The 65190-nt window shown below is 44.6% G+C and overlaps 1 protein-coding gene, 1 long non-coding RNA gene and 1 other non-coding gene across 3 annotated transcripts; all 3 read left to right on the top strand.

Moving 5' to 3' along the window:
* Positions 1-5723: 5723 nt before the first annotated feature.
* On the top strand, positions 5724-25596 carry LOC109452394 (mitochondrial amidoxime reducing component 2). The gene is made up of 8 exons (XM_019741326.2): positions 5724-6079; positions 10648-10821; positions 13546-13708; positions 14734-14874; positions 19909-19970; positions 20059-20130; positions 21315-21462; positions 24730-25596. Exons 1-7 carry the CDS (start codon positions 5793-5795, stop codon positions 21439-21441), a joined length of 1026 nt encoding a protein of 341 aa, XP_019596885.2. The 5' UTR covers positions 5724-5792; the 3' UTR covers positions 21442-21462; positions 24730-25596.
* Positions 25597-26504: 908 nt separating this feature from the next.
* On the top strand, positions 26505-36819 carry LOC109452355 (mitochondrial amidoxime-reducing component 1). The gene is made up of 6 exons (XR_012490651.1): positions 26505-26555; positions 26687-27281; positions 28114-28151; positions 30043-30170; positions 32173-32231; positions 32346-36819. It is a non-coding gene; the product is annotated as a mitochondrial amidoxime-reducing component 1 (long non-coding RNA).
* Positions 36820-49051: 12232 nt separating this feature from the next.
* On the top strand, positions 49052-49177 carry LOC141567967 (U6atac minor spliceosomal RNA). The gene has a single exon (XR_012491011.1). It is a non-coding gene; the product is annotated as a U6atac minor spliceosomal RNA (small nuclear RNA).
* Positions 49178-65190: the final 16013 nt, after the last annotated feature.

The following is a 65190-nucleotide window of genomic DNA, read 5'->3' as shown; positions in this document are numbered from 1 at the left end:
CCAGACACCTGAATCCTACGATAGCCCTTCCTCCTTCACTCTGAGCAGGGCACATGCTGCTGAGATGAAAAGCTAACCTCCTTGCAGCAGCCAAAGAAAACAAACACAGAGAAAAAGCAACTGAAAATGGAGAGCGGAAGCAGGATTCTGCATCCTGGCTGATAACATCCTCAAAATTAAAGCTGCAAGACACGTGGTCATAGCCAACAAAGGAGCTTGGGGGACACTCAGGACCAGGTTGGCCAGTGGTGAAAACGTCCCTGGCCCTCGGTGTCGTTAGCCCAAGCCCCCACAATTTTGCCTTTGATGCCAAATGGATATCAGTGCCCTTCTCGTATACACATAGAGGCTCAACATTTCCTTGGATCATTTATTGATCAACTGTAAACAGCTCTTACTGTGCCCAACATATACAGGTAGACACACAAGTTCCAGCTGATGGAAGGCCACCAAGCAATGAGGGAATTTGCTGTGACAGACACATCTCAACTTCTTTCTTGTGGCCGGTCCGTTCCTTGCTCTCTGCCTCTAGCCACATATTCTTGGCACCCTGTCTTTCTTTGTCTAGTGCTTTTGTTTCTTTTCCTCTCCTCACAGGGAAAGTGTGAGGAAGCCACCATGGTGGGCGGCCTGCCTCTTTCTTGTCAGGTGGGTGTTCTTAGGTGAGAAAAGACACACTAAGTGGCTCGGCTACTACAGGAATAAACACCTTATCCTACTTCTGACGCGGCATTGCTGTGAGGACCAAATAACATTCTGTCCCTGACAGAATTTATAGACTGCAAAATATTATTCAATGACCAAGAGTAGTATAAAGTATGGCTTTGTTTCTCCCCAGTCTATTTCAAAATATTTAGTCCCCAAACTACTCTTAGTCCCGAATCTGCACTGAGTTGGGTCAAGTGAAGTTTTGTCTTAGGACTTATTCGCCAGGAAGGAAAAGAGGACTTCCTTTCACTGCCCAATAGGACCAGCGGCCAGCACTTCCTCCCCGCCCTTCTCTCCAAAACGCTGATGGCAGCGCCCCCTGGTGGAAATCCGGAGCAACTGCCTGGGAGAGCCCACATGCACCCAAAGGCCTAGAGGAGTCCAGTTGAATTTAGGCTGGGCAGGAAATTAAGTCCCCCCAAAGGGGACAGGCTCCAGTCAGGCTCAGCTGATTGTTCTCATGAAGAATATAAATCTCGCATTACCAATTATTTTGGTTTTTCAAAATAAGTTAGCAACTTGCCTACTGAAAAAAACCAAAACCAAAACTAACTGTACAAGCCAAAGAAAACAAGAGGTAGGCCAGGGCTTCCTGCAAGCCATCAGGAAGCCTCAATTTCATTAAAGATGAAACATTAATAATAGTTAATCCCAACACACAAACGAGGAACAATCTTGATAATAGAAACATTTTATATAAAATGTAAAAATCACAACTATGAACATACTTGATAAGGAGAAAAAAAATACAAGCCTATTCACTCACTTCTGATTTTTCCCATTTATATCTGCTAATTATATTGATTTTTTTCCCACTTCTTATATTAACCAGTGGAAACTAGGAGGTTTCAGTAAAAATTATGGGAGGAAAAACTCAAAATAGAAAAAATTATTTTCATTAAGTTTTTCTTCCTAGTATTGGGGAAAAAATCATCTAAAGATAATTCACCAGCTTCCAGAATGACAATGTCCATGCAGGTGTGTCTGAACTTTTTAGGAAAGAGATTCATATTCCCTAATGCAACATGCAAAGCTTGCACAATTTGGTCTCATCTTGCCCAATAGCCTCACCTCCTATAATTTCCTAAGCTACCCTAATCATCACCCTAAACTATTTTTCTCCAAGAACACTTCTATCTCTCTTTGAGGTGCTCTTCCTCACTTTTCCATTTTTTAAAACTCCTACTCATTCTTCAAAACCCCGTTTACAGGTTACCTCCCACCAAAACCCTGTTTACATAACACCTCCCCAAGCCTTCAGGCATAGTAAGCTGCCTACCCCAACCTATGCTCAGAGTTGGAAGCCTGTATCTCTACTATCACAACCATATTGTTTATGTGATAATTACTTGTTTATTTGAAGTCTATGCAAAGACATAAAGCTTTGAAAACTCCTCATAGATTAGAAGCTGGTAGGGCAGGTTTGCTGTCTGTTTTGCTCACCCAGAGCCTAGTATACTGACAGACTCATTGTAAGTAGGGTAATTTCAAAGTATTTTTAAAAGTAATTTTATTTTTGAATTTTTGGAATAGTAATAATTTTTATGGCCCCAAATGCAAAAGGTATAAATGTGTATATGAGTGAAAAGTTTCCATAGCTTCCATGTTTCCAGCCATGCAGTTTCTCTTCTTATCAGTAAATCATGCTCCTCATTTTTTAAAAATATCCTCTGGATGAAAGTCCACATTCCTTTCCACACAGTGTAACGCCCTCTCCCACCTGGGCTTGTTTATCTTCCCAGCCCTCTCCCTACACTCAGACTTTGCCCTCTGTTTTCGAGCCAGCGCTGAATTTAGCCATGTTCTCTGTCCCCCTTCCCCCACTCTCTCTTCCTTTAGCAAAATATGTCCCTTATCCTCCTGTCCTCAGTGTCTCTGTCTGAAGTAGGAGCCCAGTGTCCAGTGGGTTCCAAGAGCCCCCTTCCCCTCCCCTCATCCAGCTCTTGTCGCCTTGTAACCAATTGTTTACGGATGTGAGGCTTTGCAGGCTCCTGACTCCTTGAGCTCAGAGACTGTTTCTCAGTCATAGTTCAAGACTCGAGACCAGCATCTAGCTGGAATGGCAGTCGCTCTCCCCGCGAACAACAGTGGGCCAATTTATGTGTTTTCCTGGAGGATTTCTGAGCTCTCAGCCTCAGAATTCTGGGGCTGGCATTTGGCAGTTGAGACACAACTTCCCTGGGTATGGGGACCACAAACCCCCAACTCTAACATTATCTGGGTGTGTCTCCTCCTTGCAGCCTGAAGGAGGCGCCAGGCTAACGCACAAGTAACCCTGTGAGCTGGGTGTTTACCCTGGGGGGACGAAGAGGAAATAAGGGTCACACTGGTGCACGAGCTTGTGGGCATGCAAAGATATTACTTATTGGGAATGAGTAAAACGGCCTGAATGTTCTCCTCCTCAGTCTCTCGTGAAGGTTGTTAGCAAAGGTTAGTATCCCTGAGCCCCATTCACTCTTGGGCAGGGAAAAGTTAGACTTTCTACCTTAAGAGGCTCAAAGGCAGATTCTGAACCATGGTGTATTTGCCCCCATCAGTCCTCTCCAGGGGATTTTGTAGCTGACATCCCAGCTGGTGGTCCTCTCCACTCCTCCAGCCACCACAGGGCCACTTGCTGCGTTCTTTCAAGCTTCAGCCCCCACCTCACTGAATGTCAAATTACTCCATAAATGGTGAAGTCCTGCAAAATGCAAGGCGTTATGGTCATTACTGTTATTATGACTTTAACTCCAGTTACTTACTGACACCAAAATTTACATACACTATAGTGATTCTGGAGTGTCACAAAAACCCACTATATATATATATATATATATATATATATATATATATATATATATATGGTTTTATTGTTTTTGTGCAAGGGACCTAAAGAGACTACTTTTGCTTTTTTAATTAGCATTCTGTTTACTTAAGTTTATTCTGACAGCAGGCTTAGCAGGAGGCAGGGCTCTGATCTTCTTCAAGTAGCGAAAAAGGGGATCTAGTGTGAGTTTACACACCCCTCATCACAACACCATGCTTGAACAAGAAATCCAAGCCTTGGCCAGTGAACGTGATGACAGTATGTGTTTGTTGAAGAGGCAGATTTCACTGGCCTGGGATTTCAAACAGGGGCTGTTTGGGGAGAACTTCCGGCCAGTTTTGACTTTTGCTTTATTTTAGAAACAGCCAAAGGGAGCGTGGCTCCTGGGGTTCCGGTCTGTCCTCCAGTCTCTTCCCACTCCTGGAGGACAGCCCTCTTTTCCAGAGGGTGACTAATCTGGATTTGGGAGGTGGCCCACTGGCTGACTCGTTAAACTCTCCTCTAACTGTGTTACAGTTTATAGGTCAATCTTTGAGAAATAAACGAATGACCTCAAACCTTAACTTATCTAGGAAAATCCGCTCTTCACCAAATAGCCTGTTTGAATGGAGCTGTTAAAGATAAACAAGCCGGACATTAGTTTTAAGCAGTGAAAACAGGTTGTATTCAGTTACCCTGCTGACGGTAGGGGAAAGAGCTGAGCTCCATCGATTTGCTTAGTGGTGACTGCGCGTTTCTAAAGGGAGAATCAGAGAATAGGGAGGAGGAAAGAGCAGGGGCTCTGTGGAAAATGAGAAAGGGTTAGTAGGTGTAAATGGGATTAGGCCCGCTGTGTCCGCTGGCTGGCGATGGAAGGTAGAAGTCTGTTCTCCCACAGCAATTGGGAGATAGGTCCCGTCCTTCTGCTGATTACATCTCAAAGGAATGGCTTCAAGTCCTTGAGAAAGACATTTCTGAGTTGTAGGCTGTACACACTCATCTCAGAGGGACAAAGGAAGGATTCACAATTATAAGCCCTTTGTAGGAAGTGCTCTAAGAAAAGGAGGCCAGGGGCTCTTCTCCCAAGTTGGCTGGGACAGTGGTATCTCCCGGTAGCACTGAGGGGGTCTCAGGCATGCATTTTAATGGGGTGGGCTGGGGGCTGGCGTTTAAACTGGAGGCCAAATGAGTCCAAGGCTCGCGCTGCCTGCACCGCTCAGCCAACACAGAACACAGGAGTTGGGTCGTAGAATAAGCGTTTATTATCAGAGCCCCGGTGGTGTGAGAAGGCAGTAGGTTAACACCTCCAAGAACTGTCTTAACATTCTCAGACCGGCTTGGGGTTTTTAAGGGAAAATCTGGGTGTTCTCCCGAGGTTAGGTGAGGGTTCTGGAGGCCACGTGATTCTATGGTGGAGTCAGCAACCCAGGAACGATGGTGGGATCAGCCTGGTAGACCATTGAGCTTGTGATCAATAAGCCTAAGGGTTTTCATCATAAATTTCAGGGTAATTTTCGAAAACAGGGAACTGGGTGGGACGGAACATTCTGAGCTCAAGCTGCAGGGAGATGATCTGTTGTTAAGCTATAGGTAGGTCAAGGAAGGGTGAGGCCAGTGACTCTGCGAGGTCTCTGCTATGGGGGTGCCAAGTGGGCCCTGTGTCAGGGTCACCCTGAGCATTTGGCCTCAGGCTGTAGGAAGCCGTGCTGGAGTTTGGTCACAGTGTACAAGTTTCCACGGAGTGGGCTGAGGGCCGAAAGTTCTGCCATTCTTGAGCGATGGGCCAGAAAAAGGAGTTTGTACACGTTTTTAAATCTCCCATTCTGCAGCCCACACACAATCAGTTACACTGTGGGGTGCACCCCAGGCGAGCAACCAAGTGGGCGGTATTAGAAGGGAAGGGGCAATCGATGGGGGTGGGTGAGGGGTTATGCTGGTGGGTGATTGTCCTGCTGCGGGGGACCAGGAAGTGGGAGAAGTGAAGCAAAAGTGACTACCCTAGAGAAAGTGGTTGGTCAGCGTGCTTGCTTTGGGCATCACGGCCGCCTTCCGGGGCGCACGAGTACCCGGCTGCTCTGTGTCTCGATTTTCCCCATTGCTGCCTAGTCCCTGCCACCGCACTTAGTGCGCGTTCCCTCCCTCCCTTCCTCCTCCCCGCGTAACCCATCCGGCCAGCTCTGCGCGTGCGGTCACGGTGTCCCAACCAGGGATTGGGCCAACTGTGGCTCCTCCCACCGCCGAGGCCTTCGGAGTCTGCACGCTGGTCCCTGCTTGAGTCACTGGCCACAAACGCTAGGCCATGGGCGCTGCGGGATCCTCCGCGCTGGCCCGCCTCGGCCTCCCCGCGCTGCGCCTCCCCGCGCAGCCCCGGCCCGCCTGGCTCGGGGTGGCCGCGCTGGGACTGGCCGCGGTGGCCCTGGGGACAGTCGTCTGGCGCCAAGCGCGACCCAGGCGACGCCGGCGATTGCAGCAGGTGGGCACCGTGTCGGAGCTCCGGATCTACCCAGTCAAGTCCTGCAAGGGGGTGCCGGTGAGCGAGGCCCAGTGCACGGCCATGGGGCTATGCAGCGGCGACCTGCGGGACAGGTATGGTGTGCACGGGCAGGGGACAGCACGGGACCTGCTGGGGATCTGATGGGGTGGGGGAGGTGGGGCTGGTCCCGGGGAAGGAAAATAGAGGTTTGCCACGTGGGTGTCCCGGGCTGCTTGTTGGAGCCTCTGCCTTTGATCCCTTAGCTGGGAAGGTCAAGTTCATATCCGGTTCAGGTTTGGAAAGGTAGGAAGGGGCAAGCCCCTGCTCTTTTCTGGGGGCGAGGTTCCTCCTCTGTAAAAGGAGGGCGTCTGACCTGGTTATCTCCAAGGCTCCTATTAGTTCTAAACTTGCTGATTCTATCTGAGTGACACAATAGTAGAAAAGTAAAATGCCATTGGCACGAGTGGGCGGACTGAGCAGCACTGAAACCAAGTCTTGTTCAAGGACATTGGCTTTGGTCTGGCTGGGCTTGTTGGTCATCACCTCCAGTCCTGGGCAAGGTGCCTGGGAGATCCAAGAGGTGGGGACATCTGACCCACTTTCATTCGTAATGAGCAGAGTGAAGTCTTCTGTTGGGGACAGGCGGTGTCAGGGGGACTGCAAGTGTAATATTTACCATTAAGGGAAGAGTGTGTCCCCTTCTCCCGGAGGCAGAATGGTCCTCAGAGAAGAACTTTAGGTCAAGTCCCTACCCACATAGGACCTGGAACATAGACATTTCATTCTCTCTCAGAAAAGAAAAGGTGCGCTGTCATTTACGTCACCCCAACGGTGAGGCACAGACACATATCACTGACACAGAATTACGCAGCTGAATACGGCGAGGGGTCTACTGACAGTGAGGGACTAGGAAGTGATCGAGGAAGAACCAGACCTCCTTTGCTTCCTTAGGGTCAAGCTGCCTTCCTATCTGGCTGGATGATTTAGCTCCGGTCTTGTGTCTAGGGGGAGGGAGGTTTGCCAGTTGGTCATTCAAGAAACCTTCTAGCAGAGGGAGTCAGCTGCCCTGAGGTCACTCCAGAACACATGTACTCACTCCTGTCGGAAGAATGCTGTTCCTTTAAAGAAATGCGGGCTCCCTCGACGTAGAAAAACTTCAACTTATTGTAGTTGTGTATGCAGACCATGTAACTCATGGGGGGATTGTCCATTCCCCTCGTACCCCAGATGTCTAATCCTGGAGCATTTTTAAAAATTGTAATTTCCTGCGATTCCCATCCCAGACCTATGGGATCAGGATCAGCCAGAGGGAAATCGGCTTGTGTAGTGTTGGCATCTCCCAGGGTGACTCTGATGCTCGAAGTAAAGGGTTTACCTGGGACCATGAAGAAGAAGAACATATTTAGACTTTATTCAGGGGTGAAGGACTACAAGAAGTTTCTTCTTACTGGAAAGACTTCAGGCACACTTGGCTGGACACCCTCCAAAAGCCTGGAGAGGCAAATTTTCATGATGCTCATCCATGGAAAATGAATTTGTGCTACTTCCTTCTTTCCATGAAGGACTGAAGTTGTTTCACAGAGAGAGTTCCAGTGCTTACCTATGTTCCTTCAAATCATCTTAATGACTTGCTTTCCCACTTCTCGTTGTCAGTACCTTGCTGTGACTGTTGTTCCCACAGAAAGAATATATTTGTCCTTTGCTTTTCTGCTTCCGTGGACGTCCTAAAATAAATGGAACGGTATCAACTTTCCTTTGTTTTGAACAATAAGTGGTTGGGATGGGTGTTGTGGTGTGGAGACTGGGGTGGAGGGAAAGTCGGTAGAAGGGACATTTATTCAGTGCTTCCATATGCAGCAGACTCTGAGCTAAATCTTGTCACATAGATGATCTTATTTAAGTTTCATAACTTTCTTGTGGGCTTGAGAGCATCTCCACTTGGCAAATAAGGAAACAGTATCAGAGAGGATGAGTAAAATAAGTCCTCAATAGGTTCTGTGACCTTAAGCCAAAGGACTTATAAGGAAACCAATTTTGCCAGAGGCTAACATATAAACAAGAGTCAAGTTCCTACAGCATCTCATCAATGTTAATAACGAAATGACGGTGAACAAAATGACGTTATGCAAGTACCTGCTGTGTTTCACCCAAGATCACAAAACTTATGTGCTGGAGGGATGTGAACTCAGATCTCTGTGAACACAGCCCTCGTGCTCTTCCTATGAAACCAGTGTGTGATTTGGAAGTGCAAGGATGGTCACCCAGGATCAGGAGACCTTGGGCAAAGATATCGAGCCTCATTTTTTTTTCAATTGCAAAAGAAAGAGGGTGAACTTGAACCCTAAGATTCTATCTAATCTAGATTTTGTTTATTGAAAGATAATTGAAACTTGAAAGCAAGCTTGGGGAGAAAAAAACAACTCTGCTAAATGATTGCTGTTGTTCCCTCATCTTCAGAGTAAAGAAAGAAAATGACAAATAGTCTAGAACGCAGAAAAAGACCTCTTTATGTAATTCTATTTTGAACTCGTGTCTTTGGAACTGTTCCATGAAGCTGGGGTCTCCCTCTATAAGTGCTCTGTGTCTCACGTTTCTAGAGATATTTTATCAGAGCTCTTAACAGATTTGTGAATGCCTGGCTTCAGCGCTCTGAGCTTTGAGCGTGTTTAAAGTCCACCCAGCAAAACACTGGCATGGGCTGTCTGGCACCAGCTCTCAGCGGTGGCTGCCCTTCTTGACCTTGTAAATAACCCCTCTCCTTAGCAGCCACACAAGACTCGATCATTTATAAATCTGTCCAAACCCTTTCTGAAGTCAGCCCCTTATTTCTTCTACACAGACTATTATTACCTCTTGGAGAAAGGAATTCCCTAACTTTATTATCCCATGTGTCATTTTCACTTGGATTCTTCCTGCCTTCACCCTCCTTTCTGTGGTGGGGTCTCTTTCCCCCCATTTTCAGCCTCAGTCCTTCCTGCTTCCCAGGCCAACAAGTAAGTTTAGAAATGAGATTTTCTGGCTTTGCTTCCCCACTGCTGTTGGCTGCTCGGGGCACTGTTGGGCTGGGCTCAGTGCTGGGCTCTCCACTGAGAAATGAAGGTGTGACTTTTAGTGTGTCAAACTGGGTTGTGAGAATGTGGTCATGAAAAAATGTACACTCCCGACTTATCCTTTCTTTTAGATCTGGCAGAATAGAGCTAATTACTCATTCACCGAGCATCACTGTGTGCAAGAGGTGAAGAATCAGTACTCTATTGCCAGGGTAACGAGGCTGGTTGCGATAGGTTACAGAACTCCACAGGCCAGCAGGCCAGAGAACTCTGGGGACGAAAGACACCTGGAAAGGAGACAGTGGCCTCCTCAGAGATGTGGGGACCTGCGACTGTCCAGCATCACAGGAAGGGAGTAGCCAAGACGATTCCTAAAAGAAATGTCTTTGCACTGTTGTCACCACCACTGCTGTAACCTCCCACCCGTACACAGACAGGCCAGTTAGCAGGGCACAGGTGCCAGCCAGAGTGTGCTGCTTAAGAAGGGACAGTTTAGCCAGCACGTGGACAGGCAGGGAAAGGTTGCCTGATCGGAAGATTCCAGAGGTGAGATTACCCATCAGGGTGAGGTGAGGGCAGAGAGGGGCTCCCTCCCCTCTGATCTTACATGTCCTCGTCAGGTTACCTCAGACACCTCCATCTGGCTCCAATGTCTTCAGTGGGAGGAAGCGCCCCTCATTCTAGAAGGGGCTGTCCTTTTCCTGCTTTGCTCACTCATCAGTGTCGCAGAATTTCCCACCCAATGTACTGGTCTGCCAATTCTATGCTTTAAAATAGTGATATTGAAATCTGTTTCCCCTAGGGCTAGTACCCCCCCCCCTTTTCTTAGTAATCAAATCATTTGTGTGGTGTAACCCCAAACGTATAGTTTACTATGGTAAAAACATAACCAGCCTAACCAGTTCAACCTCCCTTCCCATTCTTCAGTTCTCCCCATTGTTCCCAGCGGACATGATATGGGGGGGCGTCCAGGACAGTGGTTGCTCCAGCAGGGGAATGGAATTCTTATCTCACAGTTGACTTTCATGAATCTTTATTCTCAGAGTCAGAATGTGTGCACGAAGGGAAAGCCTGTTCAGGGGGTTGCTGATGTACGATCTGCTTGTCACAGCAAGTTACACAAGATAGAGGCCGATTTGCATCTTCTTGGAGTCACAAACATTACATGACCTTTGTCTAGGGTTTCAGGTTACTTGGGCCCGTGATTTTGGCCAACTGCATCTGGTTCCACAACAGAAAGACCTGGAAGACATTTCATTTCAACTTGGGGCTCAGAGACATGTTCCACAGGCCTGGGGAAGTTTCTGACCAAAGCAGAGGCCCCCAAATAATCAATATAGTTGTCCAAGCAGTGAGAGAAGGCCGAATTTTCTGGATTTTTGGAACTGGGCATTTTCAAACTTTAGCCAGACACTCGTTCCCAGGTCTGTTTCTGCCACAGAAGCTCCCTTTAGGGGCACCAACTTTTGAACCCAAAGAATATGGCTGTATGTGGATTATTGTCTAGAAAACAGTGGTTGCTTCCCAAGTTGGAGCAGGGAGAGGGTTTTGAAGAAATAGAAAGCTAGAGGGAAGCTGTTGAGAGGATAGAAGTGGGTTTCCTGAGTGTAACCTTGTTTGTCTCTCGGCAGGTTTTGGCTGGTGATTAAGGAAGACGGACATATGGTCACAGCCCGGCAGGAGCCACGCCTGGTCCTGGTCTCCATCACCTATGAGGACGATTGCCTGGTCTTCAGGGCTCCAGGTGTGGACCCGCTGGTTTTGCAGAGCAAGCTGCCTTCTTCAAACGCGCTCCATGACTGCAGGTACTCTGCCTAAGGGCCTCGGGGACCTGCGACCCAGCCTGATTTCCACTGCTTTGTGTACTCTGTCTTGCTAAAGTTGGTACAGTAGGTAAGGATATTGGTAAAGGAATTATTTAAGAGAAGTCTAGTCTGGGTTGGGATACAGCCAGTGGTCAGGTGTGAGTGGGTGATGCAGAACATTATTTTAGGGTATGTGGGATTTGTTTTAATCAGGTGTAGGAAGACACGCAGACACGGAAATGACTGTCATGAAGAAAGAAGTTTTTCATATTCACTGGTCCCTAGAAACAGGAGGCCCAGTGGGAAGAACCAGGGTTGGTCAGGAGGCAGAGGGAACGGGAAAAATGTGAGCAAGAGCCTTTAGTGTGGTTTGTGCAGGAAGGACTGGGTGAGGCAGGATAAACAGGCTTAGGATTGGCTAATTTGAATCATTCCAGTGGGCTCTGGGGCACAGAGGCCGTCCCTAGTTGTCTGGTACCTGGTCCTAGGGGATTAGGGCAGGAGATAGTCAGGAGCACAACAGAGGAGGTGGTTGGGGCTGGGGGCTGTGCCCTGGTTGGCATGCATACAAAAGTCTAGTGGTTTACTAGCTCTAGGAATTGACTAGGTCTAGGAGGGGCAGTTTCTCTAGAATCAGCAAGGCCCCTGAGATGTCAAAGCATCAAAAATACAGAAAATTTAAAAAAGCATGATTAATACAAATACAGGGGGAATACAAAGAACCAATCTTTAGGGTTTGTCTCTTTTTATTCAAGTTGAATGGACTTCTGTTCAGCGTTGTCAGCCCGCCAGCCAGGCAGATAAGGGAGTTAGTGGAGATGTCTCCAGCTGTATCTCAGGGTTGGGTGATAAAGATTCTGGAGCTTTCCAAGTTTTCTGGAGCACATGGGAGTCGAGAGCCCTCGGAGTTTGGAGAAACCAGCCCTAGGAACCGTGCATCGGGATTGACACAGAGAGGGAATGAGTGCAGTCAGCATAGCATCCTACTCAGACATGCTAATCCGGCCTGGATTTGTTGTCATCGGAAATGCTAAAACACAAAGCAGTGGTATGACATAGATGGTCAGTGACAAACAGAGTGATTACCACAGCTAGCTCACCAGGGCCTACACTAAACTAAAATAAACCAACAACCTCAAGTTGGAAAAAAGTAAAGGAAATGCTTGAACATAGCCATCTGAACTGAGGGGAGTGTGTGCTAATTTTTATAAGACAATGCCAGATTTATATTTTATCAGAGTAAGGCTCCATTGTCTCCCGTCCTCATCAACTAAGTTTTGTTACCAGTCCTTTTATTCAGCCATGAGAAAGAAAGAATTCATGACATTTGCGACAACATGGATGGACCTTGAGGGCATTATGCTACGTGCAATAATTCAGACAGAGGAAGACAAATACTGTATGACTTCACTTATGTGTGGAATAAAGTTAAACAACAAAAAAACACCCTCCATCCCTTCCCCCGCCAAAACCAAACTCATAGAAAAAGGAGCTCAGATTTGTGCTTCCCAGAAACTGGGAGGCAGTGAATTGGAGGAAGGTGGTCACAAGGTAGAAACTTCCAGTTTTAAGATAAATACTAGAGATGTAAGGTACAGCGTGATGGCTGGTTAACACTGTCATGTGCTATATTTGAAAGTTGTTAAGAGAGTTGACCTTGAGTTCTCATCACAAAGAAAAAACAACGTTTTTCTTCTTTTTGTTTTTTCATTTGTATCTTTATGAGGTAAAGGATGTTAACTAAACTTAACTGTGGTAATCATTTCACAACATATGTATGTCATTATGTTATACACCTTAAACTTACATGGTGCTGTATGTCAATTCCATCTCAATGAAACTAGAAAAAATTTTTTTTAAATGTGGACCATAAAAGAAGACCTTAATGACGTATTTTAAAAAACGGGTAGGGATAGAAATCAAACTGCCATGGTATTAGATTCCATCGCATATTTTTAAAAGCATAACTTTATTTTAATATAATTTTTATAGATTTATAATAATATAGAATATACTTTATAATATAATTTCATTTTAAAGATGAATATTTACAATTCAATGGAAATGATATCTTTCACAACAAATTAGACTTATAAAAAAGTTTACATGTTAATTTACAATTCTGTGAGGGGTACAAAGCGTCAAAGAACTCTTTTAGGGGCACTCAAGCGAAAAAACCTTGAAGGCCATTGTGTTATCTAATGAAATCTGTACCTACCATGTGGGTAGGTACTGGATTGTTATCTCCAATTTGCAACTGGAGACAGAAGGTCAGAGTCCAATGATTTGCTGAAGGTCACAGACTCGAGAAACAGAGTCTGGACCGGGTCTGCCAGCCTCCAAGCTCAGGGTGCACCTACCACACCTGATGAGCACCCTAAATCCTTGCTACTCGAAGTGTGGTCCACGGACGGACTAGCAGCTTAGGCGTCCTGAAGCTTGTCAGGAATGCAGACTCTCAGACTCCCACCCAACCTACAGAAACACAATCTGCTTTTTTACAAGATCCTGGTGAGTGGCACGCCTGAGGGGGTGTCACAAGCTCTTTCCCGGAGCACATGCGGCTCCCTTCGCACACTGCGTCTGCCCAGCTTTGGCCCACAGGTCACTCACTGGCCCCCTGGGATAGTCTGGTCCCAACGGCCCAGCTGTTCCATCTTGACACTGTCACCCCGTGTATTGGTGTAAGAATGTAACCCTGGTGTTCTCTCATCACCCTTCCAGGATTTTTGGTCTTGACATTAAGGGCAGGGATTGTGGCGACGCAGCAGCTCAGTGGTTCACCAACTTCTTGAAAACAGACGCTTTCAGGCTGGTTCAGTTTGAAAAGAACATGAAGGGAAGAGAATCAAGGGACATTTTCCCGACTCTTGTACAGAATTACCAGGTGAGCTGACAGAGGGCTGCCCTTCACTTCTACCACGCGCCCTTTTCTTTCTGGCTTCCTTCTTGGCCCACAAAGAGCCTGTCTTAGGATCCCAGTTAGGAAAGTGTCGTCACAGCCCAAGTGAGTGGTACCGAGGGCGCCACCTGGGCAGGTATTGGGGATAGAGAGGGAGGTGGATATGAGAACGTGGGGGATGGGGCCTCCAGGATGCATGTGGGATGGAGTGTGGGAGATACTGTGCAGGCAGAAGCCAGGAGTGACTCCCAGGGCGGTGGGAACTCAGGAGAAAATAGGAGGGGAAGGTGAAAGTGCGAGATTTGTTCGGGACTAAATCCGGGTTTCCTGAATTTACAGAAGCAGACTTTCTCCCAGCGCTGCCTTCACAGTTAGTATGGGATGGTTATTTCAGACACTGAGAAGACACTTCCTTCAGAAGAAAACCTCCCTCTGTGTCACCTACAGCCCAAAGATCAAAGCCTTTGATTGTACAGTGAGAAAGATTTAAAATGCAAACTTCTCAGGGTGTCTCCCCTATACTCCTTGAACCACAAGCTCCTTGAATGCAGGGGGTTTTATCTGCTTTGTTCACTGCTATTTCCCCACCTGGAACAGTGCCCGATACATAATAGGAGCTTCTTAAATGCATGTTGAGTGGCGGCTGAAAGAAATCATTAGTAGAGTAGAGCTGACTGGCCGCACACCCTTCCCCTGTTTGATGGTGATGATGTGGGAAGCGCCTCACCTGTCCGGCGCTAGAGCAGGGAACGAGAAAGGAAGTGAGACCTGGAGGGTAAGGTTGGCCCCGAGCTTGACTGCTGCCGTCATTGCATGGACGAGGAGCCCGCTCTGAGCCCAGAGCTGTCTTGGCCATCTTTTTAAGTCTGCAGCACCACCTCTCTTTCCTGGGAGGACACCACCTTTCCTTTCTGCACTCCGGTGGTTTCGCTTCTAGACTTTAGCTTTGCTGTTGGTCTGAGGAATGTCATGGGGCAGTGAGGCTTGAGGATGCCCTGTTCTTGTCACAGATCGCCTACCCAGATTGCAGTCCCATCATGATCCTCTCGGAAGCCTCCCTGGCAGATCTGAATACCAGGCTGGAGAAGAAAGTGAAAATGGACCAGTTCCGGCCAAATATCGTGGTGACAGGCTGCGATGCTTTTGAGGAGGTAAGTGGTTCTGTGCTTTTGTGCGTTATGCTCAGAGGTGCTGTTCAAGACACTGACGGAACTGCTCAGACACTTCAAGGTGGGCAGAGGGGGAAAGTCCTTCCCCATGTCACCTTGACCTTGTGGAGTTCACTCATTGCTGCTGTCATCACCTCACTGGTCTCAGGGGGCGCTGTTCACCTTTTAATGCTAGGGCCCCCAAAGCAAGCCATGGGAACTCCAAATTGTGGGAAGTCTGGGACTAGGCTGGAATATATAATCATAGCTCACAGATAACTAAAGGGGAATGAAGATGACACGAAAAGCCATCTCTCCCTCTGTTGTACCACCCAGGAGTGCTTTCAAAGATGTGAGACTCCTGGAAGCCTTAGATCCCAAAGTGGTGGCCGAGAGGATACAGGAGCTCTGCCTGTGAACGGGGCCTTGGGGACATTCCATGCTGTGGCCTGAGTTCTCTCCCAGAGCACCCACATGTGGCTGCCACCAGAACTTTCCACCCTCTCCAGACACAGCCCCTAGGACCCTAAAGGGGCAACCACGTCAGAACCCAGTGGTAACTTGCAATCACCACCATCAATCATGTTAAACATTGGGGGCGGGGGGGTGTGGCAGGGGGAGCAGTTAAACTCTATGAGCACTGGGGCAAATACCATTGATTGGGTGTTTACTGTGTGCGGGGCACTGAACTAAGGAATCACTTCCTACAAATTAGTTTGTTTGAGCCTTACGATCACCCTGTGAAGTCTGTATTGTTTTCTCCTTTTCATAAGGAAACTGAAGCTTGGAGGTGTTACACAACTTGTTAGGCGTGTAAGTGGTGACTCTGGCATTAGAACCCAAACCTTGCCAACTCCAGTTTCTGAAGTGTTGAGGTCAAGTTTCCAATTTAGAAAGGCTCTTGAATACCTTCTCAAGTCTTTGCTCCCGTGGGTGACTGCATTTCCTTTTGTCTGAGTAAAACATGCCCCTGTTTCCTGGTCAGCATTGTCCTTTAGCAGAAACCTTTGCCGAGAGCCGAGTAGAAATCCTTGCATGTGTAAGCACTTCATGTTATTTCATGATTGAAAAAATAACCGTGTATACAGAAGTTGTCTACTTGTTGATTTTATCCTGTCATTTATCATCTATTTTCTTTAATCCATCTTTACATTTGTTAAGAAGGTCTTTTAATTGACCATCTATTATGGGCCAGGCACTGTGTCCAGGAGCCCTGGATACAGGGCTGCAAAGGTACAGACTCTGCCCGTCACAATTTCCTGATGTGAGAGGAACCCCATGAGACAATGTCAGCTCAGCGTGAGAAGTTCTTTAATGCACATACTTAGCAAGTACCAAGGATGCTCAAAAGTAGAAATGCCTAAATCTGCCTGGAGAAGGAAGGTGTGGGGGCAGGGAGGCGTCAGATCAAACTACCGGGGAGCCATGCTGTGTGTGTGTAGCTGTGTATGTGTGCTGTGTGTGCTGGTGAGGACCAGTGAGGGTCATTGTGGGCAGAGGAGACGGCCAGCTGAAAGGCCTAAAAGCATGAGAGGCCATGACATTAGAGGGTCCCCAGAAGCATTTCAGAAGCACAGGAGCACAGGGGTAAAGGAGAAGTGGCGGGACAGGACTGGACCCAGAGCTGGCTGGAGGCCACCATGCCAAGGAATTTAAATTTTATATCGTGTGTATTGACGAGCTGGTAATGATTTTGAATAAGGAAGTCATTGTGATTTGCAATCATCCAACAGATACCTACTGACGCCCACAATGTGCCAGACATGCTGTTACTCTGGCAACTCTCTAGAAAGGACATCAGGAGGTAGGGAAACCTGAGGCAGAAATAGCAGCGCCATGCTTAATCCCCAGAGGGTCTTTTTGGAAAACTATGGATTGGGAAGGCCTTCCCTGGGACCTACATCAGAATCATGACGCCACCTGGGACTCTGCCTCGGCAGCACCATTGCAGGTCAATCTTGTGCAAACGGTGCCTGGAGAAGTACTGACTTAGGAGGGGTGAAAAGTGGCGGAGGGATACAGAGGGGCCGGGAGAGGAGGCGTACTGCTCTTCCCAGGCCATTGGCTCCTTGAGGGAAGGGACTTGGTTTTATGCTCAGGGATCCACCCAGATTTTCTGAGAACTGCAGTGTATACCATGTGGTATACACTTTCTGTAAGAAAAGAAAATAAAAACAAAATTAGGTGCAGGGCCTTGGAAGGGTCCAGTTGGCTTTCCGCTAAACCCACCTATTTCTTCTTCTTCCACTTCCCCGTGTTGTGTCTTAGGATGTACAGAAGTATGGGGTCATTAGATGCTTCTTGAACACCGAATGAATTCGTTCTCAGTGTTGGTAATGCATGTTACTAAAGATTGGATCCGAAATTGGTCCACGATGCAAACATTATTTCACAGAAATCCTGTAATTGGGCCATTATTTTCTGAGAAACTCTTTTTTTATAGCTTCTCGGCCTCTTGGCTATGATCAAGTGTAGAAACTTTCTTTTAGGGAATACAATTTTTCTTTATTTGTCTCCACTGAGGGTGCATTGTTCTGATATTAATTTTAGTTTAAGACCTTGAGCCAGGGGGATAAGAAGAAACAAAGCTCTCATTCCTGCCTAAAGAATTTTTGCTTTCCGGTAACTTAACCAATAAGAATTTTTGCTCTCCTATAACTTGTCAAACGGAACCTACGGCTAATGTAAACCCAATCATGTTCTCTTAGGCAATTTTTTAATAATTAAAAAAAATGCTAAGTGACCTGTGCTCCAAAGTCCGTTTGTTGTTTTATTACTACTGCATTACAATGGGCTTACAGAAATAGTAATACTTATTTTTCGAGAATACTCTAAGTTTTCTAGAAGAGTCCTCTGGCTATACACATTAAAAAAAAAAATCCTTACTGTAAAATGATGCTAATGTTGCTGATTTATTCTCTCTTAAATTAGGAAACCCAGAAGTTAGTGGTCTGATGCATTAATATCTACCTGGCACCATTGCCCAACTATAACCCTTTCAATTAATGGAAGTCTGTTAAATATTAATGTGAAATGATAAGGCACATAAATATTTAATAAACTAACTAATAATAAAAAATAGCAATCTAAGCATGGTGGAAAAATTCAGGCCAATACATATTGCAGAAACATAGAGTAATAGGGAAATACAAGGTGCAACATTTACTCTCTGTGACCCAAAGCACTTTGTGCTTTTCCCATGTCACTCAGAATATTAAGCATATTTTAAAACACAGCTTCCCTTGGACTGGTTTGAGTTCTGGGAATGCAGAGCAGTGAAATTTAAAAATAATAAAATTGACCAATGCTTCTTATCTCTGTAGTTTACTGTTGTGGGTTTCTCTTTGCTTGCTGTCCTGGTGAGCAAGACTTGACATGTCCTATTTGGAATGTCCTATTTGTATCATTCCTCATTCCACATTAGGAAAGAACAGTGGAGAAGCCTGCAGAAAACTCTCCTTGTGGTATCTGTCCCTTGGAAAGTGCTTCTCCAAGAAGCTTCTAGAAAGGCAGTGGATTTTGAAGCCAGCCAGCTGTGGTTGAATTCCATCCCCAATCCCCAACCCCACTCTCCAGCTGCCATGTAAATTGGGTTCTCCAGGATGATCTTTTGCAGCTGCTGATAAAGTTTTTGCAAATCATCATTACCAGACTTTTCTGTCCCCAGTAACCAGAGTTGGAATGAGTTAGGATTTTATTTGGGTGCTGAGATAAGAACCCTATGTTTTGACATAAGAACAGCAAAGTCTGCCTGGCTTCAAGGATTTCTGAAGTAGCAATGATAAAAATAACAATATAGAAACCAATAACAAAAATAACAATAACAATTATGGCTCACAGTTATCAAATGCGTATTGTGTAGCCAGACCATTTATGCATCATTTCATTTAATGCCCCTAGTTACCTTTTCCAAACTGCAGGCCACAATCCATTATTGGGTTATAATGTCAGTTGACTAGATCCTGACCAGCATTTAAAAAAAAAAAAAAAAAAAAAAAAGGCTAGAGTAAAAGATATCAGAATAAACTATATGTAGAAAGGTTAAGAACTATTTACAAAGCTTGTTTAAGTTGTAGCTGGGGTGTGTGTGTGAAAGAACATTAGGAAACAATATAAAATACAATTTTTTAAAAGACTTTTTAAGAGCAGTTTTAGGTTTACAATATTGAGAGGAAGGTCCAGAGATTTCCCATATAACCCCATATTCACCTACTGAAGGACATTTTGGTTGCTTCTGGGTTTTGGCAACTGTAAAATGTAATTTTCTACCTTGGTTCATGGTAGAAAATGTTTGATAGCCACTGAGGTGAGTAGTATTTTCCAGAGGCGGAAACTGAGACTCAAAGAAGTTGAGTAACTTGCCCAGGGTCACCTAGCTCGTGTGTGCCATGTGAGGGTGTGTGCTCCAGCTGTCTGTCAGAAGTCCATGAATTTAGGCTGTCTCCACAGCTCCGCCTCCTTTAAGCCACTGCCAGGCCACTTAGCAAAATCGCACTGGGTCCCCACTCACTCTGGGGTCAGGAGGATGGGGTGTCTGCCTCGGGAAGAAGCAGGGCCAATGGCTGTGGAATGCCCGGACCCATAAGCAGGTTGCCTCTCTGTGGAGGCAGAAGTGCTGAGTGTGTGTCTTATAACTGCCTTTCCTCGGGGGATTTCCCACTCAACAAAGAAACGTCAGATTTTACCTTGGCTTCCATTGTAGCTTAGCTTTTAGGAGAGAGTGACTTGTCTTGCAACTACCCATTTCTCATTGTGTATCAGTAAACTGGCATTGGAGTTAATTTATGATTCTCGTGGCAAACTGTCCCTCAGGGAAGGTCTGTTCTTAAGGTGCTGACAGAGTCAGGTTTCTGAGCCTGTGAGTCCCAGGTGGAACCTGGGGCTGCCTCTCCTTGAATCTTTTCTGGAGGTACTTCCTGGTGTCGTCTTGCATTTTTCTCTTCTGCTTAGCTTCATCGTTAGAACCAGCCGAAGGATAAATGGCTTTAAAGACGAATGAATTCTTGATTCAAAAGATAACTGTTCCTTTTCTCCTAGGATACTTGGGATGAACTCCTAATTGGCAATGTAGAAATGAAAAAGGCTTTGTCTTGCCCCAGGTAAGGATGCTCGTGAGACTCCACCTCTGGGGTGTGGCTGGCCCATTGGTCCTTAATCATCAGGTAACCCTTGGTTATTGCATGACAGGTGCATTATGACCACGGTGGACCCAGATACTGGAGTGATGGACAGGAAGGAACCGCTGGAAACCCTGAAGAGGTAGACCACGTGGCCAGTGTGTTTTTAATATTATGCCCGCCTAGAACTGCCTGTGGTGGAGGTGCTCTGTGTGAGCAGCTCCCACGCTGCCTTCTGTTTGGTGTGTGTCTATCTGTGAGTGAGTGTCGCTTCCTCTTTGTTTCTGAATGGATCTTCTAGCGCTTTTGACAAATTTTTAATTGTATAATAGTGTGTTTTGCCATTTGCCTATCTCTGATGTCAAGTTTAATAACATTTACGTGTAGTTTCCAAATTAAACCTCAAATACGTATTATTTTTATTGCAACTCACATTTCTTTATTAGAATCAATATGAAGGAATATGAGAACAAGTGAAGTTGTATAATGAAATAGAAAAAATGGAATGTAATGAGTTGCCAGAGTTTGTTTATCCAGAGGCTTCTTTTATGCCAGGGTGTTTTCATTTGTTTTGTTTCTTTATGTAAAGAATTTGGGCTGACTTTATTCACAATATAGAATATATTTTTAAACCAAAGTTAACATTTTTTGGGAGATGTATTCTATTTGCTTTCCCTTTCCTCTGTTTTGTTGTTGGATTCTAATAAGTTTAGGTTAGAAAAGAGGTTATTTCTTGAAGCCTTCAGATTTACAATTCTGTTTTTTTTTTTTTTTTAAGATACAGTGAGGTTAATTTGTTTTCTTTAGATAGGCCCTTAGAAAAAAATTCATTTCAGCAATAGTCTTGCCCACCCTTCAACTGTGTCTCTGTCTTAATTTTTGGTCATCAAAGAACCTCAACTTTGAGCTTATGAACTTGGAAGGGTGGAAAGCAGAGTGCTTAATGCATTAAACAGAAGATTTGGAGAGTTCAGGGCAGTTCCATTTTAAGATTGCATGAGTATTTGTTTCAATGAGTTGTAAAATTGGAGGTATACATATAAATGACGTATTTATTTTAAGTAACACATACAAGTTTGTTTTGTTTTTTTCTTTTTGGCCTCAAACTGAAGCCATGGAAAAATTATTTAGACTCTCAGGATACTTCTAGAAACAGCAGAATTATTTGCAGTTTGACTAATGGCCCACAGACTTCTCTGTCAACATTTCAGAAAAGGCTGGTTATTTACTTATAAACAACGTGGAGATGAAAACTTGAATTTTATTGAAAGCACTTAGATTATGATTCCCTTTTTGTCCCTGATGGTCAATTTTTGCTTCTTTCAGCTACCGCCTGTGTGATCCTTCTGAGAAGCAAATATACAAGTCGTCCCCCCTTTTTGGGGTCTATTATGCGGTGGAAAAAATTGGAAGCTTGAAAGTTGGTGATCCCGTGTATCTGATGGTACAGTGACGGACCCATGAGCGTGATACGGTAAATGGCCAGCTTTGCTTCTGAAAGGCCTTGAGTCACTTCCGTGTTGTCTCGTGTGGACACATTTTTACATTTTATTGCTTTAACTGTTGGGAGAATGAGCAGCTTGTGTTCTGACCTTTGGCGTTGGGAAGTGCCCTTTATTTTTAATCCCCTCAGGAACCTGTGTTCTCCCACCCACCTTCCCACTTTCCCATTCAATTATGCAATGTTGGATGCAGGACACCCCCCCCCCCCCCCATCCCTGGGCGGGAGACGGGTATGTGCTCAGTTCATTAAGGAATATTATTCAGGAGTAAGGATATGAAAGTGAGTGGCCTTCAAGAGATAAATACTTATTTTATTCTGTCTCTGTTAGAAAAAGGAAGGGAAAATATTTAAAGTATTCCCTCATGTGGCTATTAACTTGGGGGGAAATGTTACATGCTTTGTATCCAATAACTTTTTAAAATAAGATATTTAACGTTTGAGAAAATTCCTTGTATCAAGGTGCCTGGATTCTGAGTCATAAGGTAGGAAGTAATATTCTCACGTTGATTTCATCAGGCCGAATAAAAGTCTGACTCCTGGAGCATAATGCTGGACCCTAAAATTACAGGAATGAGAAAGTCAGTGGGAAGCCCTCAAATTGAGGTTTTTTAAGTAATGCGTCTTGTAAAATCCATAACCCAGTTTTGAAAGTCACCTTGTGTTCAAAACTCTTGATCACCCTTCTCTCTCACTGTGGCCTGACCTCATTCCACCATGTTTAAGGATAACCTAGGATAGTGGTCCAGACATGTCCTAACTCGTTTGAGTTATTTATCATGGGGCCTAGTCCCTAGATACCATCGTGGATATAAAGATGAGACAGGCTTTGCCCTTGAGGTTGGCAAAAAGGAGAGAAACTTCTATTGGCAACTTGTTGTGATCCGGCATTTGCATAACCGTAGCCACATTCCATCACGTCTAAGATGCTTCCTTTTTCCACATTTTAAGGTTTCTATTCAGGATGCCTTTTGAAAAAATACTTAGTGATGCATACAATGATGGTCCATCTTAGGATGTGATGAAATCCAGTACGTACTAAAGGGAAAACTGTGCGATTCCTAAATGCCTTCCGTTTCTAAAAGCCTTATCTGGGGAATGTGGAGCCAAGCCTGAGCCATGTAGCTTGAGTGAAACTGACCCTGTGTTCCTGCTGTTTGGACCACAATTGGATCACAATTGGACTGGACCTGGATCAGTGCCTGAGCCAAGGTCTTCCATTTGTTGTCTATCTTTGAGGGAGCCCCACGGCTTCTGAGGTACTTTAACAGGTGGGGGTCCTTCAAATTGCTGGATCTCAAACCCACTCAATCCCATCCTGTTTCACAGGGGATGGAGGCCAGGAATACCTGGGGTTCACTCAGCTCCCCAGGAAGCTTGTGTGTTAAAAAGCCTAATCCTTTTAGAGTCTCTGTGAGATAGGTGTGAGAATCACCATTTTCAGGGACAGAAAGCAAAGGCTCAGATAGGTCAACTGACTTGGGGCCAAGGAGCTGGTAAGAGGTAGAGCTGAGACCACACTCTTTGCCCAGCTTATGCCAGACATTGTTATGTGTAAAGAAATTACAACTCAGGGAGAGACCACAGCGCTTCCTGGCTTCAGAGGTGAAACAGATTATTTCCGGGTGGGGCGATGGAGCAAAGTTCGAAGGTAGAGATGAAACCTGAGCTTGCTGAAGAATAAAAATCAGGAGAGTGCTCCAGGGGTCTAATGTGATGGAAGCTCCTAGAAGGGCCAACCTACTGTAAGGACGTAGGAGATTAAAGAGAGATGAGGAGGGAGAGGCGGTTCTTGAAAGTTAGTTTGCAGGGAAAGGTAGCGGTGGAACATGTCTAAGCTCAAATCAGGATCAAAACTGTGCTCCTGGAAGATTCTGCTGAGGACCATGTTGGGATGGACAGGAGGCAGGTGAGAGGAGAAGTGAAAGGTCGGGCAGGCATGTGACTAAAGTCGGAGGAAGGGGCATGGAGAGGGAAGCATGGAGTGCCCAGGGCCTCAGCGTGGCTTAGATGCTGTTTGTCATTTGTCCCCAAGCTCCCTCTCGGCTTTATTACCCACCACTCCCCCATACAGACCCCGGGTACTTCTGCTGCCCTGCTCTGAGCGTGCTTCTCCTCAATGAGTGCCAGTCCCTCGGAGTCCCTGCTGGGGAACTTGGAATAAAGTCTTTCCTGCCGCCTGCTTCCCAAGAGCACTGAGAGATGTACTCTGTGGCGATCCCTTCCTGTTGGACTTTCAAAATAAGAGCTGTTATTCATTTACTTTAAGTGGAAGCTTACTACCATTTCTGCATTCTGGACGACCTCCTGTATACAACAGGTTGACTAAGGCCTTTAAAAAAAAATAGCAGCTCATACTTGTACCAGGGTTACTTGAGTTGTTTATTTATCCATTTAAAATTTAATCACATAAAAGTTGATCTGTTCCATTATGAATGCAATGCCTGCTCATGGTGGCAAATTTAGAAAGTATGAGAATAGTAGAAGAAAGTGATCATCCATTGTCAGTGTTTATAAATTTTATTCTGGTTGTTTTTTTTGTTTGTTTAATGTAGCTGTGGTGTCTATGATATATACCATACATACATTATAAAATATATCATACAGATATATATAATTATATATAATGTATATCATACAAATTTTATATATCATATATATATTCACAGGTATATATATCATATGTTGTATGATATATATACAGTAGTATATATCATGAGCACTTTCATAGCCCTCCAGTCTTTAAATGTCATTTTTTATGGCTTCATAACATTACATTGTATAAATATATGATACTTTTTAAATACCATTTTACAGTATTTGGCACTTGGACTATATCCAGTTTCATTATAAATAATATTGTAGTATACATCTTTCTATGCAGAGCATTTTAAAATTGTATTTTTCTGTAAGTTAGATTCCTAAAGTGGAATTATTGACTCATGAGGCATGGGCATATTTTTTTAGCATCTTGACAAATTGCTTTCGAAAGAGTTCTTCCCATTTGAGCCCCGTATACATATCATGGGAGACAAAAACAGCCCTTGCTCTGGGCTGTTGCCAGAACTGGGTAGGTGACTCCATCTTGAGGCTGCTTTGTTTTAAAGGTAATTCAGTACAAGACACGGTTATATTTCCTGCATTTGAATCTCAATACGTGACTGTTTTGTGGGTACTTGAATTATTTATGACCGGTCAGAAAAATAAGCAAATAATCAAAGATTCTTATTATCTATTCAGGTTTCAGCGATCAGGATTTTAACAACAGCAGCAATAGCACCGTGGCAAATTTTTGTTATCCAGCTTCTGATCATCTTCACCCTGGAAATGAATCTATTTTTGACTTGTTGGAGTTGCATATGCTCCGAGTTAATGCGAGGAAAGTATTAGAGGTGATTTGGATAACTTCTATATAATAAGAAGTTACATAGATTTTAGGTAATGAAGACTTTTTAAATAAATAAAATTATCTATAAAATTATTTTCAATGTTGCTGTAGCTATTGTACTTCTCCAACCCCTGACATTAACACTGTTAAAAGTTTAAAGAATGAGCTAAATAGCTGCAAAAAGTTTTCTGAATGTTTACATTTTATTACCTGTCGTTCCATGTTTTAAGAGAAACGGGGACAGTCGGTTTCCTGATGTGCCTTTATATGTGAACACACTCACAAAATCCTATTAGTTGGATTTTATGTGGCTATTGAGTCCTATTGACGTTTCGCTCATGTGTTTTTTACCCAACCATCATAGAATCAATTTGTGCTTGAGTATGGAAACTATTTTATAGACTTTGTTTTTATATTTGATTACACCTCTGTTGAGCCATATAAAAATAATTGTGTGTAACCATTGGATACACCACCTGCAATTTCAGGTGTGATAACGTTGAAAATGGGATTTAGAAGAATGGAATTTTGAGAGTTAGAGTGGGAAGAAGGAAGTCGAACATATTTTTTGGTGTGAATCTTTTTTTTTTTTTTTTATGGTAACAAAGAGAAATGAACTCTTTTTGTATGATTAAACACAAATTTACACTGACCGAATTATACCCACTTATAATTTTGTGGTTTCTTTAATATTAATAAATGGGACTTTTTATTTGGTACTTGAGTGTGTTTCCAGGGCCTTCTCATTTTATATTAGAACTTCAGTCACTCATTCATTTTTCCTTCCCCTTTCTGATTGCCTGGCAGAGATACAACTGAACTCCACAAACATTACCTCCTGTCGTTGGTGGGGGTCAGGGGACCTCAGGAGCTACACCCCCCGCCCATCTGAGGCATGATGGCCAGTGATTGTGAGGACACTTCCCAGTGGCCAATCAGGAGCAGCTGTCCCTTCCTTCCTCATTTTCCTTTGCTGAGTTCTGGGACTGAAATTAACCTCCACTCCCAGCGCCCTCTGAGGGAAAAGTGTTAAGTTTGCTCGATCCCTGGGTAACTTTTAGAAATGATGAGAGTGAAAAATCATGCTAACAAAAAGACAAACTTTGCAGGACAAAGTGTGATTTTGAATTAGAAATCAGGCAGCGAGCAGATCCCAGCCTTGGGGATAGTGAGGAGCAAAGTCAACCATTAACATAAAGAAGCAAAAATTTCCCTTTAAATTTCTGAAGACAAATTAGGGAGAGAGAGAAGCAGAAATACACAAAATTTAGTGTTCCTGAGTTGTCTTTTCTATGGAGAATATGGAGCTCAAGTTCTGCACTGTTCTGAGATGCGTTGCTCTTCACTCTATCCCCCACCCCACCCCACGGCACAAATCACCATCAATGGACACTTCTTCTAGGAGGACTAGATTTACCCAAACCCCTTCTCCCTCCTTCCTGGACCAGGTGAGCTCATGGATGTACCCTAATAGCTGAAGCAACAGGGACCTGTGTACTCTGAACACAGTTCTTGGATTTCACAGGATTGGGGGCAGGAGAGTGTGACCTGCGGTTGGAAACGTGAATAGGACAGAAATAATCTGTTTCTTCGGAGTCCCACTGGCCACAAACTCCGTCACCCCTGCATGGCCCGCGAGGAGGGTGGCGGAAGGCAGCTGAACACCGAAGGCCACATGGTGCCGACTGCACCCCCCACTACCCCCAAGGCAGGGATCTGCCCTCTGCCTGATTTCTAACGAAATCACACTTTGTCCTGCAAAGTTTATCTTTTTGTCTGTTTTAGGTTAAACAAACAACCCGCAAATAGATAAATAAACTGGTCATTTGTAGCCATCCTGGAATATTCATCGCCTTGCAGCCGCAGGGGGCGGAAGCTAGAGGAAGCAGTGCTGAGAAGACAGTGTGGGAGCTGAGCTACCAGGTCCCACCCCCAGCTCCCAGGGCCCAAGCCTGTGGAGAAAGACTCCATACTCTGATAGGCCGGGAAGGGTTCTGCAGCTGCCCTCCTCCTGGGCTCCTGGCTAAGGGTCACACCATACTCAGTAGCCCCCAGAGGCCGGTGCGCCCCGGCCCAGCTGAAGCTGGCCTGCGACAGCAGTGGTTCAGCCCCAGCTCCCGCCGCGCCCGCAACCACTTGGCCGTGGGCACCACAGGCTCCTCGGCCCTGGCCCGCCTCTGCCTCTCAGCGCAGCCCCGGCCCGCCTGGCTCAGGGTGGCCGCGCTGGGACTGGCCGCGGTGGCTCTGGGGACGGTCATGCGCGGCCCGGCCGTTGCCCGCGGCTGCAGCAGGTGAGCACCGTGTCGCAGCTCTGGATCTACCCGGTCAAGTCCTGCAAGGGGGTGCCGGTGAGCGAGGCCCAATGCACGGCCAGGGTTCTGCGCAGCAGCCACCTGCCGGACAGGTATGGCAAGCCCGGGCAGGGGACAGCACGGGACCTGCTGGGGATGGGGGTGCGGTGGGGGAGGTCTGCAGAGTCCACCACCAGGTTGTTCCTCCCCTTACAAAAAGATCAGGAGCTGGGTCAGGCAAGGGCGAGGACAGAGAGCAAAGGTGGGCATCACCTCCCAACAGCGGACCCAGGGCGGGGACGCTGGGCCTCTGGGTCCCCACCTGCTTTTCCGGATGGCTGTCTTTCCACCTCCCACGGGCACTTTCATATCTTGCGTTCCCGCTGAGGTGTGGCATCGGTCCCCAAGTGTCTGCTTGTGCACACCAGCAAATTTCAGCCCCATCTAGTGGAAGCAGGTGAGCCAGGAAGTATTCCCTGCCTCTTTATTTTTAGTCACTGCCTCGTTGGGGCAACTTGGAGCCGCCGGAGCCCAGTTCTCAAAGAGCGCGCAATCATAACGATAGCAGTCGATGCTTAAGTTTCCTGCCGCTTAAAAACGCTATAGATTATTCTCCCTAATTCTCTCAAACACACTTTTACGGATAATGCAACTGAGGTCCAGGGCCCCACGTGGGAACAGGACTCTCCTCTTTAGCGCACTGGTGCTTTGTAAAACAGTGGTTTCATTAATGTGCTACCTGGGCAGGCACCATCTGTGAACTCCTGGGCTTCAGAGGAGGTTGCAAAGGCCCAGAGGAGGGAGTGGCTTTGCCCTCCCGTGGGTCTGACTTCAGGCTGCATCTTGTAAAGCTGCACTTCACTCTCCTTCCTCCCAGACCAGCCCTCACAGCTTCTGCAGGTAACACCCAGGACTGATGGGGGCTGCAACTTTTCCTCTTTCCAGCTCCTGGGATAGAAGGCAATTCGTGGCACAACTGAAAGGTGAGCTATGCAGCTATGCTTCAGGAAGGAAGCCAAAAATCCTAGCTCTTCCGTGGCTTGTACAGCGGGCTCTGAAACATGTAAACATTGTTTTTATAGGGCCAGAGGCAAAGAGCATTGTAATTGGATGGTATCAATTCAAAAAACGTTGTGAGCTCATATTACAATGGATAATATTATAATAAGAACTGGCATCTGTACCAGACACTATGGTAAATTCTTTATTTTTGTCATCACAATACCAGAAAGTGTGACCAAGAGATGCAAACAAAGGCATCCAGGGATAACTGACTCAATGTGACAAGTGCCAGGAAACACAGAGAAAGAAGCACTGAAACTGAGAGGGGAGGTCAGGAATGACTTCATAGTTTGAACTGAAAATTTAAAAATGTTTATCAGTTTTCCAGGCAAGGAAGTTGGGAGGCAAACATTCTGGAGAGAAGGAATAAGCTGGGTAAACACAGCTTAAGAGTACAGGTATATTGGGGGAAAGGCTGGTGCACTCTTAAATATTCACCCAAAGGAATTTAAAGCAGAGATTGAATAAACACTTGTACACCAGTGTTCATTACAACATTATTCACAATAGCTAAAAGGTAGAAGCAGCCCAAATGTCCATCAACGGACGAATGGATAAACATGTGGTCTATACACTCAGTGGAATATTATTCAGCCATAAAAAAGAATGAAGTTCTGATACCTACTGCAGCGTGGATAAACCTTGACTACATTGTGTTAAGTGAAGTAAGCCAGACACAAAAGAACAAGCATTGTATGATCCCAATTATGTGAAATGTCCAGAATAGGTAAATTCATAGAGACAGGAAGTGGGTTAGAGGTTGCCAGGGTCTGGGGGGGGAGGGAAATAACTATTGCTTAAGGGGGTACAGAGTTTCTGTTTGGGGTGATGAAAAGATTTTGGAAATAGATAGTGGTGATGGTTGCACAATATTGTGTGTGTACTTAATGCCACTGAACTGTGTACTTAAAAATGGTAAGAATCACATTTTTAAAAAAATCCATTCTCTGTTGGTGGACACTTGGGTTGTTTCCACCTTTTGACCTTGTGAATAATGAACATGGATGTACAAGCATCGGCCTGCGTGCCTGTTTTCAAACAGGGTATATACCTAAGAGGATGTCAGGTGTTTTCTGCTACCAATATTGTACCAATACATTTAAATTTAAAAAAATAAGAAAGGCTGGCATGTGTGATGGCACAGAAGGTGACAATGGCTGGACGGGCAGCTGGATTATAAAGGGCCTTGCCTGGCTCGCTGAGGAGTTAGTATTTTATCTTGAAAGCATGGAGGGACTTTGCAGGAGGGGGCGACATGATCAGATTTGTGTTCTAGAAAGATCAGACTACCACTACTCCTGGGAAGAATTACTAGAAAGACTATTCATGTGCTGCTACCAAGAGTTTGGCACAGGGCAAAGCTCTGTCCTCACCGAGGATGAGAGGCTGATAAAAGGGCAGTTAAGGGAAAGGCTTTCATTAGCCTCATTTTTCTAGTGTAGCTCAACCCATCAACCATAGGACCTGCCTTTGTTTTTTTTTCTAACGTCTATGGATGCCAGAAACACAATGATCCTCACTTCTATGATTCTAATCGTTCAATCCAATGTGAATTGAAATTACCAAAATGGCAATATGCTTAGCTTCCTGGGTAGCGGAGCTGTAACCTCCACAACTGCATTGTTCTTCTTCTGGAAATGGTTTTTTCTATTGCTTTGATTTCTCCTCTCCCCTCCACCCCCCGAAGTACCTGTAGACCGGGAGTACTGGCCCCGAAAAAATACTGTCCATATTAACAATAGACCTCTCAGGTAAATTGCAGAATTCACAGTTCTGAATATTGAAACACTGATTTTTTTTTTTTTTTTAAAGAGGAGGGTGGATTTGGCAAGGTGTACGTGACGTGGTGTGCTGCTCAGCTTAACTCCAAGCTCTGCGAACAATTCAGCAACAGTCTTCTTATTTCACTCAGCAGGAGCCCAAGGCCTACTGTGTGCCAGGTACTGTGCTTCCTTGGGCCCTTAATGTCAACCCCACCATCATACACGGTCTATTCTCAGCACATCAGTCAAAGCACTACTATAAATGTAAGTCACATCACGCCATTCTCAAAACCCTCTCAAGGTTCTCCATCTCTCTTCAAGTAAAAAATGGGTTCTTTCTGTTGACTGTCAAGGACCAACGTGACCCTGTACCCTGCTAGCTCCAGGGCTCCATTTCCTGTCACTCTTGCCTTCTTTCTCCCTCTGCTCCAGCCATACTTGCCTCCTTCCCACCCCAGGACCTTTGCACATGCTGATGCCTCTGCCTGGCATACCTCCCCTCTCATCCCTGTATGGCTCACTCCCTTACCTCTTCTTCTTCCCTGCTGGTCACCTTGAATCTTGCCCCTTGCCCCACTTAGAAACCCCTGGCCTTCTTTAAAAGCCCAGATAAAAAGCCATCTCCCCTGAAAAGTCAGCTCTGATCACCAGACCCAGAAGAGCTGCCACCCTTCTCTAAAGACACACACACTGTGCTGTATCTGTGCCTGTCCCATACCCAACTGGTGCTGTTTAAATGTCTTCCCACCTCCAGGGAACGTGTTCTGGTTGGAAGACTTTCATTGGCTCTTCTCCAGTGTTTAACACAGTTCTGGACCCAGAGTGTATGTTTTTAACTTACAATAGTTTCTCCTTTTCCTCCCTTTTGCCCAATAGATAATTTCTTTATGGTGGTATTTTTTACCCTATTTATCGGTGACTCCCTCCTTAACAGTTTTGGTTGCACATAAAGGGGGCTCTGGAATTATTTCTTTAAGTAATAATAAATTAATTTCCTAACTGGAACCCTCATTTCTCTCTTTTTGGATTTTTATGGTTTTTGTGACCACAGTGTCCCCTTGTGGTGAAACGTACACAGAACCGGCAGGGGCTGCCCAAACCTACAGTAGGTGCCCCGCTTTTTCATGATTAAGAACAACCACCACAAAATCGGCAATATATATTTCAAGGATAATCCACACTAGTAAAGTTAAAGTTCTGAGTCTGGAACTCATGTCTGACAAAGAACTGGGCAGGTTCATTTTAACGCACGGATTTTTGAGGGAACATTCAGGGCTACCATCAGATATTCTTGTCTCCTTAGTGTCCTTCCTTCTAAGGGTTGTCTGGAGTCCCCTTCCCCTTCTTTTTGTGCTTCTCCAAATCTCTGCCCTGGACAACTCAGTCCAGACCCCACCTTTTCCACAAACTTTCCCTAATCAGAGAGCCTGGGATTTGTTCTCCAAACGGCCAAAACGATTCTTGCCTGCACAGATAAACCAGCACATGCTTGTTGCTGGCTACTTTCTAAAAGCCTTTACTCAGTGTTTCTGGACCTTTCTAAAAGAACATTGATCACTAACTTCATATACGTATATCCTGTCTCTCCTGCTGGGTTTGCGGGACGCAATCCATTGATTTGATTTGTCCTGAAAGTAGGCTCCAGTGACCCCCAGCCGTAGGCAGGTGCCCGAGGAGCTTCCTGGCCTCCAGGGGAGATGCAAAGAGAAATGAGGCTGTTGGGCCGGCTCTGGATTTGTTCACATGCGGCCAGGGGAGATACAAAACTCACACATGTAATGGTGTAAGGATCTTAATACACCTTAGTCACTCACAAAGGGGTCTGACACAGCCTCTCCATATACCTTCCTCTCTTTCACCCACTCCTTCTGCTTCCTTGTTTCCCTGCCTCCCTTGAGTCAAGCAGGACCAGTCAGGGAGGCTTCCTGGAGGAGGTGAGTTTCCACCACAATTTGACAAGTGAGAGGAGAGGAAGCATTTCATGTCAAGTGAATGAACTGACGCATCAAAGGCAGAGAGAGGGAAAAGGAAGGTGTGTAGTTTCTCAGGACTGATGTAAAGTCTGTCATTTTTGACCTAAGTGGCTTCATGAGGTATCAACTCATGAGAAATCCTTCCATAGGTGTGTTAGAGCGAGGGCTCAGAAGTGCTCACGTGAATTTTGGGCTTTGTCCCTTAGGATTCGTGGAATGAGCTTATTCACAACGTGGAACTAAAAAGGATGATGGCTTGTTCCAGGTAAGGCACTTCTGCTGCTGCTAGGATGGGGTGTGGGGGCGAGGTCAGTCTGCTTTGGCCCTGATGCTCTGTGTGTGTGTGTGTGTGTGTGTGTGTGTGTGTGTGTGTCTCCAGGTGCATTTTAACCACAGTGGACCCAGGCCCTGGCGTCAGGAGCAGGAAGGGGCCGCTGGAGACCCTGAAGAGGTAGGGCAGGCAGTTCAATATCTCTGAGGGAGCAGTGAAAAGCCACACACATTCAGTCCTTGTGACTGTGTAATCTGGGCAGCGTTCCTGGGTGCTTTGGTTCCCAGAATACATGCTCGCACAAATAATTTTATTTTTCATTTGGATTTCATGATTCAAACAAATCAATTTAAAAAACAAAAACATTGTTTCGGTATTTTGGCAAATTATACTATGGACTGAGTATTAGACGATACCAAAATTTTATTAGATGTGATAATGGCATTGTGGTGATAGGAGAAATGTCCATATATTCTGGAGAAGGGTGTTCAAGTACGGAGGGGAAGTGGCATGATGTCTGGGATGTGCTATATAGTAACGTTAGCCAAAAAAAAAAAAAAAAAAGAAAAAGTCACACACAAAAAAATGTGTCAAAAATCTTAGTAAATACAATCTGAGTGATAATTATGAGGGAATTCATTACACTATTCTTTCTCTTGTGTGTGCTTTATAATTTTCATAATAAAAAGTTTTAAGTGAAAGACAATTACAAAGAATAACTAAATTGCATGAGAAGATAGTTAAGATAACATTAATTTTAAAAAGTGGATTACAAAATAACATATATAATATTTACTTTATTGTTTTTGTTTATTTGATTTTGCTTTGTAAAATAGGTAAATGCACATAAGTAGGCAAAAGCCTGGATACCTGTAAACCAAAATGTTAATGGAGGTGCTCTTTGGTAATGGAATTATGAAAAAAAATACATATATTTGCATATATATATATATATATGTTCATATACATTCTCTAAGACACTTTGGGGCTGTTATCTGCCAAATCTGGGCCCAAGATATTACTGAAACTCTGAAAGTGAACTAACGATGCTCGTCTTCATTTGTTCCCCCCCATAATACAGGGTCACAGGTGGGGTGTCAGTTCTCCTTGCCATCTCGGCCTTGACCCTGACTTGTGTCCTTGGGTATCACTTGTAGATGGGGACGGCGTGGGGGTGGTGACCTCTGCCTGGGGCAAAGCCCTGAAAGACTTGATGAAGGAATGAAGTTGCAGTGTGGCCATCTGGCATCAAAGCCATCATGAAAGAGCACATTAAGGGAGGGGGGTTATGCTTGGGGTTTGTGGGACCACACTCGCCGCCCTGGAATGGGAGCCATGCTGCCTCCCCTCTCTTTCAATCTCTCACCAGCTCATGGCCCTTTCGGTACCAACAATTTAGTTTCCTCTGGTCAGCACCCACCGTCTCAGCTGATCCTGCCATCCCAGAAGCTACTGTGTGTCCCCTCTCTGTCAGGAGCCCTGGCTCTGCCACACATGGTCACCAGCAGGTCCCCCGTCACTCAGCCCTGGGTGTTCTTCCCCATGAAATGAGCGGGGCACAATGCAATGATTCTGTGCCAAACCAGCCAAGTGACTTGGGAAATTGACCATCACCTTTTTTCATGCATCTTGTTCTCTCAGCCACCAACATGTCACTTGGTGTCTGGCACCTTTTTCTCTGGATTTAGAAAGTGTCTGCACTGGCAGGAATAGCCTCCTAAAAGCACGTCGTGACGTTGGGCTGCTCCTCTGAATCTTTAGTGCCCACCCCCTCCAGCATTGGGAGTTTGTGTTTATAGAACGACGATAATCGACCCCAAACACAGAGTGAGGGCAGGCAGACAGGGGTCACAGGGCACCGGCCCAGCTCTCCTGATCTTCTGCAGACTTTCTGCAGCCCCACAATCCCCCCTAATTGCCCTTAAGCCCCCAGGAGACAGAGCAGCCAGCCTAGGTGTCTTCTCCTATCTCTCACTGAGATTTAAATTGCCATAGAGGTAGTAATTTATGTCCTCCCCGGGACAGGTGGCCATAAATCGGGCAGAGAAAGGCCCGGCCGCATGCCATAAATCACAGGAAGGAAGGGAAACAGTGTGTGGAGAGCACCCTCTTCACTCCAGGACAGGATGCTCAGAGCCACCCTGCTTTCCCTCTCCTGTGTCCTCATGGTGCCCCAGGGCTGTGTTGCTTCCAAATGCAAGTTCTCAGAAGGCAGATGTCTCTGCTAGCCTTACCCAGGATGCCTGTCATCCCCTGGCCAGAGGTGCAAGGGAGCGCTTGTCTGTAAAACACTCAAGGCAGGAGGCACAGGGCGGCCTGTGTGCTAGCAGGAAACCTGGAGAGGGAATTGGTCTGTTCTTTCTTATGGGACAGTGACTTCCACGCTGGTTTCCCATAGCTTTCGGAGTGGCAGGGGGTTGTCATTGGTGCTTCCAAAGTATCTTGCTCCTAATAGAAACGAGGAAGCACGTTTGCTCAGTGGAAGCAAGGCTTTTGTTGGATGCATACATACTGTGACAATAAGGCCAATTGTCACTGGCTCTGTGTGTTAGATTGTGCTGTGCTGAGCTAATCAGGGAAGGATATAGTGGTGGTAACACAGGCCACCGCAATCTGGCTCGGCACCTGCTCATTGTGTGACACTGACACGTCACTTCGCTTCTTGCAGTCTCCGTTACTTTATTTATAAAAACTGGACTAATAGTACTTCTCCTGGTGGATCAGAGTCAGGCAATAAATATGATTTATTTAGAAATAGATGATAAAATACCATGCACGATGACCATGTAGGCTCTGGTCATTGACAGTCTTAGTTTCTGAACTTGACACCTGGGCGAAGGAGCAGCCTGCAGACACTTCTTTGCATTCTCTGAGGCTGCATTAAATGCAACCCAGCCGCAGCCTGTTCAGTCTGCAGCACTTCCACAGTTCTGTTTAGGTCTTAACCTGACCGTACAGGTCGTAGGGAGTGATCCTCAGAAGTGGCTTGTGCCCCTGGGTGGGGACCCCGCAGTGATCAGAGAACGTCTCTAGTCGTGGCTGAGTCACTGACCAGGTAATGAGTAAACCAGGCAGAGTAAGTAATGAGCAGCCTTCACTGGTGCACAGTGCTTTACAGGTAACAGGGTTTCCACTCGTTACACCCTTGAAGTATGGAGACCTCTAAGTTAAATAGAGTTTGTAATTTATTAATCCCAACATATATATCTATTTGAAGGCGTCATAGATCCATGTATGAGACAATACTGTTTTCAGTCTGTTGAACAAGGCTTCGTGTGCCGAGGAATTCATAACCTCAGACACTAACTCCTCATCCCCACAAGGGGGCGCTGCCGATCTCATTTATTGAGTCTTCCCACAGCCCTGCAGAGGCGGTATTAGCAGGAGCTGGTGGTGGGGCAAGAACTGGGGAGGCCTGGCCTGGCAGGCCCGCACCAAAGGGAAGCCCTGGCAGGCTGGGTCACCTGAGAGCCACCTCTCCACTCCCATAGCTTACTGCTTCTATTCCCGGACAGCAAAATGGACTGCCACCTGAGAACCAGGTGACCAAGTCTGTATGTGTACAAACCAACCCCCTCATTCCACCCTGCACAGTTTAAAGGGTTTCCCTTGGGTTCCCCAGGCCTAAGTGACCTGGTGGGGGTGTGAGTGTGATGTGAGTGGGTAATGGGCAGGGGCAGGTGAAACTCATGAGTGGCTACACCTTTGTGTAGAAGAGTGAATATTAACCCCCTCAATTGTTCCCAGGCCCGTGCGTGTACCCAGGAAGTCTATACATGACCAGAGGTCACATGCTTGGTGGGAAGAGTCTAGGCGATGGAGTCAGTCAGACCTGGGTTCTGACCCCAGACTGACCACTCAGCTCTGGGATCCTGAGCAAGGCTGTTCCTCTTCTGAGACCCACCTACACAGTGGGGACAGTACAAATTCCCAGATAGGCTGTTGTAAGGATTAAGAGAGTCTGTGTAGTGTTCTTTATAAACTGTCAATCTATAAGGTACAGAACTCCGATTCTCACTGCCCTCCCTGGGGTCATCAGAGCCCCAGACTGCAGAGCTTGGCAGCTAGGAGAAATCCACAGTCATAAAATAGCTGATCCATCCCTCATCCTGAAGAGACCACCCTCTGACAGACACAGATCCCCAAATGTCCCTGGTATTGCATGCCAATAGAGGAGAGGCAGGCTAGGAGAGCTGTCTGGGTTCCCAGGATCCAAGGTCAGTGCAGAGAGCTGACTATGGAGGAAGGGGATACCCTTGTCAAGGCAGGGCAGCCGGGGTCAGCAGCTCATGGCTTTCCTTCCTTCACTGATTTATTCATGTGTTTGTTCAACCGACATTAGTTTGAGTGGCTGCAGTATACCAGGCACGGTACCAGGCTGTAGGAATACAGCAATGAACAGCACAGACGTGCTGCTAATTCACCTCGTGCCTGCAGCCTGGGGACCAGCTGAAGGAGGCTTTAGATTGCACCCTCTCTGTTTTCTCATTAGCCATTTCTGATTTGAAGAACAAAATTAGGACCAAATTGTTGCCATGGTTCTTTTTTTTTAAGCATGGTAGAATGAAATGAATGCTTTCTATCAAAATGTTTTAAATATAAAAATGATGTAAAGTTGGAGTTAGCTGAAATGAGAAACTGAAAAAAACAACTTTCTCCTGGTGGGAAGGGGGAGGGGGAGACTCTCGCCACGTTATTCTCACACATCTGCTCGCTCTTCCTGGAGCCTCTTGTGTTTTCTGCCTGACAAAGATGTTCGTACTGCTGCTACTGGACGATCTTACGCACCAACACATTCATCCGTCCATAAAGGATTCTGGGTCACTGGTGACATATGGGGCCCAGTGTGGATGGGAGCAGTCCACAGGAGGTAGACACAGCTCCTGCTCTCCAGGGACTCCCTTTCTTGTAGAACAGATAGACATGTGCGTGTTCAAGGGGCAGGCAGAGAAAGCGGAGGGACCCTGTGCTTTCTTCCTAGGAGATGTAGCATTTGAGTTGGGCCTTGAGGGAAAGGTAAAATTCTAATCCACGGGGAACTGGAGGAAGGGCCTTCCATGGGAATATCAGAGGAATCACGGAGCCAATAAAATGCAAAGATGAAAGGACACTGAGGAATCCAATGTGGAACTGCATAGGTATATATGAGGGGCAGAGGGTGACAGGTTTGAAAAAACTGGCTGGGGCCCGGTAGGGGGCCTTGCACGCTAGACTAAAGAGTTGGAATGTTTTATTTTGAGTCAGTGGGGAGCCACTGAAAGTTTCTGAGCCTAGGAATGATTGGGCCAGAGCAAAATTAAGAAAGTAATATAGTGTAGTGTCAACAATGAATTGAAAGGGAGGGGGAGGGAGAATGAGGAAGAGAGGTTGGTTAAGAAGTTATTACCATAATCTAAGCGTGCAGAAAGCACGCTTGTGATAGTGGGTGAAAAAGGGAGCAAATTCAAATGAGGTGGTGCAGGAAGGACCTCAGGACTTGGCAGCCAGGGACAAGCTATGGAAAGCCAGGGAAAGGTGTAAAGGATGACTCCAGGACTCCAAGCCTGAGTGACTGGTATGATGGTGGTTCTAGTGACAACATGGAAGAGTCAGAAGGAGCCATGTCTGGGAAAAGAAAAGTAACAGCCTATGTCTATCATATCAAGTACCCATCTCTTGAAAAAGGGACTCTTACGTGGAGAGAAGACATGGGGATACTGCCACTGGCGACACTTCTGTAGTGTGTGCGCTAGGAGGCGCTGTTCTGTTAGACTTTGATGGGAGTGACGGTCTCTGGAGCTGGGCAACATGGCGGTGCTGTGTGGGGTGGATGCTGACCTCATCCAGAAGAAACCACATGCTGTTTGAGCTTTTGCTTCTGTTTGGCTGGGACTCATCATGGTCTTTCTTCTACCGCAGTTATTGCCTGTGGGCTCCTTCTGAACAAAAATTATACGGAAAATCACCTCTATGGACAGTGTTTTGTTCTAGAAAACCCAGGGACAAAGTGGGAGACCCCATGTACCTGCTGGGCCAGTAATAGGAATCATCAGATGTCTTTTAAAAAGTCCTCAAACGTGTCAACAACTTGAAGTGTGGTGTTTTGGAACCTCAGCATTTTCTTTAGGTCTGTGATTTCCAAGTGTTCTGCACATCTTTGTATTTCAATGCTTCCAGTGTCCTGGTGCTCAAAGCCAAGAAATATCGTCTTGATAACCTAGTAGGACCTCAGGAAGCCACATAAATGACAAGATACTGAAAACTCCCTGCTTAACTCTTGATTGTGGAATAATTCTTTCTCCTTCTTCATTCACCTACCCAGAGTGCTAACTTTCATCATCTCATTACCACTCCTTAGGGAAAGAGAAGAGAAGAGAAAGGGGAATAGTGGGTGAGCGAGAGGAAAGTCCTGGAAGGTTTTGTTATCTCATGCACCGGGCATGCAATGGAAATTAAATAGGTCCCCAAATAAGGCTGGAACGTCACTTCATTTTTCTCCTTAAGCCCAGGCTAGCTTTTGAAAAGCCATGTAGAGCTTGACCTTCAGGAAACACTTAAGAACCATACGTCATCTTAGATCTGTCACTATTGCTCTGTAGACAGTGTCCAAGAGGATTGGAAGAATCCTTCATAGCACGCAGCGACTCTGGGCTGTGGGACAGCAGAAATGTGAGGCAGGAAAACCAATTCCTGAGAGCAGTGTTGCTGTCAGACTCTGACATGGAACGTGTGAAAAGCAAGACCAACAAAAACCTTCCTTGCCATGAAACAAAGTATCAAATATATCCCATTTATGATCCCGAACTTCTCCCAATATATGAGTGAACAGTAGCACTAGAGAGGGCAACACCCCTAGTTTGATGTCTGAGATGCTGTCGGATGTTACCAGGGAAATGATGATGGCCCTCTTCACGTAAGAGCAAAAAGGCACCTTTTTGAAAGGAGGTGGTGCCATCTAGTGGCGTTGATTGGGAGCTCAGCCCAACCGTTGAAAAGATTGAAAAAATACCTGTGGATGGTTAGGTTTTAGTTTTTTTATCCTATAATTTTTTTTTTTTTTTAAAGGAAGCCGGGTGCCCTCCAGGTGTTTTGTGCTTCTCTGTGTTAGGCTTTTGATTTTCTAACAGCACACAGGAGGATGGCTGTTCTGTCATGTAGTCCTGGATCCTTGCCGGTCCCATCTATGCATAACTGGGTACTCCTCTTCAAGTTCACGGTGAAAAAGTTCTGAAGTCCACAGATGAGAAGAAACGTGACTGTGTGATTCAGAAGGAACCACTGAAGACCTTTCACAGGAGAAAAGGAAAACGTAAGTCAGTTTGTTTAAAAATCAGTATCTAAGGTTTCCATTGATGGAATTATATGACTAAAATCTGATAAAGTATCTTTGCTTGCCAGTTTGTTCCTTGAATGTATGAGGAAGCTGACTAAATCGTGGAAAAAATATTTCAAAATTGTTAATAAATAGAAGGTACTTTGACTAGTTTCAGATCTTACTAAATTCTTGGCACTGAGTTAGTCTCTGAGAGCTGACTGAGGTGAATGGACAAAGCCAGGTAGCTGTGCTACCTGACCACAGCTGGGTCCCTTACAGATGGGTCCACTCACACACAGCATCCCTGGGCAAACACCCATTTTTGAAGGACTGTCAAGTATCCATGCTTTTTACCAAAAGCTGTACATTTTTCGCTGGTTTTATAAAAAGTGTCAGACATGAGACACGAACCTAAGCTCTGAGGTAAAGTTACAAGTTAACAGGTACATGTATATATGTTTTCTGGTTGGTGAATTACTGCAATTTGTTCTCTGCACTCTTGATGTGATGGGAAGAATTAAAATAATCGACTCCTCTAGCCCATCACCTTCCCCAGTAAAACCACTTTATGCTGAAACTATGGATAGATTGTGGCAAAAATAAGAGTTCAACCAGTAGTCTTACTAAGGGACCTCAGGAACTGATAGGAGAATGCCCATAGGATTTAAGAAACCATGGCTTCTCAAATCTAATTTCTTTAGGATTTAAGAAGTATTGGCTTTCTGAGAGGAGCCCATAGTTAGGGACTGCAGAGAAACTGAAGGTCACTCTGGCGGCTATCCCTAGGTATTTATAATGAGTGGCAAGCTGAATGCCTTAGTCATGAATTTCTAACCCCTTGTAAATAGTAATCCACTTCCCCTGTGGCCCAGTATGTGCAAAGGCCACACTTCATGCAGACCCAGTCATTTTCTGCATTGCAGGGTAATCTTAAAATGGAAGGGCGTACCCAGACACCCTCCTCATTTTGGGGGAGTCTTCTGTTCCTCAGAGTGTGCGGAAGGATCCTATTTGAAGAGAAAGGTTCCAGTGACCTCTAGAATGTCAGATTAGCTGCCAAGCTTTCTGTCAGTGAGATTTAAAAGCCATTTACTTGTGTTTATTTTATATTTATGAGTTGGTTAATGCCAGAGGCAGGGCTGAGGTCTCGTTTATTTTGGATACTGAACGTGTGCACACAATTCCGCTTGAAATATAGGATCAGGGATACAGACCCTCCAGCCCTTCAGAAAGGTCCTAGAGCTGCGTGCGGGTGGTAGACACTTGAGGTCAGGCCAAAACATCCACTCCTGGTGGCTGTTTCATTCTGGGTGGCAACTTTATCCTGCCGTCATGGCAGAGAGTTACAAACCTAGACCTGGAGATCTTGAAAGGGACTTCTAGGCAGGTTGTGTAATGGCTCACGTTCATGGCTGTTCTGCTGAAAAAGTTAGAAATTCACAAGCAGGAAGTAGAAGCAGCAACAACTGCACATGATGGGAAAGAAAACTCAGGATGGGCTGCTGGAGGTGAGGCACCTGTCCGACAAGGGGAACTACCCCTCCACTGCTGCCACCCTTAGTGATGGAGCGGGAGCAGGGGAAGAAGATGCACTTGGGGGAGGGCCGCCAATTTGGTAAAACGTGGTGTGGAGGCAGGGCGAGCTTGACTAGCCAAGTGTGAATCTGTGAACCATCCATGAGGCTGTCACCACCAGGGCTGGCACCACCAGGGCTAGAACCCCAGGCAGGTGCCCTCCAGAACTGTGTGTGATACGTTAAAACAATCCATGAGGGCGGACAGCAGAGGTGGGAGGTCACTCCAAGGTGCTAGAGTGGCTCTCAGACCAGTTCTCCATTGTAGGTGTAATCAGGGTGTTGGTGCCATATCCTAACACTGCACTTCCCCAAGTGTTTTTGGTCCGTGGAATTCTGAAAGTTTGTCTGAAAAGGGTTATTGGTCCCTGGAATTCTGAAAGTTGAAGGGATGCTTCTCAAAGAAACTCATAGACCAGTCACTTTGGGAAGTCCTGCATGCCTCACTCTTCTTCAAAGGCCAGCAGCTCACTGAAGGCGCTGGAGCTCTGCAATGAGGACTTGTATTGGTATTTAACACCACCCTCCCCAAAGCTCTATTTCTGACTCCCTTTGAGAAACATTGGTCTGATCTCTAGAAGGAGCATCAGTCAGGGGCATGGAATCGTGGTTAGCAGGAGAGGAGTGTTCATGGGAAGGTCAAAGAAGTTAAAAGGGGCCCCATGGAGGAGGCCTCTTTTGGGATAATGCTACCTCTGTCTTCCTTGTGGAAGGATGGGACTGGGGCTTAAAAGGTTAAAGGGGGTATGGAGAGAGTATCTTAGACCAGCTGTCCTGTTACGGGTCTTAGGGAGAAGCATTCCCCTTCTTTGGACTCATTTTCTAAACCTACATTCATGGATGTAGGATGAGAGGGAGTAACCTAGACTCTAGTCCCAGACTTACAGGAATACCACGTGATGTAGGCACTCCAGATGGTCCATGCACCAGGGAGGGGTACCATTTTTCTGTCTGCTGCCTTCACTTCTCTACTGCAACTCCTCTCACGTAGACTTACCTCCCACCACATTGAACAGAATTACCCCAGGACCACATGCAAATATGCACTTTATACTCTGATCTCATATCAGCAAGAACAGATATTGTTTGCTTCCACCATGTTCTTAGAAATGGACAAGTGAGTTATGATAGCATCTCAAGTTACCCCATTTCAAGCAAGGAGAAGAATCTGGCTCAGCACCATAAGTGTTTTTGGAATTGGGATAATAAAAATGCATTTTTAAAAAATCTGAGGTATCTCAATGTTAGCTCTGACTGCACTGTTCCGAGGAAGAAGCCCAGGCCACAGCTTTGACTATGATCCTGCTCTCCCTCAAACACAACTGATGGGGGCCTGGTGGGGCCACCTGGTCCCATGCTCTTTGGCTAGCGGAGAAGAAGGAGTTGCCTTAATCGCATTATTCGTCTTCATGGACAGGCTGTAGGTTGTATTAAGTAACAAAAAGGGCTGAGAAATGACTTCCCATCCAACTTCTTCCAAGGCTGATGGGTAGGTCAAGTTCACACTCTCATCTGGCTATTGACCAACCTAATCTGTTTACCCTTGGTGGTCCTCAGTCATGCTCCCTTACGTCCACAGGACATTCTAAACTGCTCTTCCTCCTACCTCCTTCCTAAGCCCACGGTCCCTGATATTTTCCCTGCATTCCCTTCTCTCTTCCCTCTATCAGTCCCTGACCTATGTCTTCAATAGTCCAGACTCCAGTCCTGGTGGAGTCTTGTGGGCTCTGCATCAAGTCTAACCTCTAGCTCTCTCTTTGGGATTTGCTGGGAGTACTGTCGATAAAGTATTGTTGTCATAATTATTTTTGATAAATATTTTTACACCTAATAAAGTCTCAGAGAGATTGCATTTCCTTGGTCTAGGGGAGGGCCGCCTTCCAGATGACTTGCCCAGCAATTAAAGTGGCTCGTTAGTTGAAGGCCCAGGACGGCCGAGGACAGCTGGAGAGCTCTTCTTTGCAAGCAGCTCTGGTTAACATCAACCGGGAAAGCTCTTTGTAAACACATGAATAATTGATCGTCCAGCGCTCACATAGCTACCGAGGATCTGAGCCCGTATGACTCATTTGCGAGCCATTCCTGTCGTCTGGATGCCATAACATTGGAGGAATGATGATCGTTTCTTGGAGATTCTTCTGTGGCTAGAGTTGCCAAGACCAAGGCTGTAATGGTTTGTTATGATGACCTTTGTTATTCCATTAGGCTCAATTGCTTTAAAAAATGATGTGTGCATACTTTCGGAACGTTTTTACCCTTTACGTTGACCTGACATCATAGTTTATATTACAAAATGTATTAATGACAGAGGAGTGTTTTCATGTCCCAAGGACAAATTTTAACAACCATAATCTGCCCTTAGTCATCATAAATATAAATGTATTGGTCAAACAGATCTCGTTAATGTGGCCAAGACAAATGCAAGTCTATATTTTAAGGCAGTTGAAGTCCTAGGGAATATATTTGGAGCTTTTTGTGGAGCTAAGAGATCTTGTATATGTGCTATCAAAAGGCTGAGAAAATTAACATGTTTCCCCGTCTCGTTTTACGTTGGACAGATATAAACGTCTCGGGGATGTCAAGTAAGATTGTTCACATAGTTTCTGGACACCATTAATCTTAGTTCTTAAAACCATCTTCTTCTCATTATCCTCACAGGGCTTTGGAAAAGAAATAAAATAAAGATTTCAAGTCTTAGCAGTCTATTGCTTAACCACATTTTCCTGAGTCTTACACGGCGTCTTCAAGTTTTAATTATATTAATCCCCTTGGCCCCCACATTGCGCTTCCTGTGGGAGGAGACCCTCTCCCTCAGATGTTTGTCTGACATTTTGCATCATTCCAGTTGGCAGTCCATATGTTGGCAGATGATGTTCTGGGCATAAGCTGTAGGATGGATCAAACACTCTGTCTTCCTCTTCGTTACACCACACTCAGAAGTATTGGCCTTTATTCATGGTGTCCACATTTTAAGCGTCTCAGGCAGGATATAAATCCTTGTTTAAGAAACCCTTTTGAATCATGTTTTTATTTTGAACCATGAAAATGCATTGAAGACCGTAATGTCTCAAGTGCTTCTCTCTGAGAGAGCAGACTGTTCACAGAAGTTTAGTTCCTCTCCCCCAGATGGGGTAAACATGGTGTCATAATTAACCTCTGTGTGGACGATGGTCACCTGGCTATAACTGTTGAGCACTTCCATTAAAACCATGTACCCTTCTTCTCTTAGAAGAATCTTCTCTTCTGAATCTGCTGTGGCCTTTGGCAACACCACATATTGGGCTTTAGAAATGTGATTTTACCTGGAACGTCTCTGGGACTAGGGATTGGGTTATTTTCAAAATTGTGTTGGTGTGAGGCCAGTGCTGTGATAATGTGCTGTGTGGTTAAAACTTTTTGATCTCTTTTAAAAGTGAGGCACATATACTGAAGATCATAGCAGCACTATTCACAATGCCAAAAGGTGGACGCGTCTCAGGTGTCTGCCAACAGATGAGTGCATAGACAAAATGTGGTATATCCATACAATGAAATACTAGCCTCAAAAGGGAAGGAAATTCTGACAGATGCTACAAAATGGAGGACGTTATGCTAAGTGCACTAAGCCACTCACAAAAAGACAAATACTGTATGATTCCACTTATCTGAGGGACCTAGTGTAGTCAGACGCATAGGACCAGAATGTAGGATGGTGAGTGCCAGGGGCTGGGGGAGAGGAGGATGGGAATTATTGTTTAATGGGTACAGACTTTCAGTTTTGCAAGATGAAAAGAGTTCTGTGAATGGAGGGTGGTGATGGTTGCAAAACAGTGTGAATGTACTTAATGTCACTGAATTGTACTCTTAAAAATGGTTGAGAGGGTACATTTAAGTTGTGTGTATTTTACTGCTATTAAAAATAATAATAATAAAGAAAATAAGATGAGGCACATCAGAGACTTGGAGTTGAATTAATTCAAACTCTAAGGCCCCTTCCTGGCAAGACGGCCCCGGCCACTGAAAGAACCCAACCCTACCCAGAAACATCAAGAACGAATCTTCTTGCTGAGACTAAAGACAATAAGAAGTTGAAATGTAATGTCTTTGAACTTAACCTTGATTGCGGGTAAGATAATTTAACTTCAGACTTTAGTTTCTTGTTTTAACTTCTTTGGACCTTAACTTGTAAGGGGGTTTAATTTTGGACTTGGGACTCCTTGGTAATTTGACATTTTGAGGGGGTTAAGTTCAAGGGTAGAACTTTGTACTGTCGGCAACTTATTGTTGGGGTGGCTTTATGATATCATTGGGTTTCACTGCGTAACCTCTGATAGGTGATGTTGGTCAATGTGGCTGGAAATGAGTTGAGTTGGGAAATTCTTTACTACAGAAAGACCTTAAAGAATATCATGTACTGTACTGACCCATCTCAGAACCTTATGGGACCAGGAAGATCTATAAATGGAGCAGTGGCTGGTGTTGGGGTGGGGGTTAGTTCCCTCTCTGAAGATGTGAGCACTTCCTGTTGACCACAGGCATGATGGTTAAACACAATGGGTTCAAAGAACAAAAACAACGGAGGAATGTGGAGTAGAGCTGACAGCTTCCCTACAAGCTGCTTCAGTATTATAATCACGCGTATCCCTCATGTGTCCTAATGAAGGGATAGTAATTAGTCTTGGCCCCTGTCTGCCTCTGCACACTTTCCTACTCAGGAGAGATCTAACTGGTAAATTTGGGAGCACAGTTGAGCTCTGCTCCTCTGCCTCCCCCTTGCTTCTTGGACTCTGGCTGCCTTCAGGGTGTTGGGACCCTGACTTCTTCAGTCCAAGTGTGAACTTGGCAGAGAAACCCTGCCCTACATGGAGAGGCCTGCAGTTTTGTCCAGCGCTGCCTTGGCGAGGAGGCTAAATTCAACACAGTTGAACAACACGGGTTTGAACTGTACAGGTCCACTTATTCGCAGATTTTCTTCAATAAATACATACAGTAATGTATTTCCTCTTCCTTATGACTTTCTTAATAACGTTTTCTTTCCTCTATCGTAAGAATACAGTACATAATACATACAACATACAGAATATGTGTTCATCGGCTGTTTATGTTATTGGTAAGGCTTCCGGTCAACAGTGGCTGTTTGTAAAGTTTTGGGGAAGGCAAAACTTATATCGGTATTTTCGGCTGTGTGGGAGTCGGTACCCCTAACCCTGCATTGTTCAAGGGCCAGCTGTACTGTGACTCAGTATTAGAAATTCCATCGCTTCTATCGTCCTAAATCAAGTCCTCCAGCCTAGCTTTTGTCAGTAATAAAACAGATATTTTGATCTCAAAAAAAAGGATTGTTTTAAACTTTAGAACTACGTCCACACTCTAATTGTGCCTCACATTTGTGGAGTGCCAAGAAGTCTGCCCAGGACTTTTGCCCAATGCATGCTGTTGGATCTTCCTGACAATCCAGTGAGGCCAGATGGATGTGACAGCCTTCTGTGAGCTGCTCCAGAATGATAATCACGTGTGTCCCTAACTGCATAACGCATGTCAGTGAGGTTTGAAAAGGTTAAGTAACTTGCCCGTGTTATAGGTGATGGGCTAGAATTAGAACTCAAGGCTTTTGACTTCTGGCAACGTGCTGTTAATGCAATTTATTTAACTTGTTGGCAAGAATTAATATGAAGAGTGGTAGTGTCTTCAACTAGAAACTGGTTTAATCCTACAATCTTGTTTTGAAACATTGGTTAAAGAGAACTGTAACACTGGGGTGTGTGCAAGCTGTAGTGTGTATGTGGATTATCTGGGCACCTTGTTTGGAATGGATATTTTTGTATCTGACACCCAGACATCCCAGCGTGGGTTTGCGCTAAGACCCAGGAATTCTCATTTTTATATGGACCCAACTTTCTAAACTCCTACCTGATGTTCTGTAGATCAGGTTCTCACACATCCTCACCCCACTTTCATGTTGACATTCTCTTTAATGGTATGTAAACACTGGCATGACAAATCCTGGCTTTCTTAGAAAAATAGAACTCGCTTGAGTATATCATGGTTAAACGTGGATGTGCCCATTTTGGGTGCTGGGTTTAACTGATTCAAACATACATCCCCTAGCCCTCAAGGGACCACAGTACCCACTGTGGGATATGTGGAGGAGCATCTGTGCCTTGAAAAACAGCAGAGCTCTGCAGGTACCAAACCTACACCCTGGGCCTCCAATCAACTGAATTAACTACCCCATCATTAACTAAACCTGAATTTATAAGCCAGGAAAAGACAATGCTTGGGGCTTAATAACGGTGTACAAATTGTGTACCAAATGCCTGTGTGTGCATGTGTGTGGTGGTAGAAATAATGGGAAAGGATGCTTTGTAAGAATATTTGCTTTTTTAAAACCAGATAGTGCCTTTTAATGAATGGACAAATACGAGGCCCCAAATATAGCACTAACAATATAAAGAGCATGAGAGCCAAAGGTATGGCGTTTTGTTTATTTTTAGGACAAGGTAAGGATTTGCAAAGATGGTGAGTGATTGCCTTGTTCTCTAAGAGCTCAGGGAGACTGTGTGTGTGCCAACTGGTTTTCCTCTTTCCACCTCCCAACTAAGCTTCAGAGGAAACTCTTTTCATGTGAACTGGAAAAGATGAATTTTAAGCTTCATTGAGAGCTTTAAAACCTTAAAACTTCCTTGAAAATAACCTGTCTCTCAGGAATCTTCGGTCCCAAAGAATTATAAAGCTTTTCCTTGGGCTGTGGAATGGCCACGTTATTAGCTACGATCACTTAAGACTCTGAATAGAAGGATGTCATAAATCTGAAAGTATTTGTTCTGGTTTGTGACTAAGCAAAACTGTATCATGTTAAATCAGATGTTGTTACAAACATATGAAACGGCACATTTTTTTTCCAACTTGGGGCATTGTGGCATGAAGCTTCTGGGAATGTTAAAAAAGAAAAATGTTTTTACAGTCTTGGATTCCAAGCCTGGTTGTAGCTAGGTTTTCTTCTTTCTGAACATGAATGCTAAAGAAAAGTCCTTCTGTTTAGCTCTCTGTATTTTCCCCGAGAGTTTGCAAGGCTGAGTAGAGGCGTTCTTACTCCTTTGCGGGCTAATCCATGGAAGTCAAACTGGAGACCTGAGCAGCGGGCAGAGGTGTGTGTGTGTGTGTGTGTGTGTGTGTGTGTGTGTGTGTGTGTGTCTGTCTGTCTGTCATGTGGAGCGGATGAATGGCATCCTAGCACCCTGGAATGTTTGGGTTGGAAAGGACCTTAGGCACAATCTAGTTTACCAACTGCCTCATTACCCAGGTCATGTCCGTGAGCCCGGCCCTGTGTGATGACAATCATGACCCTGGGGAAAGTTGCATATTTGCTTCTGGTAAGTGGTCATTGGCCTTCAGTTATCCACCTCCAAGTGATGGTTATGCCATTATATGGTGCAGACAATGGCGAGAAATGAATGACAAAGAAGTGATAACATACGGACTGCCAAAAAGTCATCATAGTTTTTCTTGTGTTGGCGCTTCTGGTTAATTTTTCTTAAGGTTTTGGAAACTGCAGTTTCTAAATATATTACTTTTTATAATTAAGAAAAAAGAATGTATAAAAAATACTCTAGCTTCAGAATGTTTGTGTATTTAATAATCATCTTGTAAAAGGTGATTTAGGATATCGACAGTATTCTGCTGACTGTTGAGAGCCACATGGCCTGGCATGGTAGCCATTGAAATGGAGCTGTTGAAATGTGCTGGTCCAAATCGAGATGCACTGTATGTGTAAAATACACACCAGATTTCAAAGACTTGTACAAATAAGATTGCAAGCTACCTCAGCAATTATTTTTATCATGGTGACGTGTTGAAATGATAACCAATTGGGTAAATGGGGTTAAAGAAATTATTAGAATGAATTTCCTCTGTTTCTTTTTATCTTTTGAATGCAGCTACTAGAACATTTTAAATTACATGTGTGGGTGTGGTGTAAAGGATAGAAAGTTAGCAGTCTTCTTACAAGGATGGAAACACCCTTGGGCCTGTATAACACACAGAGAGCTAAGGCATTGCCATCTCCTTGTCAGGTAGCATCTCAACATGGTTTTGAGAAAGGTGAGTGACTGCTTCACGGGTGTGAGGTTTCCTTCTGGGGTGATAAAAATGTTCTGGATCCAATGGTGATGGTGGCCCAATATTATGAACGTACTAAATGTCACTAATGGTATGTTTTATGCCATGTGTATTTTAACACAATGAATAATGACATAGGTGGCTCACATTATACTTCTGTTATTCATGCTTTTTTAAGGTAAAGAGGCAGAAGGTGTGGCCTTGCTTAAAACTGGGTCTCTAGAAATAGGGAAAAACGTGGAAAGAGGCAGGGATGGGCTGAAAACTGCTGGGAGCTGTTGGCACGCTTTTGTCTCTCGGTTTGTTAAAAAATCTGTACATGTGTTCCAGTTTCCTGCCATCCTTGCAGCCCCGGAGGCCTTAGCTTCATGTGTCCCTATCTCTTCACGGTGCCTCGTCTTTATCTCATTCCAGTTTTCCTCCACAGTTGGCCTTCTGCCACTACTAAGTTTCTCACTAAGATAATTCTTTACCCCAAATTCCTTGCAGTTTGTGTGGTGTTAAGGAGTTAGGGATCTTGACAGTTGAAAAGAGAATAGAACACCCAGGTCAGGCTCAACAAGCTCCCCTGCCTCCCAGATATGTTGATTAAGAAAAATTAAAGTCTCTTCTGTGCATCTCTGGAATCCAGCTTCTTCAGTGTAAACCCCGAGAGGCAAAACTGGCCTTCCACGTTAGAAGTCAGCATGGTGGTCGTTGGAGGTTGTGGGGGTGAGCAGGGAGGGCTGTGGCTGTTTCGGGGGCACCCAAAAGGGCTTCTGGAGTGGGAACTATTCTGTTACTGGTCCATACAGATTACCGCAACGTGTCCATTTGGTGGAACTTTCCTGAGCCAGTGACTTGTGTGTTTTTGAATGTGCATAGCACATCAACACACAATTAAAAAAAAACAACACAACACCAATCACCCTGTGAGGTGCATATGTTTTTGTGTGTTAAGCTAACAGTCCTGGAGTGAGAGTGCAGTGGGGTGGGTGAGTGTTCCGTGAGGATGGCTGCCTGGGGATGCCTGTCAAGGAGGCCCAGGTAAGGTGGCCTCTGGAGGTGCCCCCCGCCCACAGTCCTCAGACTGGAGATTTGTGAGTGAGTGACTCACCTCAGAAAATCCACCTGGGTACTTTATCTGTCGTCTCTCCATTTGGGGCAGCTACACGCTTAGAGACCACGGAGAGGGGACATGGGAGTCAGGTATTGCTTACTTAGAGGTTCGGTCAGTTGTGGATGTAGGTGAGACACCCGAGGACAGCCACATTCTTGGGAGAGTTTAGAATTCTTCCTTTGCTGTAAATAGACACCCCCAAGGAGAGGAGGGATTGCTCGGGAGTAACCAGGCCCTGCGGTTATCACCTACGGAAATCCTGTGTGGTGGTAAATACAGCCCTCAGCCAAGCCTGGAGAAGTGATTAGGGGAGCAGAGAGGGGCTGACAATGCTAATGTGGGAGGTTATTAGCCAGATAGTGGCCGGGAAACCAGGGGTGAGGGGGATTGGGGTTGAAGGAGCCTAAGCGGAAATGGGGGAGGAAAAATAAATAAATGAGATAAGCCATTTCATTTGCTTCCTCCCTTATTGCCCTTTTGTCTTGTGCTCAGGACCACGGTCTCCCCTGACGTCTCCTCTTCTGGGGACAACAGCCTGGTGGCTGATTTTGAAAAGCAGGCCTGGGTCCGAGCTCCTGGGCCTGCACCCTGCGCTTTGCAGTGAACTTCTACACCACATGGCCTGCTGGGCGTGCTACCCAGAGCCAGCCCTGGGCAGGCTTTCCACAAGCTCACAGCCCTGCCCCCACCTCTACAGGTGCAAAGAGCCCAAGGCGACATGAACAGCTGGACCCTCGGACCCCACACACAGGAGACCCCACATGTTAGGGTCACCGTGGGTCTTGGGTCAAGATTGCCTAATACCAGTGTTGTTGGCCTGTGGAAAGGTTTTCCTTGTCGTGGGTCACAACTGGAAGTGATCAGTAATGGCCAGGTCTGCCCACCTTCTGGAAGGAGCACTCCAGGTTCCAACACCAACATCAACTGGTTCCCTTGGAACAACTTTGGACCTCAAGAGACGGGCGAGAGGGAAGGGTAAGTGGCTGGGAGAGTAAGTAGCCTGTCCACGCCCAGCTCTGGCTCTGCTGGCAGTGTGACCGGGGACAGGTTTCCTCACCTTCCTGGGCCTTTCTTCAGACATCCATAAAATAGGGATGATGATAACACAACATATCTCACATGCTGATGCTAATACCTCACGTATACCTGGGGATCTGATGGCGTATATGTTAGAAGCACTTGGCAAACTGCAGACTGCCTGAATATTAGCTTTCTGGTACAGGTTGGAAACCTGCGTACTATGAGGTGTGTGGAAAGTAAGTCATTACCAAGAGCTCGGAGAACACCCGTGTGTAGCAGGTCTACTTTTATAATACTTGAGAGCATCTTTAAGGAGACTCGTTACCCTGACTAGAGCAGTCAGCCCCACCACTTGCCCAGAGCTCATACTGAAGAGAGAAGCAGCAACAGAAAGCCAGGTTCTTGGGGTGGCATCTGGGGGCTTACATCTGAAATCACTTTGTTCTCAGTCCCCCCGGGGGGGCATTTCTGTCCTGCTGGGCCACACGTCCACCGCGGTGATGGGATCACTGCACGAAACTCACTTCTTCCACAGCAGTCAAGCCTCTAGAAGTTATCTCTGCGTTGCTCGTTTACACCCAGGCCAGCAAACCCCCGTCTCTGTTAGACCTGACTTGTCAAGCACCCTGCTCAGTTGGAAGATGTGACGGGCCAGGGTACTATGGAGAGGGCGAAGATGTCAGGAGTGTCCCTCTGAATGGGCTCCATAAAGACTGAGGTATTAGAGGCAGGGAAGAGACCTTAAAGCTGGTCACTAAATACACATTGAACATCCACTACGGGTTAGGCATGGTTAGTCACGAGCAGCACACAACAGACCCAGCAGTCACGAATGGAACCTTTCACGCAGTAGGGAAACCGGGCATTAAGCAACTAATGACCCAAAGAATTACAGGTTGCCCCCACTACGTGAAAGCAGAGCGTGCCTACGAAACCTGTTCTGCGAAAGCCTAACTGGTATGAAGCGAAGAAGCAATCACCTTAAGACACACCTTGCTAACAGATGCACAGAGTAAATCGAGTAAAAACCCAGCTGTTCATTATCTTGGTTCAGAGCTCTGGGGCTTGATGCTGAGATGCTGAGTGTCGTTCCCAGGAAGACGCTTGTTGGGGCCAGTCTCACCGCTCGTGGTGCCTGCTGCCTTGATAACGGCTTATGCAAAACAAACGCTCAAAGCTTTTTTCACTTTTCGCCTTTTTTTGTAAAGGCAAAATCGTCTTTGGATTTCCTTCAGCTAGCAAAAACAGGTAGGAATGATCTTTGCAAAAGCGAAGGCATGATGGTTACTACTGTGTTTCCCCCCAAAATAAGACCTAACTGGAAAAATAAGCCTTTGCATGATTTTTCAGGATGACATCCCTTGAACATAAGCCCTAATGCGTCTTTTGGAACAAAAATTAATATAAGATCCGGTCTTATTTTCGGGAAAACATGGTAGGCTCAGTGTAATGATCACATAGTAAGGTAGATTAATGTCAAATCAGTATGTTGTATACCTGAAACTAATATAATGTTGTGTGCCAATTATATTTTAATAAAAATAATTTTTTTCATTTAAAAAATAAATGAAGGCATAACGTGAACTTTCAAAAAGTGGGGGATACCAGTAATTGGAAGAGTAACGCATGTTGTAGGGGGCCAAGGCAGCATTTCAGCTGAACCCAGAGGATAATGCCTCAGCCCAGGGACGGGATGATGGTGGTTGGGGTCAGAAGTGGGGAATAGCGTTCCCAGCAAAGGGAACACGCCCGTGTATGACGTAATGCCATAAATAGTCCACCTACCCCCAACCCAATCCTAGCCCTCATCCCAACACCTTCTTTTCCTGGGACAATGCAACACAGAGAGGCTATGCTCATTACACAACCCTCCCAATTATGCATTTTCTTATTATACTCGTAAAACTCGCCTATTCCCTTTTGTCAGCCCTCCCTACCCCTCACATGACTGGCCAAAAGAGAAAACCAAAGAAAACACACACTCCCAGAGTTTATTATAGTTATCATGACTCAGACAGATTTGAAGAATAGAATTTAATGGAGGTTTTCCTAACATTCCTTGGGGACTTGAAGGACTTTTTTTTCCCACCAGCCATGAAGTGGGATTATAAAAACACATTTCTTTCTTTAAAAAAAAAAAAAGAAGAAGAAGAACCCCTGTGAATTCAGAGTGCTGATTATTCTAAACGCAGAGCCCTTGTTCCAAATTTCCGTATCCTCTCCTCACACCTGCCTTTACTCCCTCATTCTCACTTTCAGTATTTCTTTGGCGGCGTCGTAATAAGCAAACTGGAGATGGAGTTGACCTTGCTCCTGACCTTGCTATGTGACTTTGGCCAAGGCCCCCCACCCCCCACCTAGCCTCAGTTTCTTCAAGTGTAAAAGGCAGGGATGAATTGCAGGACTCAGGTTTCCTTGGAACGCTAACATTCCTTGGTTCTCCTGGAAGAACTTCAACGAATAGGCAATTCATTTCGCAGCTCCGAGTCCCATGTGCAAAACCAGGGGTACTTGAAACTCTCCTTTCTCAGGAGGGAAATTGGAGGCAAGGCCTCCTAGAGACCACGTGGGTGAAGCCAATTTAGGTATCAGTAAAGGGTCTCTTCTCCCCCAGGCCAGCCTCCCTCTCTCCAGCTCACTTCTTTCCCACATTCACCACACTGTATTTCCACAGGCCTTTAGAACTCCAGAAACCCCTCCCTAGTTTTCCAGGTCCAGCTGCTACTCCCCACTATGGATCTTCTCTCCTGTGAATGTCCACAATGCCTAACACAAGTGGGAGAAGATGTCTGGGGGAGGGCCACGCAGTGTAACAGACAGGGTCATGGCCCCCTCAGGGCTCAGGCTCAACCAAAGGGGACCTCAGTATTAATCAGTATTAATGTAAAATCTCAGTGTTGTGCAAAAACCACTGGTTTAGGAGACAGATCACCAGGCTTCTAGTCCAACTCTGCAACTATGAGATCTTGAGCAATCTACTGACTCCGTCTGAGCCTCAGTTTCCCTCCCTGTACAATGAGAGGTGATTAGAGATTTCCAGAGTGACTTGTGGCTTTCATGGTCTGATTTCTGGCAATTAGTTGCCTCTTCTGAGACCACCTAGCCTGGCAGGAAGAACAACATAAAGAAATATGTGGAGAAACCTAAGCATCCCTACTTTTAAAAGTGTGGCCAGCCAGAGCTCTGCTCTCCACAAGACAGAAGAATGAGTGGAAATCTCACCTCCTTCTCTTTTCCTAGAAAACTAAGGGACTAGTCCAAACATAATGAAATGTAACATGAAACACTGACAGACCACACCAGAGTTCAGCTCAAGGTTTTAACAGCACTTTGATGCTTGGCATATTTATCTGGATTTCAGGGGGTTTTTAGGCTGATCCTCTCCATCTCTGCTCACCCAGCAGCATTCTCTAACTGGAGGTTTGGGAGAGGAGCACGGGGGAGCAAGGGGAGTTTTGGATGAAGGGCCAGGAAATGCTTCCTCGGGGGAAGGGGAAATCTGGCACCATCAATAATATTGAGTCTATAAAATCATTTTCCTCTGGGATTAAAAGCTCGCTCGATGCACTATATTTCTTCCTCAGTGAATCTCATTAAGTGTCTTATTCTATATGAGATTTCCTAGTATTATTCTTTCAACTTTTCAATAAGTTTGAAATCATATCAAAATTATAAGTTATCAACAAAAATCAGTGGGGAAAGGATTGATTGTTTGGTAGGAGTAATTATGCAATTATATGTCCATTCTTAAGGGAATGGATAAGTATAAGACTGTATGCACAAATAATGGAATACAATGTAGTAGTCAGAATTTAAAAAAAATGAATAACACGATTAGATCTTTAAAATATACTATTGCATGAAAAACAGTAAGAAACACAATGAGATCCACAGCCAAATACAATTTGTGTAAAATAAACACACATACAAACTAATACCATGGTATTTACAAGTTTGCACATAACAGAGAACGTGAATCAGGTACTCGGGGGTGGGTTATAAGGGAGAGGGGAATGAGAGTCAGGATGGAGGGACGGGGGAGGAAATAATAAGGTAAAATTAATGTAAGAAAGGAGACTTGCAAGGACTGATGATGGTGATGGGACATGGAGAGATAAATATGATTAATTTATTTCAATACATTGTTTTAAACTTTTCAATTAATTTGATATTCAATGTTATATTAGTTTCAGGTGTACAGCATAGTGGGTAGACATTTATATGACTTACAAAGTGATCCCCCAATAAGTCTAATGCCCACCTGGGACCATATATAATTATTACAATGTTATTGACTATATTTTTTATAGAATGTACTTTACATCCCCGTGATCATTGAAATATGATTAAATATTCGCCACTGGTGTCCAAAGTACCCCGGAGGTTGATTGAAGAAAGAAAAACATCCCTTTCAAGATTCCTCTTAGACTCAGATTTTTATTCATTGATTCATTCCTACGACACATATTTATTATGCCCCAAACACCTCGCTATATGCTGGATAAATAATTTGAATGAGAGGAGTGTTCCCTGCCCTCACTTTATAGTCCAGGAAACTAACCTGGATGAGGGAGTGTTCATTATATGTCTCTAGAGAAGGCCATGGGTGGTGTTTGAGAAGACGAAAGTCAGGAATAACCACTTTTTGCTGAGTTTGCACTCTTAGTTCTGCTTCTGTGAATGGCTCCCATGCAGCCATTTTATCATTTCCCCTCAATATATTTGTCCCTTCCATGTGCAGTATTCCCTCTTAATTCCAGGTGTCTCTAAAACTGTCAGTTTTGTTTTGATTAACTGGCTCTGTTCTCCTGCCCTATGTACTGTTAAGAGTGGTGTGTAGAATTGTGAGATCTGAGTTAGGCGAGTCTAAAATCCACCTGAACTTGGCACTCACTGTCCATCCCGTTCATGGAACCCTTGTTACTGTCCTTTACCACAGACATGTCAGGCCCTTCCTATGAGAATGTAGGTCCATTCCACTCTCCTCACACCTGTGATGATACTCAGTTATATTGAATTAATAATTAAACAGATGGCCCATATTAGGTCTGGAATAATCTCGTCACAACATCCTGACCCTTACTTTCTACTGATGCTGCAGTGAGATCTAATCAGTGTTATTTTCTGCTATGTAGAAAAAAACAAAACAACACCAAAAACAGAATTTAAACTATTTTTACAAATCTTAGCATGAATTACTATATCTTTTTGTTAATTGTCCGCAGCTCAGGATCCAACTAATTAGAAATATATTTTTCCCACAGAACAATGCAAAACACATTGTTCATACATTGGCGGGGCGGGGGGGAAGGAGAAGAAATAATAAAAATAAGATATTGTGAGAGCTTTGAAGTGCCTGGGACACAATGGCAGGTTCCTTTGTTGAACAGCAGATTTTCCTCATGCCACTCAACCAGATTGTTATCAAACATTTCTGAGCAGGAGACAATGAAAATGACCCAGCATGAATAAAAGAACAGATGAGAAATGTGCTGTGATAGAGGCTGAAAGGAGCCCCATGCGAGGGCCGGGATCCTCACTGAAAACAAATAGCCCAAGGTGGGGAGAGAGGCACGCTTTATCTTCGGCATTCTTTTTATAGCTCCAATCCAGAATTGTTTTCCCTTGAAAATGAATGGAGTGCCGGGAAAGCTGCTTGGACTTCTTCTCTGGCTCTTTCCTTGCACCGTGCAGCCATTTTGATGAGTTATTTCTCACAGTCGCCCTACCAGGCAGGTCATCATCAATTCCCTGGGTTAGAGGCAGAGCTGAAGTGAAGCAAGGGCTGAGAGGTGACTCAGTAATGGACCTTAAATATGTGAGGGTCATGTGGCTGTGGATGGGGAGCAGCTGTCCCCAGAATCTCTCCTGAGTTCAGAGGAGAGGGTGTGAGCTGAACTTAAGGAGGGAAGGAGGGACATTGGAGTGAAAAAGCGTTCCCAATCGAAGTGCGTAGTGTTCCCCGTGAGATGGGAAAGCTTCCTGAGAGCAGGCATCTGTCTTCTGCCTCCTGGTTTCACCACCACGGCGTCTACTGGATATACTTGTATGTGTTCCCAGAAAATCCATGCTTAGTTGGTTGCTTGATGAGTCGAATGGACAACTCCATATGTAGGAATCTTTCAACCAAGGCTAGAGACACATGGATCTTGGCTGACTTGATCTCCCAAGAAGGAAAGACCAAATGGTCCTACAAGATCGCTACTGTTTCTTGGGTTCCATAATTAACTCCTGATATTCGCTCTGTTCAATTCAATTCAGTCAACTCAATATTTCTTGATCATCCACTGAGTGGAAGGCAATGGATAAGGCTTTGGTGGACTGCAGAGAGGAATTAGTCATGGCTTCTGCCTTCACAAAGGAAAGGTGGGATGGGAGAGGAAGAGGTGCATATAATTTTGGGGAATCCAGGTATGTGAGAATATGAGAAGTGGTATTTTAGAAATCCACTCAAAGTTCCTAAGACCATGAGGAGGAAGTGATGCATTCCGATTTGGGAACTGGGAGAGGAGTGATAATAGTAACACAAACTAATATTACTATGTGCCATGCAGGTGGTAAGTGCTTTACTTGAACTCACTTATTTAATCCTATTATATACAATAACTGTACACAATAAGTGCTAATGCTATTTTCATTTTACTTATCATATGGAAGCAGAGAGAAGTTTACTAACTTACCAGCCAGCAGAAGAGGCAGAATCAAAGCTGACAATCTGACAGCATAAGCTGAATCTTGAAGAAAAGTAACATATTTAGCACATGCTACAATCCAGTCTCTGGGCCAGCTGTTGCTTATAGATAGCTCATTTACATATCATGATAACTCTGGAAATTATATTATCATCCCCATTTTACAAATCTGAGACTCAAAAGAGATTAAATTATTTCACCAAGTTACATGGCTTATAAATATCAAAAGGGACATTTAAACCCTGGCAAGTGTGGTCTCAAAATATGTCACATTTTCCCCATTATCCACAATGCTGCTTCAAGAAAAAAAAAAAAAAAGGCCAGTGGTCCCCCAGGGCGTCAGGAACTCCAGGAAGGCAGTCGTGTCCAGCTGAAGGCAATTGGGAGATCTCAGACATGGACCCTGAGAAGTCTCCAGCTCACTACAGGTATGTCCCCATAGGTGAACCGCCACCCGTAGACCTGCAGCAATAGCAGACTTCTGGTAGAGCTCCTAGCATTTCAACACTGGTCAAGCTGTCCACAGGGTAGTTGTATTAGTCATCTACTGCTGCATAACAAATTACCACAAATTTAGTGGCTTAAAACAATACCCATTATTCTCTCACAGTTTCTGTGTGTCAGGAGTTTGGACATGGCTTAGCTGGGTCTTCTGCTCAGGTCTCACAAGGCTACCATCAAAGTGTTGGCCTGCTGTACTCTCATTTGGAGTTCAGGCTTTGCTTCCAAGCTCATTCACGTCATTGACAGAACTCAGTTCCTTGCAGCTGTAGGACCCCTCGACGCCTAGACGCTGCCCCTCTCCACGGGCAGTTCCAACATAGCTATTTGCTTCATCAAGGCCAATAGGAGAATGTCTGTTTCCTGAGAAAGGACCCAGCCCTCCTTTTAAGTCCTTTTTCACTTGGCTATGTTAGAGTCACTCAAGATAATCTCCCTTTGAATGAACTCAAAACTAACTGATTTAAGATCTTAATTACATCGGCAAAATTTCTTCATCCTTGCTATATAATATACCCTCGTCACAAGAATGATATCCTACCCTATTTGCAGACCCTGTCCACACTCAAGGGGCAAGGATTATATAGGACACGTACATCCTGAGACTGGAATTTGGAGGCCATCTTAGAATGCTACCTGCCACATGGAACTCATGCCTGGTGACTTTGGATGTGTTGGCTTCTTTTGGGTTAAAATAAGACCCCATTATGTAAGCAGGGCCAGCACAGAGTCTGTCTATGAGCTGCATGCACTTTGGAATTCCACGTCTCCACTTCCTCATGTGCAGGGCTCATCCACCACCCATCAGTCAGTTTTGGCCATGGGTCAGCATTTCTGATGAAAGATTTCATGGGAAAAGGATGACATTTATGTCTAAAGTTGAGTTGGTGATTAGCTTTGGTGATTATCTTTTAATTATCTCTGCTTCCCCTCTCCCCCATTGTTGTTGACAGTCAAGACTTAGTTCATATTATTTATTGAAAGAGCTAAAGAGGAAAAGGCCAAGGTTAACGCCAAATAATTGAAAGGAAGCAACATGTCTGAGGACATCTAAATGTCAATTGATGGAATTGGCTTCTAGGCTTGAAGATTTTTATCTTTAAACAGTTTTGGGAAGCTGCATTTTAATTCAGACAAGGGACTCTTATAAATGAAATTTGATTGCTTTTTCAAGAGTTGTCTATTGAAATCCCACTTTAGGATTTGGGTCTTTTGTTTGTTTGCTTTTTGTTTTGTTTTGTTTTGTTTACCATTTTCACACACACACTTAGCCCAAAAAGGATTGGACAATAAAAAAAGGCCAAGCCTGTGATACTAAACAAATTTGTAAGAAAGCAATTTAGAGATATCAATCTCATTTAAAAATGTCCAACATTTCAATATCCTTAGACAGTTCATGCAATAGCACTGCCAACATAGAGACAACTTTACTCAAATTCAACTCTGATGGTGAGCCAGCTTTTACTGAACAAAAACAAAAACCAAACAAAAAAACCCCTCCACCATTCTGATCAAAGGCAGATCTTTACAGTGTCCTCAAGACTGAAGAGAAGTTTATCCTACCACCCTCCAGTGCTTCAGTGATTAACTCTGCTCCGAATACAACCAGCTCACAAAGACTCAGCTCCTACAGCTGGGCGAGAAAGGTTTTGACTAGACAGCAGGGCAGAGGGACTTTTGTGAACTTGTCATCTGGGCCCAGACTGGGACGAGTGTGATGCTGGAATATGCTGTGAGACCCCCTCCTCAGCACCTACCCATTCCGGACAGCCTCAGCCTTGAAGGCCTTGGTGACTTTAAATACCTTCCTGGGTCTGTAATGAAGATGCTTATAAATATCACAAGAGATGTATCACTTTGGTGTGAAATTCTCTGATACCAACAGGGAATTTTTAAACACAACTGGCAACAAGAAGCATATGGTCAGAGATTCAAGTTACTGCCTTTTTTTTTTTTTTTTCATTGTTGTCTGCCAAGGACAATATATTTTTTTTCCCTTCTTCAAAATAAACATTGTGCAGGAATGTGCCTCAGCAAATGGCTGGATTTCTATTATATTTCATGCAGCTTTCTAAACAATTTCCAACCCTGGGCTGGCCTGGTGTCAAACAGAAGGCAACCAACAATAGCAAAATCCCATTAAAGCCGAGAAGGTTCCTTCCTGAGGTGAGCCTGGCCAGAAATAGTCATCTTGGCTCATTCTCCAGTTTGGCACCGGGGACTAATAATGCACGGTCTCTTAATGGAAATTATCTAATTTCATCCAAGAGCTCCTCCAGAGAGAGCCGGGCTGACGCACTAACAGTCCATATAACAACATTCTTCTTGAAGTACTGAACAATGGGCCTTTGGAGAGACTGTGATAAACCACGTCAGACGCCGGACAAACACGAGTGTAAAAATAGGCATCAGAGGCACTGACACAGCCACCTAATTTCTCAGGAGGGAGGCCCACAGAGGAGGGTTTGTTCAAAGTGCTTGTTGGGAGTAACTTCATCAGACCTGGTGGGAGAAAAATAGTGGAGAAGAAAGGAAAGGGAGTGAGAGAGAGAAAAAGAAAAGAACAAGATTAAGAAGGGGGGGCGGGATTTAGAAGGTGACAGATGAAAAAGAGAAGAGTTAATTCTCCATCTGTGGTACAAATAAGTATTCAGCAACTCTATGTGGTCGCTTAATATAAATCATGCTTTGGGTGTGATTCCATTAACACCAGGGGGCTGTTTTTCAAGTGCTATGTGCAAGGATCGGTCAGCAGGAAAGAATGCTCCATTTCAGGATATAAATGTTCCATTTAAAAATAGTAATTCTATTTAAAATATAAAATGCTAATTCCATTACTTACATGTTCTTCATTAAAGTAACTTTATGCTTCCCAGGTATTAATAAATATTGAATTATATACAGGAAAAAGGAAATCTGAATTTCATGTAAGAAAAAAGATTGTAGTTCTGTGGAAAAAAAAAAATATATATATATATATATACACACACACATATATATATATGAGTTCTATAACACTGTCTATATTATATAGAATAGGTCTGTAGCTATGTATAACTATGTATCTATCATCTGTCTATCATCTAATCTAACCATCTATCTGTCATCATCTATCTATCATCTATCAGGTCTGTAAACTATCCCAATAGCACTTTTCTGAGACCAACAGCATCATCCCAAGACATGCACCTGGTTTTATGTTTTTCATGTTGTTACTTGTTTCATGAATAATTTTAGCCCCATCTAAATTTTAAGCTCCGAAAGCTTAGGAACTGGCTTGTGTCTATAATGGTTATTAAGACAGTAAGTATCAGTCAAAACTGGTGGTTGATTGATTATTTAATTGACCGAGTCCCATCATCTTCAAATGTCAGAAAGTCTCTCATCTGTGGACATTTCAAGAACTAAAACTGGAAAACCCTTCAGGATGTTAAGTCAAGGCTCAAACGTATGTCAACAGATGAGAGGCTTCCATACCCACTACCCTTTCGTCTCTCCCCTCCCACCAACAAGCTAGAAAACAGTCTAGGTCCCAGAACATGGAAGTACTTCCCTAGACCACAAGGCCCCAAGTTGGATAGATCACAAGAAACTCTCTTTGGGTCTAAAGTGGGAATTTGCAACTCCAGACTGAGGCAAGAGAACACATTCTAGCTGTACTCATACCACTGGAGTAATATTCAGAGACTGAATCAAGATGGCAACTCAAGCATGAAAGCCTGCCCTCCCTGCCCCTCCCCAAATCCAGATATATATTTAATACACAAAAACACTTGGGTCTGAGGAAGGAAATTCTGTGGCTAGGGAAAAAAACCAAGGTGAAAGTCAACTTCTCTGAATATGCTTTTGCTTCTTTTCAAGGCTGGAATATGGGAATATAACACTATTCAAAAATTTTAAGTTAAATTTGAACAAGCTAGTCTGAGAGTATTAATATGAGATAAAATGGAATGTAGGGTCAAAAGGCATTAAAAGGAAAAGGAGACAGATCCATGCTAATTAAAAGTATAGTCCATGAGGAAGTTGTTAATCCCAGTACCTAATGACAAAATCAAAATACACAAAATAAAACCAATAGAAATTCAAGGAGAAACTGATAAAGATACACAAAAAATAAGATTAAATACACAAAAATAAGTAACAACATAATAATAGCATAATTATTCATTATAATTATATAATAATTATAAGAATAACATACATAGAGCCAATATATGTAAAACTTGGTATTCAACAGAGACAACAAATTATTTTTTATCCTTAGTTTCAGGTGTGCAAAATAACATAGTGATTAGACATTCACACCCCTCACAAAGTGATAACCCCAACAAGTCTGCTACCTCTCTGACACCATACATAGCTATTACAATACCATTGACTAACATATTATTTTTTAAAACATTCAAAAAAATTAGAACAGGGGCTGGCCCAGTGGCTCAGGCAGTTGGAGCTTGTGCTCCTAACTCTGAAGGCTGCCAGTTCGATTCCCACATGGGCCAGTGGGCTCTCAACCACAAGGCTGCCAGTTCAACAACTCGAGTCCTGCAAGGGATGGTGGGCAGCGCCCCCTGCAACTAAGAAAAAATAAAAATTAAAATGTAGCCACTTAATATTTAAAAAAAAATTAGAATAGACATTGCTGGATTATGTTTGCTAGTATTTTGTCAAGGATTTTTGTATCTATATTCAAAGGGATATTATTGTATACTTTTCCGATGATACCGTTGTCTGATTTTGATATCAAGGTAACACTGGCCTCATAGAATAAGTGGGGACGTGTTACCTCTTCTTTTATTTTTGGGAAGAGTTTGTGAGGCATTAGTATTAAATATGGCTTTCTTTTGTGTTAGACATTTTCTAGCCTACCATTTCAGTTCTCTTCTCATTTCATATATACATATATATAAAGTTATTTGTATAGATGAAGTTAGTTTTACTTATCTAGAAATGGCTTAATTTCTACTTCGTTTTTGAAGTATAGGAAAAATCAGAGCAAAGAGAGGCTGGAGAAGAAATGAACAAGGGCCCTAGTGGCCAAAAAAAAGCATGTAACTGTGACCTTGGGCAAGTTACTCACCCATTTAAAACTCCACTTCCCCAAGTAAAATGGAAATACTAACGATAGCTCCTTCCTGGGCTTGGTTTTAGGATCAAGTGAGATAATGTCTGTAAGTGCTGAGCAGAATGCGAGGCCCATTCACCATTTTCACCATTTTTGTCTTATCTAGGTGGGAAGCAAGGAGACGGACCCAGGGAGGTCGGCAACTGGTTTGGAACGTTCTAAGAGAAATTTCAGAAGCTTCTCCATGATCTGCATGACTAAATTGTACGTGTTATGGGGGAGAGGAAAGAAAGGTGGAAGGAAGGAGGGGCTAGCTGAAACCTTTGTACCTGCCAGCAGATTGGGAAAACAGGCCACCTCTGTGTGGCGCTCCCTGCTATCCAGGACACCCACTTCTGAGAGCCTGCAAGGAAGCCCCTTACAATCAACCTGCAGGCTTCTTGGGTTCCTGCCTCTTGAGGACCTGAGATGTCTCCTTTCCTGTGGAATTCTCCGTTGTACAGGCTGCAGAAAGTAGGGTGGGGTAGGGAGGGGGGATGGGCACCAGAGAGAGGAGGAAACATTTGAAGCTCAGAGGCATTTATTTCTCAGTGCTCCACTCATGGAACTGGAGTTGGGGCATTGCTGGCAAGTCAAATTGACACCACTCTCAAGTTGCAATGGAAAAGGATGACCTGGAAGTCATGACTGAGGGCAAGTGTGGAGGGTGAGACGGTTTGAATAAATGCCTTCCTAGGCCTGTTTCCAAACTCTACCTAGTTGCTGGAATATTGTAAATATTCAGGGTGATTCACTTTTAGTAATGCACTGACATCTGAATATGGATGGAGGGATTTCTTTTCATCTGTACGTGTGAATTGGACACAGTCTTATGCCACTCACCGAATTCTGATCATGGCCAGCCTGGTACCAAAGGTGGGAGGCCAGGAAGTGTTGCATTGGGTGCTGGAGAGAGAGAGAGACAGAGAGACAGAGAGAGAGATTGCAGGTCGGTGTGGAGCGCTGGTGGAGTTTGGGATTCCTCTTGACAAGGACATGTGGGAAACAGGGGCCTCTTGAAGAGTTATTATGTTTTTACCTATTAGGGTGGCAAAAATGAAAGGCTATGAATATATCTATTCTGTGAAAGACTAGGAGGATCAAGCACTCTCACTGGAAGTCAGGGAAATGCAAATTGAAATAATATCCATCAGATGGGTAAAAATGAAAAGGACCAATAACATTGATAGCTGGCAGGGATATGGGGAACAAGAGTAATGTCATAATTGACAGTGGAAATGTGATTTGTTATAGTGCTGCTAAAGCTAACTACTAAATGAAAAAATAACATGAACTCTCTGAAGATGAAATGTACCCTAACTGTGTTTTATTTTCTACAACATGAGGATATGGAAGAAACACTAGTATGTTCCAGACCTTGTCTCCCTCAACAGACTAATGGCCATTCCAAATCAGCTGTAAGTACTTCTGTTTTGAACCTACCAGCTTGTTTATGCATGCCTAATTATAAACAGACACAACAATTAGCCTAGAGTTCAAAACTATAAACTCAAGCACAACTGATCGCTTTCAAGAACCTCGCACATTTTGTTCACGTCTCCCGGTGAAGGAAGC

This window comes from Rhinolophus sinicus, linkage group LG12, assembly GCF_036562045.2.
Source record: "Rhinolophus sinicus isolate RSC01 linkage group LG12, ASM3656204v1, whole genome shotgun sequence".
Lineage (NCBI taxonomy): Eukaryota > Metazoa > Chordata > Mammalia > Chiroptera > Rhinolophidae > Rhinolophus > Rhinolophus sinicus.
This window is presented reverse-complemented; position numbering and strand designations above follow the sequence as displayed.

What these genes read in the sequence shown, in the direction of transcription:
- LOC109452394 (XM_019741326.2), top strand. Translation starts at nt 5,793, where the DNA reads ATGGGCGCTGCGGGATCCTCCGCGCTGGCCCGCCTCGGCCTCCCCGCG. An exon ending in GCTGCGATGCTTTTGAGGAG is followed by an intron (nt 14,875 to 19,908) that starts GTAAGTGGTTCT and finishes CTTTTCTCCTAG; the next exon opens with GATACTTGGGATGAACTCCT. An exon ending in AAGGCTTTGTCTTGCCCCAG is followed by an intron (nt 19,971 to 20,058) that starts GTAAGGATGCTC and finishes ATTGCATGACAG; the next exon opens with GTGCATTATGACCACGGTGG.